This window comes from Castor canadensis, chromosome 12 (assembly GCF_047511655.1).
Source record: "Castor canadensis chromosome 12, mCasCan1.hap1v2, whole genome shotgun sequence".
NCBI lineage: Eukaryota > Metazoa > Chordata > Mammalia > Rodentia > Castoridae > Castor > Castor canadensis.
In genome coordinates, this window is record NC_133397.1 from 123,852,222 (window position 1) to 123,924,310 (window position 72,089).

Here is a 72,089-nt window from a genome sequence, read left to right on the forward strand (position 1 = left end):
CTCAAAATTAATATATGAATTTTCAAATCTCATTTTGTCTTTGAAATAAAATTGTTTGTCTCTCACTTTGTTATGGAGATGAAAGTTAAAAGGGGCAGTTTAAGATTACTGCCCCAATACTCAATTTAAGTATTACTTAAATACAGTTTAAGTATTACTGACACCAATACTCAATTTCTATCAACATTGCTAGGAATTAAGCATCTGTCCCTGAGTATAATTAATTTCTGAGCTGTTAGAATGTTGTTCTTTATTTAACACTTGTGATGGGTTGAATTGTGTCCCCTCCAAGTTCACAACTCCCAGTCCAAATGTGACTGTATTTGGAGACAGGGTCTTTAAGGCGATCAATAAGTTAAAATGAGGTTATTGGGTGAGTCCTAATCCAATATGACTGGTGACTGGAGTTTTCCTAAGAAGATATTGGAACACAAGTATTTGCAGAGGAAAAAAACCACTTGAAAACACAAAGAAGACAGTTATCTACGAGCTGGGACAGGTGCCTCAGAAGAAACCAACCACATGGACACCTTGATCTCAGACCTCTAGCCTCTAGGATTACAAGGAAATAATTTTCTGTTGCTTCCACAGAGTTTCAGTCTGTGGTAGTTTGACATTGTATCCTGAGAGACAATAAAATTAACACTACCACTGTAGAAATTCCAAGGTCAATCTTCTGTGTTTTAATGGGCTCTGTGAATCCAGGACCTGGCAGTTGTAAGCTTTATTGTGACCTTCTGTGTCACCTGGTTTGTTTCCTTGACTCCTTGTCAGGTAGATAGAGGGGAAAGTCTGGATGTTGAGAGCTTTGTGTGTCTCACATCATCTGAACTCTGAATTTATTCCCTCTATAGCTTTATGTGTTTGTATGAGAAATAAGTCATGGGTGAATTTGATCAAAGCACATCATACACATTTGTAAATATCATGATGAGACCCTTTTGTACAATTAATTTGTGCTAAAAAATTAAAAAAGAAAACCCCAAGTCTTATTGCCTGTGCATATTTGTGTGGGGACTGTGTGTTAGAGTGTTGTGCTGGTTAATAGAATCTGGAACCAAGTAGAGTCTAACAGCTCCAATCTTACCATGTGATCTTGGACAAGTTACACAAGTGGTCTGTAAAAGAGGGCCAGTCACAGTCCCTAGGCTCATAGGATTTTTGTGAGGATTAATTGACTAGAGCACTTAGAACTTTCAGTATTGTGCAGGGGATACCACTTCATAGGGTGATCATGAAAGTTAATTACATGAAACAATGGATTTGAAGTAACATACAAACTACCTGGAAAGTAGCAGGTACTAAAACTTGCTATCTCCTTTTCTGACCCCACTATCCTAAGAAGCTGACGATGGTATTAGGGTTCTCCTCTCAAACAAGGGACTCGGGGTGGGATGGGGGGTGGAGTGTGGAGCACTGCAAAGGGACTTAGATGTCAGCTAGCTAACTGCTCATGAACAGCTGCAGAACAGTGTGTCCAGACAGGTAGAGACTGGTAGGAGAAACCAGCTAATGGTAAGGACTTGGCAAAGGTCTTACCATTCTCATTCTTACAAACATGAACATGTTTTATTTTTTCACAGAATTATGGTCTTTTGGAAGTCTATGATTAAAGCCCTAAAATTCTTCTGGGTCCTTCCCTGCCCTTTGCATTTTCCGTATGGGTTTATGGGCTTCCACTTATTTTTCTGCCTTTCGTTACTAATCTGAGGCTTCTACCGCCAACCAAGGAGAAAGTGCATCAAATTCACTTTGTTCTTTGAATCCAGAATTAGCATACCCACTTTTGCCCAGTGATTGATTTGTTATGAATTTCTCTGCCAATAAAATTTCATTAGTCAATTTAATTTTCATTTTGATCTCTTTATAACCTTACATTGAAGATGAGTAAGGGGAGTATGCTAAGACTAGGGATTTTAAATACTTATGTAGTCCACACAAATTTCAGCCCTTTTTCAAGGGAAGGCAAAACTCTTGATAAGGCTGAGAGTAACTGCAAAAGAAAAGTGTGCAAGTTTTTCAGGAGACCAGATGGTGGCAGCATAGGATGTGTGACAAATACTATAGAAGCAGAAGTGGTTTAAAAACATGATACAAATATGTTGCAAAACTACCAATTATTGGTAGTTAATTATTTTATTGGTAACAATAAAAATAGGAAAACTGGCTAAAAGCATGCAATTCAGTACCAGAAATACCTGGATTTGACTCCATTTCACTGCTCATTGGTGAACTTGGGCAAACCAATGAACTCTAAGTCTCGTTCCCTCATTGTACAGTGGGAACGATAATAGTTATATAGGATCAAATGATGTCTGTGACAAACCACTCTTTCTCATAAGAACTCCCCTGCTCCTAACAAATTGAGAATTTTCTTATCAATTAAGTATTATAAGACCTTTACCCCCTGGCTTCTTTGTTATCTGCTTTTTACACTTTGTAGTGATTCCCTCTTTCCAGCCTACTGTTCTAATGGTTCAGCAGAGGTACCCTGCATATTCCTGCCTCTCCATTTCTGATTATCTCCCTTTTGATCACCTAATTCTCATCACCTGAAATGTTTTGCAATCTCCCTTTCATTTATCTAGATCTTACTTTTCCTTCCTGGGCCCAGGGTAAGGGCTACATTTTCTGGGAGACTTTTACCATCTGCAGGATCCCACAAGTTCTCCCTGGTGGATGTGGTTATTTTGGCCATTAGCATCTGCTGTCTACTTTGGAAACATATTGCTTCTTTTCCACAATGTCCAGGAGGAGCTCATTCACAGAGTTGGTATTTATTTGCATAATCTAGATCAGCTTTAGGCTTTGATAGCATCTGCACACTTTTGTGTAGCATCTTGCACAATTATGCAAGCTCAAGATACTCTGTCTCACAAATAAATGGAACTGGTGGATGGATATCCTCTACTTTGAACTGGGGGATATAACTATATCATGTATATGTTACTTTAAGTAGAGTATACAATGTAATACAGTAACATTAAGCATTTAAGAAAGAAGAAAAATAACTACCTAGCAGGTCTCTGCCTCTTAGAATCAAGATAAGCATGCATGCATATATGAACTCTAAATTATAAATTCCAGTGAAGTTTATTTTCAGAGAAGTATGGAATTTTTTCAACTTTTTTTTTTCCGGTGTAAAACTTAATACAAATTTTAGCACTACTGGTTACTCCCTTAGTGGGAGAACATCAGGTGCATGAAAAACACTGGATGTTTCAACTGGAACTTTAGCCTTACATCCTTATCCTAACCAGTTACTGGCAACAGTGTATTGTCAACATTTGCCTTTCATTAGAGAAAGTCACTGTCCAGAAGTACAGGGATCTCAAAGGTTCAGATGCTCCCAGGGGGGTGAAATGCACAGCCCTCCTTCCTCCCTTTTGCACTGGGGTTTGGAATCAGAGCTCTGCCCTTGAGAAGCAGTTATTGTACCTCTTGGGCCACGGTATGAACCCTTTCTACTCTGGCTATTTTTGAGATAGGGTCTCCTTTTTGCCCAGGCCCCCTAGTCTTTGGGATAACAGATGTGCACCATCACATCCAGCTTTTTTTTCTGTTGGAATTGGGGTCTCACAAACTTTTTTGCCTAGCCTGGCCTAGAACAACAATCCTGGTCTCAGCTATTCCAAATAGTCAGAATTACAGGTGTGGAGCAGTAGCACCCAGCTTGTGTTTTTTTTCCCCCCTAAACTTTTTTACTTCTTTTGGATTGAGGATTTTTTTTTAATGAATTGATAATTCACTTATAAGCTTTTTCATTAGCATATTACTTTTATAAAACAGTTTGCTCTAGGATTTACTATGTGTACTTAATTATACTCCATCATCAAATTATATAGCTTAACATAATGTAAGGATTCCCACAATTGTATATTCTCAATTCCTTTCTCTTATTCTTTGTGCTACATTAACTTGCATTTTGCTTTATACGTTCATAAACACACCATTCACTGCTATTCTTCTTTTTCATTGCAGAGGTGGCCAATCATGTAAAGAGTTATTTAAAATAGGAATAAGTGAATATTATACTTACCTTTATTTACCTCATTTCTGATTTTCTTCATTTATTTGTGTAGACTGAGCCTTTTGTCTGGCATTGTATTTATTTTTCTTGAAGACCTTTCTTTAACATTTCATTGCAGCAAGTCTACTTGTCAGTGAGCAATGATTTTTCTCTTTTTGTTTTTCTGAAAAAGTCTTTTCTTTTAGCTTTGATCTAGAATCCTTGGTTCCTAGTGTTTTTTTTTTATCCTTTCAGTGTGTTCAGGATGTTTTCAGTCCATTGCCTTCTGACTTGCATGGTTTCAACATAAAGTGTGATTCAGTTCTTATTTTTGTTCTTCTATGTGCAATTTTTTTCTCTGCACTTCTTCAAAATTTTCTGTTTGTTTTTGATTTTGAACAGTTTTTCTTTCTTTCTTTATTTTTTAAATTATATTATTGTTGTGCTGGTGGTACATTGTGACATTTACAAAAGTTCTTATAATATATCATAGTTGAATTCACCCCCTCCAGATTTTGAACAATTTCAACATAATGTATTCATGAACATGTATGTGTGTTATGTGTGTGTCTTTGGGTATTTCATTAGTTTTGCAAAATTCACAACCATTATTGTTTTAAATAGTTCTTTTCCTCTGTTCTGTATGTTAGACTGATGTTTCTCCACCCCATCCCTTGCCACCCTAATCTTGGATGTTTTGTTCTTTTTACTCAGTTGCCTTTTCTTTTTGTGTTCCAACTTGGGTAATTTCTACTGATCTCCTTTCCAGTTCACTGACTATTTCTTTAGCTGTGTTAAAGGCATTCTTCATCTGTTCTTGTACTTGTCATTAGTAGCATATCTTTTAAATTGTTTCTTATAGTTTCTATTTCTCAGCTGAAATTACCAAGTGAGCATGTGTGTTTTTACCTTTTCTATCAGAGTCTTTGGTGGTTTAAGCATAGTTATTTAAAATTCCTGGTTAGGTTACTGGATCATATCTGAATCTGGTTCTGTTGATTGCTTTGTACCTTTTAAAAAAAACTTTGGTGGGACTGGGGTTTGAACTCAGGGTCTCATGCTTGCTGGGCAGGTGCTCTACTGCTTGAGCCACTCTGCCAGCCCAATTGCTTTGTATCTGGGTAGTGCTTTATGTTACTGCTTCACTATGTATCTTGTAGGTTTTACATGCATGTCATTAATATTGTGTAGGAGTGTAGAAACTGAGGTAAATGGAACGTTGGAATAGAAGTATGGAATTATAAAACCTTTTACCTCAATAAACCTTTTCCATAGGATAGCATCAATGTAGTAAGAAATTGAGCTAGTTTTGGGTTTTGCTGTTGCTATGGTTACCATCTATGCATATTCAGGACATTTATGTATTTCTATTATTGAGTCTTCCCATCAAAGTCATCAACTATTAGCATAGCTACTCATTATCCTGTGTCCAATAGTATTAAATAATGGATCATGTTTCATAGTATGAAGTCTGTGCCAGCAATAGTCTAATACACTTAGTATATTCTTGTACATACCTTCTTCTACTGATAAAAGCAAAAATGAACTTTTCCAGAAAGGCAGGAGAAGAAATTTGGTTACATACCCTCACTTTCTGCTTTTTTTTTTTCAGGATTAATAAATTTATTATAAGAACCACATATGACAGAGTAGTGCACATATAAAAAGGGGAACTTCTCTTCACCAGAGGGCTGCTGGCTGTTGCCCTGTGTGGCAAGTGACCCACGGAGGCCATCCTGAAAGAAGCACACTCTCTGAGGGTGGCACAAAACAGGCTGTTCAGAGGATGCCTGGTCTCAACATCAGTGCCTGGCCAGTCACTCCTCACCCTCACAGCAGAGAAGCAGCACCCACTGTAGGTGCCAGGAACAGGTCCCCAGATGTTCCCACTCCCCCACAATGCTGAGTAGGAGGTCCTTCCTTCCAAACTGGAGCTGTGCCCTGGATCAAGGAGCATCCCTATGATGTATCCCACATGTCACAAGTGAACAGCCTGAACCCAACACTGGCCAGAGAGTTGCATGTTATAAGGGTTTCCTATGTCCTCCATGTTCTCCTAGGAAACTAGTACAATTTATTCTGACACACAGGATGCTCGGACAAGACCCTAAGTTCTCCCTCATGCTGCTGAGTGGACATGGGGCCTAGAGAGCTGCAAGGAGCACAGCCAGAGGAAAGTGGAGGAAGTTTCAGAGAGAACCTTCTCCCCTGTATAGGCAGGTCCACAGCCACCTGGCCCATACTGCACAAGTATGGGGAAATGTCTGGTAGGTCCCCAAGGCAGAAGATAAAAGCAGGAAAGCTAACTTAACCCCAGGTTCTCTAAGGAAGCCAACACCTAGAAACGTCCAATGCGAGGCGGGGTCCACAGCCCCACAAGGCTGCTGGTGGTCCTCACAGTTCCCAGCGAGGCGGCCGACAGGCAGGCCTGGTGGATGCTCTGTGCCCAGGTGTTCAGCAGGGCTGTGACCGAGTGCTTGTCAGGGAGCTGCAGCAGTCTGGAAGTCATGCCACGGTGCACCGACTGAAGGAAGGGGTTAGCATCATAGTGCCACTGCCGGTCGATCCACACTGGGCTCTGGGCAGGGTAGTCAGCAGGCACGCTGAGCTCCAGAGGCGGCACACTTGGAAGATCCTTGTCGTCCAGCTTGCAGATCAGGTGGACGGTGCCATTGTTACTGCAGTGAGAAGGGTCCAAGCTCACCAGGAACTTGGGGTCTAACCTGGCCACCTCCCCCTGGAGCACATTGGGGATGCTCTGCCGTTCATACCCTCACTTTCTGCTTTTTAAACACTCCCCAACAATACACAGTTACTTCTGTTATGAGCTCAAAGGAGATGTCTTTGATGCTTTCTTTTGATAAATCTAATTGCTCCTCCCTGTGAAGGTATTTTTAAAAAAGTCATTAAAATTTCCAAAGCTTACATGCCATTCCCCTTTTACCAGAGACCAGATAAATTCCAACTTTTCAAGAATCTATTTAATCTATTTCCTTGTGGTGAACTATTTTAAAGTCTCAGGTACAAGTCAGCAAGGCAGATGGAGATATGTGTCCTGTTCCAAGGTTGAGAACGAAGCATGTTGGGGACAGGGACTCTGAAACATACTTTTGCCATTTTCAGTGCCAAAGCCGAATAGAATGCAGTATGACCAACTGTGCTATGCCCTGTTGTGTTCTTGTATTCACAGGAGACACCAGAATGACACCATTCTACCTATAGTGCTCATTAGCCAAAGAAGAGTACTGTTACTTTTGAATTAGAAAAAAATCTGATCAAACAGTGGAAATGTTGGTGTTAGATGCTGTAGAGAAATCTTGATTTGGTGCTTTTTTTTTTTTTGGTTCATGTTCAAAATGTATGTTAAGTAGCTCTTCTTGTGAGAATTCACTATCAATTTCCTCATTTGATCACATTTCCTACCGTCTGTCTCATCAAAGACATCACTGCTGAGAGAGTTTTTATCTCTTTTCTCCTTAGAACTGTCTGAAAAATCATTCTAATTCCCCCAGAATTAATTTCTTCTGTGAAAGTTAGCAGTATGGACAACTATCCTTGTGCCCAACCCAAATGAGGTACTTGGGCTGAACTCTATTAGTGAGGAATGACGTCTTGTTTCATATCCACAAGGACATTCATGAAGCAGTTGTTTGTTTCGGGGTGGTGGATGGTCCAGGACAGTCCTCTTGATAGCATAGATGTCTTTCTACCTATTGTGTAAGAAATAAGCATAGCTAAAACCTGGGATGAAGAGATTCTATCAGATAATTACCCCACAAATGGATCTATCTATTCCTCATTTCCCTTCCTGTAAAAAATACTCAAACATTATTTTTAGTATATTACCCTGTATATTTAAATTTATCAGCTCATTCAAAGCTACTAATTTCTGGTACTCCATGCATTATCTCATGTAACAAGATCAAGAGAAAAAAAATAAGTCCGTTAATAGTGACTTAAGCAATAAGATTTCTTTCTTTCTTGAATTTGAGAAGCATGGAGGAAACACCATAAGGCTGACATGGCACTTCACAGTGTCATGGATGAATCCAAGCTTCTATCTTATCTCCTTACTACCTTGCTTCTACATAGTCTCCATGCACAAGTTCACCAAGCAATCCAATTGGTGATGATCCAGCTGGAAAACGGAAAAGGATAAAGCAAGTGGGGACAAACACCCCCACTCTGAGGAAATAGCCTCAAAGCTGTCATGTGTTACCTCTGCATTCTCACACGCGAGCTCTCAGTTAGACGGTCATACAGAAGTGCAAGAGAAGTTGGGAATTGTTGACATTCTGAGCTGCTGTGTGCCCAGATAAAATTTGGTGCTTCTAGCACTAAAGAAAAAAAAAATGGTTGTTTGATTGGCAAACAATTATTGGTCTGTGCCAAATACCACAATTCTAAGAAATAGATGACAATATCTATCAAATTCAAAGCTGAGCATCCCATTTTTTTCCATGATGATAATTAATAAATGTGGTTGCCTATCATTCACAATTCAAAGATAACTAAGAAAATTTAGTTGTACTATAAGTGTGCTAGAGCAGCCTATAGACCACAGGCATTTTAAAAAACATTTTTACTACACATATTGGTTACAGGGGGATTTCATTGTGACATTTCTTTCTTCTTTTTTTTTATTCATTTATTCACATGTGTGTACATTGTTTGGGTCATTTCTCCCCCATCCCCCAACCCCCTTCCCCCACCTCCCTCGCTTCCAGGCAGAACCTGTTCTGCCCCTATCTCTAATTTTGTTGAAGAGAAGACATAAGCATAATAAGAAAGACATAGCATTTTCGCTGGTTGAGTTAAGGATAGCTATACAGAGAGATTCCTAGCATTGCTTCCATGCACAAATGTGTTACAACCCAAGTTGATTCATCTCTACCTTATCTTTACACTGGTTCCTGATCCCCTTCTCATGTTAACCTCTGTTGCTTTAAGGTTTCATATTTTGGGTTTTCTGCCTATCCTCATACCTCCTGTATGTGTTCTCCCCTTGTCATGTGACCCAAATTCCTTCCCTTTCTATTTCATGGAACAGTTTAAGGAGGGTTGGTATTAGTTCTTCTTTAAATGTCTGATAGAATTCATCAGTGAATCCATCAGGTCCTGGACTTTTCTTTTTTGGGAGAATCTTAATTGCTGCTTCAATTTCATTTTGTGTTATAGTTTTACTTAGGTTCAATTTTGGATGGTCCTAAGTATCTAAAAATCTGTCCATTTCTTCAAGATTTTCAAATTTATTGGAATATAAGTTCTCAAAGCAGTGTCTGATGATTTCCTGGATTTCAGTGGTGTTTGTTGTTATCTCTCCTTTTGCATTTCTGATTTTACTGATTTGGGTTTTGTCTCTCCTCCTTTGAGTCAGGTTTGCTAGGGGTCTGTCAATCTTATTTATTTTTTCAAAGAACCAGCTTTTTGTTTCATTGATTGATTGTTTTTTTTTTTTGTTGTTGTTGTTTCTATTTCATTGATTTTGGCCCTTATTTTTATTATTTCTCTCCTTCTGCTTTTTTTGGGATTTGCTTGTTCTTGTTTTTCTAGGAGTTTGAGCTGTAGCATTAGATCATTGATTTGAGATCTTTCTGTCTTTTTAATATATGCACTTATGGCTATAAACTTTCTTCTTAGGACTGCCTTTGCTGTGTCCCACAGGTTCTGGTAGATCATGTTTTCGCTTTCATTAACTTCCAGGAACCTTTTATTTATTTATTTATTTTTTCATTTTTCTTTTATTATTCATATGTGCATACAAGGCTTGGTTCATTTCTCCCCCCTGCCCCCACCCCCTCCCTTACCACCCACTCCGCCCCCTCCCTCTCCCCTCCCCAATACCCAGCAGAAACTATTTTGCCCTTATTTCTAATTTTGTTGTAGAGAGAGTATAAGCAATAATAGGAAGGAACAAGGGTTTTTGCTGGTTGAGATAAGGATAGCTATACAGGGCATTGACTCACATTGATTCCAGGAACCTTTTAATTTCCTCTTTTATTTCATCAATGACCCATTGATCATTGAGCAGTGTATTGTTCAGCTTCCAATTGTTTGCATGCTTTTTATTGCTATTTTTGTTGTTGATTTCTAGTTTTAATGCATTGTGGTCAAATAGAATGCATGGGATTATTTCTATTCTTTTATATTTGCTGGGGCTTGCTTTATACCCTAAGATATGATCAATTTTGGAGACAGTTCCATGAGCTGCTGAGAAGAATGTGTAGTGTGCAGAAGTTGGATGAAATGTTCTGTAGACATCAGCTAGGTCCATTTGATCTATGGTGTGATTTAATTCTAGAATTTCCTTATTGATTTTTTGTTTGGATGACCTATCTATTGGTGATAGGGGGGTATTAAAGTCTCCTGCAACCACTGTATTGGAGTCTATATATGTTTTTAGGTCCTTCACAGTATGTTTGATGAAATTGGGTGCATTGATGTTGGGTGCATATAGGTTGATAATTGTTACTTCATTTTGGTATATTTCCCCTTTTATTAGTATGGAGTATCCTTATTTATCTCATTTGATCAATGTAAGTTTGAAGTTTACTTTGTCTGAGATAAGTATTTCTACACCTGCCTGTGGCTTGGTAAATATTCTTCTAGCCTTTCACTCTCAGCCAGTGCTTGTTTCTGTTGATGAGGCAGGTCTCCCATAGGCAGCAGATTATTGGATATTCCTTTTTATCCACTTTGCCAGTTGGTGTCTTTTGATGGGAGAATTAAGTCTGTTAATGTTCAGTGTTAGTATTGATCGGTATGTGGTGATCCCTGTCATGTAGTTGTTTTTGTTGCTTAAGGGTTTGATTGTGTGTAGCTGAATCAATGTTACTCTCTACTTTCTTGCCTTTTCTTCTTCTGTAGTTTGGTACTGCCTGCCCTTTCATGGTTTTGTTTGCTTTCATGTTCTGAGTGCAGAATTCTTTGGAGAATCTTTTGTAGTGGTGGCTTGGTGTCATATATTGTTTTGGTTTCTGCTTATCATGGAAGACTTTTATTGCTCCATCTATTTTGAATGATACTTTTGCTGGGTAGAGTATCCTAGGGTTCAAGTTATTTTCATTCAGTGCTTGGAAGATCTCACTCCATGCTCTTCTTGCTTTTAAGGTTTCCATTGAGAAATCTGCTCTGATTTTGATGAGTTTACCTTTGTATGTTATTTGTGTTTTCTTTCTTACAGCCTTCAATATTTTTTCTCTATTCTCTGTGCTTGCTGTTTTAATGATAACATGTCATAGGGTAGTTCTATTTTGGTCAATTCTGTTTGGTGTCTTGGAGGCTTCCTATACCTGAATGGGCATAGTTTTCTCTAGATTTGGGAAATTTTCTTTTATTATTTTGTTGAATATATTATAAATTCCTTTGCTTGCACCTCTTCTCCTTCTTCAATGCCCATGATTCTCAGGTTTGGTTTTTTGATGGAGTCAGTGAGTTCTTGCATAGTTCTTTCACAGGTCTTGAGTTGATTGACTAATAGCTCATCAGATTTTTCTTTAATTACCATTTCATTTTCAAGTTCTGAAATTCTGTCTTCTGTTTGTTCTATTCTGCTGGAATTGCCTTCCATTTTCTGTTTCATTCTTTTTTCTGAGGTTTTTCATATCATGGGTCACTTCCTGTTTAATATTGTCAATTTTCATCTTTAATTCATTTATCTATTTATGGTGTTCTCTGTTTCACGTTAGTATTTATTTAGGGCTCCTATGATTTCATTTATTTGTTTTTGTGTTTTCTCATATTCTTTATTTATGATGTCTTGGAATTTCTTGAGTGCCTCCTGTATGTTTTGGTTGACCATGTCAAGTAACATCTCTAGGAAATTCTCATTGAGTATTTGTAGGATTTCTTCTTTCAGGATGTTTTTATGGGCCTCATTAGGTTCCTTGGTATAGTTTATCTTTGTTTTGTTGGAGTCTTTATCTGGGTATCCATTTTCTTCATTTCCCTCTGAATCCTGTACTAATTTAATTTTGGGGGGAAGAATGGTTTCCATTCCTTTTTTGTCTTCCCATCATTCCACTTGGTACTGTTTCTGACCCTGGACTACATGTAATTTAGTATCAGTGAGTTACAATAGCAAAACTAACAAAACCAAGAAAGCAGGAGAAAAAAAAAAAAGAAAAAGAAAGAGAAAAAGAAAAGGAAAAAAAAGGAGAATCAAAGAATCAAAGGGAGAGATGGTGGACAATCAAACAGCGAACAAGATAGCCAAACTCTTAAAGAAAGGGGAAAAAAAAAAAGAAAGAAAAACATCTCCAGTTCAGGAACAGTAGAATTTCAGTCTTAGTTGTTCTGGTGTTACTCCTTTAGCATCCAGTCCTGTTTGTCTGTGTCTCCTAGGCAGGTTTGGAGCCAGTGTCTGGTGGTGTTGGAGCCCTCCTGTGGCAGGTGGTGGGCAGGCAGTGGCCTGGTGAGCCTGCTGGGTGGCTGCCTGGCTGGCCTAAGGGGCAGAGACCTGGTGGGCCAGTGGGCTGGTGGGTGGGCCAGCGGGCTGGTGGGTGGGCATGGTGGCCTGGCGGATGGTGGTCTGGTGGTGTGGTGGCCTGGTGGGTTGATGGGCAATGGCCTGGTGTGGCGGGGCCCAGCAGGCCTACAGGTCAGTGGCCTGGTGGAGTGGCAGCCCAGTGGGCCTCAGGGGCAAGGGCCTGGTGGGGTGGTGGGTGGTAGCCTGCTGGGCCTGCTAGATGGCAGCCTGGCGGGGCAGGGGCTTGGCAGGCCTGTGGGGCCGAGGCCTGGTGAGCTCGCAGGATGGAGGTCTGGTGTCGCAGCAGTCTGGTGGGATGCGGAATGGGGACCTGGCAGAGCGGCAGCTCAGCAGGTCTGTGGGGTGGAGGTCTGGTGGGCCTGCAGGGCAGAGGTCTGGTGGGCAGCAGCCCAGCTGTTCCTTTAGTAAATTGTGGGGTGGAGAAACCTTCCATGAGCTAGGGGTTCAGGGTGCCGAAGTTTGGCTTTCCCTCAGCTAATTGTGTCTCCAGAGTCTTAGCAAGGTCCCTGATTCAGGGAGCTCACGCAGTCTGTGTCTGTGTCCCAATTGCCATCTTGGATTTTGTCATTGTGACATTTCTATATATGCTTACAATGCATCTCGATTAGTTCACTCCCATCATCATTCTAGCTCATCCTGCCTCCCCTCTGCTTAAAACAATTTCAACATTTCTGTTTTCATGCAAGTATATAAAGTACATCAGTCATATTCATCCTCCTGTACCCTCTCCATTCACCCTCCCCCCGCCCTCCCAGTAGTACCCACTCTCTAATGGGATCTGTTTTAGATTCTGGCCCTTCATTCTAAGTGTGTATTCATTGTTTAAAGGGTCCTCACCATGGCATTTCACCTGTGAATATACTGTACATCCATCAGAATAACTCCTTTATGATCTCCCCCTTGCCCCCCCACTGCCTATCATTCAACAGTTTTCAGTGGTTTTGTTAAGTCATATTTTGACACAGATGTGATGTGCTTTGATATTTTTCACTATTATCACTTTCTTTTCTGCTCCCTCCTCTCCCTGGTCCTCTCAAACAGTTCCACTCTTACAAACATGATCATATGTGTTTGTATTTGGTTTTGAAATCAATTTCATCCTCACACCTCAATCTATAATTAAAATTAATTCATGGCCATTTTATACAAGCTCAGAATCTTTTCTTCATAAAAGCTAACATGAAGAATATGGAAGTTTCTGTGTATCGATACATCAATATGTTTCAGTAAATTCCATCATAGTTTCAGTGTATGTTTTCATACACATTAGATGGGTTTAGCTCTCATCTAACACTTACAGTCCCAGTATTACATGTGGTGTTCACATTCACTCCAATTCTAAGAGTTAAAAAAATCCAATAATCTGTAATAATTAAAAACATCAGCAAGAATTTCTCCACTCACATTAACATACTAAAGAAATATTTAATCAAGGACTGTGTTTATTAGAATTATGTTAATTCTACTCTGCATCTCCAGATTGAACCGTGTGACTCCAGAACTCTGTCTTCTTGATAGCAAAATATATGCCAATTTTACATGTAGTTACTCAAGAGAACTGGGTAACAATTAAATCTCATATTGTAGGGAAAATCATTTCTATATAAATACTAATTTTCATGTACTTAAGTATTCAGAGTAAAAAAAAATTCTCCTGACCTGCCTCACTCTTAAATTGCTACCCCATTTTTATGCTCTCCTGTAGAGGAAAACAAAAAGCTCTTGAAATGGTATTCTGTACTTTCTGTCTTCTCTCACTCTCTCTCATGCCCACTCCAAATAGATTTTGCCTCCATCTTTCCACTCAGTGATTTACTACAAGCCCAGGATCTTTTCCTCAGAAAAGTTAGCATGAAAAACACAGAAGTTACTGAGTACCAGTAAGTTACTATGTCTCAGTAAACTCTGTAACAGTTTCAGCACTCAGGTCTGTACATAGAACATGTATTAACCTTCATTTTATGCTTGTGCTCCCAGCTTTACATCCTCTACTCTTTACATTCACTCTAGTTCTAGGAGTTAAGAAATCCAATAATCTGTAAGAATTAAAAACACTAGTAAAAATTTCTCCACTCACATTAAATTGCTAAATGAAGCATTTAATTGAGGATTGCATTTGTATTGGTTGGGCTTCATGGTCAAGTTGGTTGGATTGGGAGATACCTAGGAGATCAGTGAAGCACACTCTGGGTACATCTGTGAGGGCGTTTCCAGAGATGACTGACACATGGGGCAGCAACTCAGGGGGAAAGACCCACCCAGACTGTGGGTGGCACCATTCAATAGAGTGGGGGTCTGGATGGACTAAAAGTGGAAAAAGGAGGAAGCTGGCCAGCATATGGAAACTCCATTCTTCCGGATCAAGTGTTACCTATTGTTGCTGCCTTCACCTGTGGGCATCATTCTCCAGCTTCTTCAGCCTTTCAATGTGGGTTATACCAGTGACTATAGAGATCTTCAAATGTGGCTTTGTTTCAGAGCCTCTGCACTTGTTGTCTGGAACACCCCCTGGTCTGTACTGCAACATCACCTTTTCATTGAGTCTTCCTTCACCCTTGGTTTAAAGTCACAATGTATGTGCTTTGGTTTTTCTTCCATTAATATAAATCATTCACCTTTAAAAAAAAAATTCAGAACACAGTTCCCCTCATCCCGTGAGCTGTCTTCTCACTGTCCTCTATTCTATTTTGTATTTTCTTCATAATAGCTATCACAACTTAACATAATACGTACTTATCTATTTTATTTCCTTCCTCTTCCATTTGAATTTTAGAGCAAGGATTTTTGCTTATTTTTTCTTCACGGCTGTTTCCCTAGTACCTAGACTAGTGTCTGACATATACTACACCTAACTATAAATATTTGTTAAATAGATGAATGAATGTGACTTCTGCATAACCTGTATCAGTTGATATAACTCAAATGTGGAAATGAAAATTTATTCCCACTTGAAGGAGGGAAAATTCATTTTGAAACAAATCTGTTCAAAAAGCATGTTAAAATGAGCCCTGAGTTTTCTTATCCAACCAAAATCTTGTATTTGAGCAGTCTTACTTCTGTGGCTTTCTTCTTGTCTTCAGCAGTTACCTTTAGAACCAACTGGGAAGGATCTTTTATACCTCTGAGTAAGAAAGGATAAAATCCTAAAAGTTTGTATAAGGAAAGTTACATTAGCTCTTCCAATTGAGTTAAAAATAAAACATCAACTCTCTAGAATTCATCAATGAGACCCGTGCTTTAAAATGTCTGCTTGATGACCCAGAGGCAAGAAAAAGCAACTGAAAATTATCTACTACAGAGAAATTGTTTCACTTAACCCAGTTTAGAGCAAATGGTCCTAATTGCCTCTTCAGATATGAGAAGGGCCCACTGGCCAGACAGTGGCTCCCAGGTGTAAATGGGCAAACTTGCAATCAGGTTTATGTTAGTTAAGTTCTCCATGGTGACGATATTTTGAGCAGTTCTCTATGGAGGATGTGTTCAAACAAAGAATGGGAAAGTAGTCTTTTTAGTCTTTATATTCTTTTTTGATTTTTTAAATTGTTTTCTGGTGGGGGTACATTGTGATACTTACAAAAATTCTCACAATGTATCAAATATACTTGATTTCACCCCTCCACCATTCTCCTTTGTCTCCCCTCCCCCATTATTATTTTTTTTTCTTTTATCATTTTTACATTTACCTTCATGTGTATACATTGTTTGGGCCACCTCCCCTCCTCCCCTGCCCCTCCCTGCTTCTGGGCAGAACCTGTTCTTCCCTCTTGTTCTCCAAGGTTGTTGAAGAGAAAACATAAAAGGTAATAAGAAAGATACAGCATTTCTGCAAGTTTGAGATAAACATGGCTACAAAGAGAGATTTCTAGCATTGCTTCCATGCACTTGTATATTACAACCCACATTGGTTCATCTCTACCAGACCTCTTCATGCTTCCTGGTCCCCTTCCCATAGTGGTCTCTGCCAGTTTAGGACTACTTTATTTGCTCCTCTACAGTGGGCACATCAAACACTTTCAAAGTTTAGGTTTCCTTCCCTTTCCCTATTCCTCCTGTGCACATTCTCCCCTCAATGTGTGACCCATGTCCAATAATATTGGTGCATTTGTTTTAGGTCTATAATCTGCATATGAGGGAGAACATGTGATTTTTGGCCTTTTGAGCCTGGCCAACTTCACTTAAGATGATGTTCTCTAGTTCCATCCATTTACTTGCGAATGACAAAATTTCATTCTTTTTTGTGGCTGAGTAAAATTTCATTGTGTATAAATACCACATCTTCTTAATCCATTCATCAGTAGTGGGGCATCTTGACTGTTTCCATAGCTTGGCTATTGTGAATAGTGCTGCAATAAACATGGGTGTGCAGGTGCCTTTGTAATAACCCAAGTCACATTCCTTTGGGTATATCCCCAGGAGTGGCATTGCTGGATCATATGGCAGATCTATGTTTAGTTTTTTAAGAAGCCTCCATATTGTTTTCCAAAGTGGTTGTACTAGCTTACATTCCCACCAGTAGTATGAGGGTGCTTTTTTCCCCGCATCCTTGCCAACGTTTGTTGTTGTTGTTGTTCTTGATGATAGCTATTCTAACAAGAGTATAGCCATTTTTACTATGTTGATTCTGCCAGTCAATGAGCATGGGAGATCGTTCCACCTTTTGTAGTCTTCCTCAATGTCTTTCTTCAAAAGTTTGTAGTTCTTGTAGAGGTCATTTACATCCTTTGTTAAGTTTATTCCTAGGTATTTAATTTTTTTGAGGTGCTTGTATTCTTTCTCAATTTGTTCGTTATTTGTGTATAGAAAAGCTACAGATTTTTGTAAAGTTGATTTTGTATCCTGCTACATTGCTGAAGCTGTTTATGGTGTCTAGGAGTTTTTAGGGTCTTTGATATATAAGATTATGTTGTCTGAAAATAGGGATACTTTGACTATTTTTTTACCTGTTTGTATTCCTTTTGTTGGTCTGGCTAGGAATTCCAGGTCTATGTTGAAGAGGACTTGGGAGAGTGGGCACCCTTGTCTCATTCCTGATTATAGGGGAAATGGTTTCAGTTTTTCCCCATTAAGTGTGATGTTGGCTATAGGTTTGTCATAGGTAGCCTTTATTATGTTGAGATACATTCCTTCTATTCCTAGTTTTCTTAGAGCTTTTATCATGCCCCATTCCTTTTCTTGATGGAAGCAAATGGCACATGTGAAAGTTGAGGGTGAGACCACAAAGGACATGCATAGGAAGTAGAAATTATTTTTCCATGACTACAACAGAAAGGATGAACAGAAAATATGTAATGCCAAAGGATGGTAATTGTTTAAAATTTAGGATCCTTAACTAGTCATTTTATTTTGATTCTATAAAATTTTGGGGGAAAGAAAAACATTAAGGATATCGCCAGAATGAGAAGGATTAAGTGAGTCTCCTGTCCCAACTCTCCTGCCAACTGTTTGAGTTCTTTGGTCATCCCATTTTCTGATCCATAAAACATGAGAATAACGGAAAAACTCCATTTAGGCTTGAAATAATCTATAAATCATTTATGAATAAAGTACAAGAATTTCTCCAAAATGTGGGATATAAGAAGTATCACATACCTTTTATTGTAGATAAAATTAAATCTGTTTATTTACTACACAAATAAATACAGACTAACTGCAATATGCCAGTCCTATACTCAACTCTGCAAATACTCTTGGAAAAGAAGGCAGACAAGTTCCTGCTCTGCTGAAACTTATCTTTACCACCAATTTTCCTAGATTGAAATCTAATAGCACTCATTTTTCATATAGCCACATCAGTCTTTTTACTTATTCCAGAATTCAGATTTACATGGTCCAAGAAAGTGAGAGCCATCTTTGTCTCTACCTGCGGCTACCATTGCTTTCTGTCTGGATGCATAAAATACTTTTGAAAGTATCTAGCTCACTAAAAACCTTCTGTACAACAAAGCAAACAATTAACAGAGTTAAGAGACAGCCTTGGAATTGCAGAAAATATTTAGAAGCTGTACATTCAATAAGGAGTTGATATCCAGAATCTACAAGGAACTTCAAAAACTCAATAGCAAAACAAATCTGATTAAAAACTGGGCCATAGACCTAAGTAGATATTTTTTAAAAGAAGACAGACAAATGGCTAACAAGTGAATGAAAAAAATGTTCAATGTTACTGACCATCAAGAAAATGCAAATGAAACTTCAGGAAGATGTCACTCACTCTAGTAACAATAGCTATTATCAGAAAGACTAAAGATAGCAAATGTTAGAGAGGATGTGGAAATAAGGAAGCACTTTCACACTGTTGGTAGAATATAGACTAGTGCAGTTGTTATGGAAGACGTGGGGTTCCTCAAAAAATTAAAAATAGAGCTATCATTTGATTGAGTAGACCTACTTCTTGGTTTATGTGTGCATGAAAGCATGCTAGGAGACATCTGGACTCTTATGCTTGTCGAAACACAGCAGCCACGAGATGAAAGCATCGTGAACATCCATCAACTAATGAATGGCTAAATAAAATGTGGTACATATACACAATGGAATACTACTTAGCCATAAAGAGAATTAAATCCTGCCATTTGTGACAGTGTGGATGAAACTAGAGAGCATGACGTTAAGTGAAATAAAGAGGCACAAAAAGACTAGTACTGCAAGATCTCATTCATATCTGGAATCCCATAGAAGTTGAGAGTAGAATGATGGTTACCAGAGGCTGGGGAGAGTAGGGTGGAGAGAAGGGTGAGGGGAAGTTGATCAGTGGGTGTTAAGTTGCAGCTAAAGAGGAGTAAGGAGCTCCCATGTGCCATTGCCCAGTACGATGACTACAGATAACAAAATTGTATTAAAAATTTAAAAAAGCTAGAAGAAAGGATTTTGAAATGATAAAGAAATGGTAAATGTCTGAGGAGCTAGACATGTTTAATCTGATTTAAACATCACACAATCTATATATGTATTAGGACATTGTGTGTTGCCCTTATAGTGTTTTCATGTACCAGTTAAAAATAAATTTAATTAAAAAAATTAAAAAGAAAAGAAAGCTTGTAGGTCTGCAGGTAGCACCTTTCCTGACATGCTCAATTTTAGTATAGATACATTTTCTAAGACTGTTGGCTTCCATTTCCCCAGGAACCCATGGAACTGTCTCTTCCATTTATAGTGCTATGAACAAGAGGATAGTGCTGATACTCCACCAAAGCCCACTTCCCTCCATCTCCCCAGGCCTGGGGATCAAGCTTCTACTGGCTTTGAATTAGTACATCACAGTACCCATCACGTCCCACTTTGGGCAATGTAGTTGTCATCCTCTTTAGGCCTGCGGCTACAAACCAGTGATCCAAGGATTGGATCTGGCTGGCAGACGGGTTACAATTAGCTATAGTCTGCAGCATTTATGTTTGATTCTCAGGAATAAATCTCAACATCTGTGCCATCTTTCTTTCACTGTTGGCTTTCTTACATTTGGATTAAGCATACGATCTCTAGAGTTAGATGGTCTAACTGTGATTCTGAGCTCCACCCTTACTATGTGGCTTGATTAACTTATGTCACCTTTTTGTGTTTCACTTTCCCCATCTGTATATTGCAAAAAATTCAAGACATCTATCTCCAAAGTTGTCAAGAGCAACCAAGTTAGTAAATATGTGACACTTGGAGGTATGCCTGAAACATGCTAATCTTTGTATATACATATCTGGTTCCCAGAGGCTTTTCACTGAGATCAATGAACGAGGTATGTCAACATTAAAAGTCTTACTTGGAATTTCTTCAAAGTAATTGTACCTCCACACACACTTTAAGAATATTTTTAGCCCTCACCAACAAAAAATGTTTATCTCCTTAGCACTGAGCAGAAAGATCTCTGTCTCTTTTTTTGGGTGTGTGTGTGTGTGGATAATTATCTTTCATTCCTTTGAATGAAATTGGCAATTTTTTTGGTTACCCTATTGAATTTTGACAGGTCAAAGGAATTTTTCCTAATTTCTAATTCTGAAGTCTGCACACATTTCTTCACTGTATTCCTCACTTAATGAATTTTACCAAGATTGTGTATCTCCAACCTTGAGAAATTGTCTAAGTTTTTCCTCATTTGCTTCCCAAGAGTAAATTGTATCTTTTCATTTCTTATCACTTTGAAACTGAAGGTAATCTGAGTTGCTTCTCCAAGTCTTGGGCTAACAAGTTAGCTGGCTTGTCAACCTTATATTTTCCATGGTGAGTCAAAAATTATTTTCACTTGGCGCGTGAAATAAGGCGGTTTCCACTTTACAGAGTCATTTCAAGTGTCTAGCCTTTGAACTGCTGCTGTTTTGAGATTCTTTCACCTGCTATATTTTGACACATGACCTTTACATTGCTTGAAAGTCTCACTTCTAATGGGAAAGATTTTATTTTAATGTACACATTGGCATGCTTCATAGGTTCATAAGTGCTTTTTCTTATGAGCAAAGAATGAAAATGAGTGATCCTTTGACAGCCTGTCAGCTAGAATTTTATTACATATGTCTGATCATGTCCCTTGGGTGGGAATGGCAGTAGGAGCAGCTGGGCTTTTATTTATTTTTAGGACATTTTGTACACATTTAAAAGGAACTGTGGTTAAGAATTTGGAAAGGGTGTGAGTAGAGACCAGGAGACCTAATTCAAAAGCTGCTCAAATGATCTGGTGGTAAAATGTGCACATCCATTCTTGCTTCTTATATTATCTCTTCTGTAAAGAAATCCCTGCCATTACCCAGGGAGGTAGGAAAAGCCCTTTACTAAAACTTTACTTTTAAGGCTTGCACTCTTCCTTGTATGCTGGGAAAAGGTGTGGAGACTTGAGAGGGAAAACTGAAAAGGTTAGGAAAAAATAAACTTATTTTTCATATTTAGAATTAATAGATTTAGTGAGGTGTACCAGAAAACATATTTGTCATGGTGGTGGTTGTAGTTGTTGAGCCAGGTCTAGAAACTAAGAAGAAAAGAAAAAAAAATTACAAATGCTCTAAGAATTGTTTTCAGTGTGCTATAGGACACAGCTTAATGTCATACTGCTGTAATACCTATAAGGTGTAGAAATGACAAATATGGCTTTATGCTAAAAGTCATTACAACTTAGACTGATAAGAAATGGTGCAGTTTCAGCTTCTCGTTGAAAATAGACATTGGGTATATTCAAAGACTTAGTGATTTTTCCACTTAGATTATTTGTAAGGATACCCACTCCTTTGTAAAAGCCAAGAGAACTTTAACTCTGGCTTTAGGTATTTCATTGAACTATGGGTCTTGACCTACAATGTCTTTCCTACAACATTCAGTACTTTTAGTAATGATAGCTCACATTTTATATTATTATTTACTTAATCTCATGTAAATTTGAAATGAAGAGACTCATATTTCCTATGGTATTTTGTTTGTATCATTTTTCAAGCAATGTCTTGAACAGAAAAAAATGTTAATCGAGTTAATGAGTTTAATTTAATAATTTACAGTAATTGGAGGATGATTGTCTTTTCTTTTTCTTTCTTTGCTCCTCCTCTTCCTCCTCCTCCTTTTTCTTCTTCTTCTTTTGGTGTACTGGGTTTGAACTCAGGGCTTGGCACCAGCCACTCCTCCAATTCATTTTTCTCTTATTATTTTGGAGATGGGGGTCTTACAAACCATTTGCCAGAGCTGGCCTCAAACCATGATCCTCCTAATTTTAGCACCCCAAGTAGATAGGATTGTAGGTATGAATCACCAGTGCCTGGCTGTTTTTCTTTAATTCTCAACTTTTAAGATCTCTAGTCAAGAGAAACTTCTGAGAACTCTGTTTCAATTAGATTTAGTTAGGCATGAGGGAGAAGAGAATTATTTAAAACCATCTGCTTTTTCTGCCCTTACTTATAAAAGTTATTCCGAGATTGAAACGGTGGCCATGAACAGATACCTTGTCAGTGGACACCAGTACTTGTGCACAGGGGACCTGCCTTCAGTGACAATGACATCAGCATTTGTCCTTTGAAAGCAAGCGGGTTGTTGTGTGGGCACATACTAGCTTTCTCCTCCAATGAGAAAAACATGCACCTCTACTGCTTTCACCTATATCTATATCTATCTATATTTCCATTTTTATATTTAAGAGAAAAGCCCTCCGATGCTTCTACACATTGTACACAGGAGCAGGGAGACTGGGGAGGTGCACGATGCTCTGGAGTGAGCTCTGCTTCTCAGCTGTGTTCATTACCTGTGCTGAAGTAAGTTAAGGACCTGGATGGTCTTTGGCATGGGGGTTGGGCTTGTAGTAGTCAAACAGGAACAACCTGCAGGTGGCTATTAGCTGAAAATGAATGCACAGTGCACCGCAGACATGCAAAACTCAATCCCATAATAGGATCATGGAATTTTTTTTTCATTCTCCACATGGTTTTATTCAGAGAAGAATTCTCTTTTCTTTGTTCCAAATAGGGGTGGTTGGGCTCTTGTGCAGTCCCGTGGAGGAGGAGGTGGAGACGTGGAAAGCTAGTGGTAGGGGAAAGGGGAGAGGCCCCAGGAGCTGGCATGTGGTGTTACTGAACACAGTAGAAGGTATTTTAAACATAGATCTTTAATGCTATTTTAGAACATTGCTTCCCTCTGTTCTAGCTGCTGAGAATAGGCGAAATGCTCTTAGAAAGATGCATACGGTATATTTATGGATGCTTCAGTCCTGGTTGCAAGTGGTATAAACAAGCAAGGCCCCCCCAAACATGTGCCCACAAAAGTGCCTCTTTGATTAGAGAGCTCCTTCTCTGGGAAGTGGGATGGGAGGTCCCTCTTCGTGTGCATTTAGCATCAGAAGCTTATGGTGGTAGCAACCTGCAGAGGTTCAGCTCAGTAATTTGCCATTTCTTTTATTCTCCTGAAATATGGATTTCTATTCGTGCTATCCTGGTTCCATTCCACCCTGTAATTTGCGCAGAGGAAAAGTATCAGAAATGCTTCTTGCATAACCGTCTCTATTGACATTTTGCAGAACAGAACAGATTGGACCTATTTTCTTTCTGCAATCAGTTTCGAGTGTTTGAACCTTCCTAGCAGCGGGGAGACAATATTTATTCTTAATCAGCAACGGATTTCATGAGTCTGACACCACGTAATGTATGTGACTGTTTATTAAAACACACCGCCTGAGTGATGAGGCAGAATTTCGGCAGAAAGGTGAGGTGCTCTGTGAGAAGGATGCTTTGGGATCCAGATTCTCCTCCGGAATATAATGAGATTGGTATCAGTACAGTTCAGGAGCCAGGGATTTCTGTTTTCAAGAAAATGAGTCAAGCCAGCAGGAGGAATGTTGGTGGAGTTTTAGGTAGTGGTGGTGATGGTGGAGGGAGGTGGAATTTGTGCAGCAGCAGAAGGGTTGGAGGGGACTTTAGGGTGTGGTTATTTGCGTGTGAATTTCACAGACTATCAAGTAAATATCAACCATTTTTACTTCGTTTTTTTTTTATTACTAAAGAGTCACAATGAAACTATGTACTATTAGAGTGCATAACAACTACCTTGGGAACTTATTAAAAATGCAGGTTCCTCTTTTCACACTACTGAATTTCTGGTTTAGAAGGTTTTTTTTTTTGTTTGTTTGTTTCTGCAAGACTAGGGTTTCAACTCAGGATCTCACACTTGCTAGGCAGTCTCTACCACTTGAGCCACAAGTCCATTTTGGTCTGGTTATTTTAGAGATAGGGTCTCATGAACTATTTGCTTGGGTGGCTTTGAACTAAGATCTTCCCTATCTCAGCCTCCCTGGTAGCTGGGATTATAGGCATGAGCGATTTGCACCTGGCTTGGTTTAGAAGGTTTAAGGTGGAGTGAAGGAACTTGCATTCTAATTTATCACCTTAGGAAATTCTGATACATGCAATTTAAGAAACCTTGTTTAATATTTCAAGTAGAGAATAGAAATAGAAATAGAAACTGGTGGCAAAAACGACTCTAAAATATTGTGTAATTTAACTGTAAGAGGTGGGAAGATAATTAACATGTGGCCTTGCTCACATCTCGTGGTGGGCAGGTGTCAGTGGAGACATGGATGGCTTTTGGTTAGGGTACCCAGGCTCTTTCCAGGTGGCCTCTTCCTTCAGCAGGCTAGCTTGGGCTCATCCACAGGATGTCAAGTGTGGTAAGAATAGGCCCCAGTGAACAAACACTTTAAAAAATTTTTATTTTTATTATCATATTATTGTTGCACTGGGGGTACATTGTGATGTTTACAAAAATGCTTACAATAAAAATTTTAGTTAAATTCACCCTCACCATCATTCTCCTTTATCTTCCCTCTCTGCATTAGGATAGTTTTGACAAGTCTCATTTTTCCATTTTCATACATGAGTACTTCATATTTCCACCATATTCACCCTCTTACTCTCTTTCCTCACTCCCAGACAGGAACTCTTTTACCTACCTGTCCTCCATTAGCAAAACCTTCTCAAGTCTTTGCATTGTTTGTTAATATCAGTCAGAGCCACTGAGTCAGTGTGGCAAGGTGCCACAGTGGAGCATGGGTCAATAAGCTCTCACTGGTCCCCTTTTCTCTCTCTCTCTCTCTCTCTCTCTCTTTTCTAGAACATCCTCCTTCTCTTTCTTCACCTAACTTATTTATCCATCAATATTGGCTGGGTGAAATACTCTGTGGATGTCTGTTAAGTCATTTGGTTTGGTGTGTCTATTAATTCTGATGTTTCTTTGGATGACCTATCTCTTGGTGTCAGTGGGCTATTGAAGTCCCCCACTATTGCTGTGTTGGGGGTCTATCTGTGATTTTAAGTCCAGTAATGTTTTTTTTTTTAAATGTAGTTGCATATACCTATGTTTGGCACATATATGTTAAGAAACATTATCTCCTCTTGATGGATTGGAATTGTTGAATTGTTCCCTTTATTAATGTGAAATGACTTTCATTGTCTCTTCTGATAAATTTTAGACTGAAATCTGCCTTGTCAGATATGACTGTAGCTACTCCTGCCTATTTTCAGGATCTGTCTGCTTGGAAGATCTTTTTTTCACTTTCACTCTAAACCAATTTTTTTTTTTCAGTGAGATGTGCTTTAATATCTGTGTTTCTTTTCTGATCCTACTGATTTGGCATTCTGAATGTCTCCTATACTTGGACATCCTTCCCTTTTCCAGATTGGAGAGGTTTCCAGCTACTAGATTATTGAATAACTTGTCTGTGCCTTTAGTTTGCATCTCTTCTCCTGTACCCATGACTTGCAGCTTTGGTCTTTTGATGGTGTCCCAAGGTCTTACATGGTCCATTCACATTTTCTTAGTAATTTTTCATGAACTTTGACTGATCTATCTAATTCCTCTACTCTGTCTTCCATTCCTAATACTCTATTTTCAACTCGCTCCACTCTGTTAGTCAAACTTTCAATTGTCTTATTTGGGATATTGAGCTATTTATTTCAAATTGATTATTTTCAGGATTTCTATATCTTGTATTGCCTTCTTTATGTCATTTATCTGTTTATTTGAATTCTCTTTAAGGTCAATTAGTTATTTATTTCTATCCTGTTTGAGTTCATTCACTAGCTTGTATATCTCCTCTTTGAGCTCCTTGATCATTGTTACTCTTATATTTTTAAAGTTAATAATTGATATTTCCTCTTCTTAACTATTGTTGAAGTCCTTAGTTATGAAGTTGGCTTTTGAGGGAGGGCTGTTGCCTTGTTGCTTCATGTTTCCACATTGACACTTATGTACCTGGGATGGTTTTTGGTTGGAGGTTCCAATCCCCTGTGCCTCCTTGGTTGGCTGTTCCACACAGGCAAGGAAGTTTAGCAGCTAAAGTTCTTACCGTTGATAAGCTGTAGCCTTGAAATTACAGCAATTTCTAAAGAAGATCAATTATTGTTACTGTTTCAGTAGTTTTAGATGTCTGTTGGAGCAGAAGTGAATATTCATGATCCTGGAAGCCTGAAGGTAGTAAGGGTAGTAATGGGAGGTAGCCCTCCTAACTCTAGTAACAGGCAGTATATAGGTTGATGTGGCAGAAAGGGGTGGTAGCTAATGGAGGGGATCAATGGAAAAAGCAGACTGAAGTAAGTAGAAGAGCTCTAGTTGATATTAATATGAGGGAGAGAGGGGAAGAAAAATGGCAAAAATTGAATAGGCAGACAAACAAAAAAATACAATCAATGTACAAAATAATCTGGTAATCTAATCACTGAAAGTGTTGGTAATGAAGGAAGATTCTGGGTGAGTAACAGAGAAAGGAGACAATGTGAGCTGGGGCAGTCTGGCTGTAGACAGGAGTAAGTGTAAATGAGGGAGGGTGATAGGAAATGGAAGGAAAAGAAGTAGTTTATGAATGAATACTGTAAGGTATATATTGTGACTCTCCTATGATAACTGCAGAGAAAGGAAAGCTAGGAAAGGCAGAATTAAAGAGAAAATGGGGGTGCAAGAATACAAAATCACTCAGTTCAAATGTATAGAAAAAGAAAACACAAACATATAAAAAATCTAGACATCCAAAAGTTAACCATGACAAAATAACTTAACGTAAAAATTCAGAATTATCTCATGCTCTTCTGAGCACTGTGCCAGTCTTTCAGTCCATTAGATGACAATCCAGTTGAATACCCACCTCTGGAATGGTGTCTGTCCAACTTGTGTTCCTTCTCCTGTGAGGGTGGGAAGGGAGGAGTATTTGGAGATCTAAATACAATTTCTGTTGAAGGCTTCTAGAGTTTGGGTCCTCAACTTGCCAGTCTCACACCATCCCCTCTTGTAGTTTTCCCATTTCTCAAGCTCCTCACTACTTACAGTCTGATGTTTAGGATGCAGACTTTTGTCAGGTGTCTTCTCTGCGCAGTCTTGGTAGTGGGATTGGAAGTGCAGCGTGGCAGCTCCTGGATGTTTCTCTACCACATCAGGGACCTTACATTGGGCCTGTTATTGGAGCCTGTACTGTTGTATACTGTTGTACCCATAGTCTCAGCAGCTGTTGCCACCATGTACTCTAGACAACTTTGATGTGGGACACGCTGTGTGCTGCCATTCAAGAGTCCTTTACAGGATGTCACTTATACTCACCTGGTCCCAGTGGCTTTTCTGTTGCAGGCATCATACTGGGGACCATCCCTGTTTGGGTTGGGTGCTGAACTTGGAGGCTTCTCCTGGAGATGCCAGCTGTGCTCTTTTTTCCCTCCTGGCTTTGCTTTGGCATTAATGAGTATGCTAGAGAGATGATTATTTCAAAAATGATTTACTGTCAGCATCAATCTTCTCCACAGTTCTTGGGGTGGAGGCTTGGGCTTCTTCTCCCCAACTCCAGGGGGAGATGGAGCAGTTTCCCGGTATTTTTCAGCTGTCTTGCCTCTCTTTTGTGGTTCTTAGCACTTTTCCTCTCCTTTGGTCTTTGTTATTTAGACTGTTATTCATGGGGTCTGATGGCAAAGCTTTTACTCCTCTGCCATCTTGCCTCCAATATCAGAAGGGATTTTATTAAGGATTTTGCATCTGTGTTCAAACATCTGGGAAATTGGTCTGCAGTTTTGTTTTTTGTTATCCTGTTCTTATCTGGTCTTGGTACCAGAGTAATAGAAGAATGAGTTTGACAGCATTCTTTCTCTTTCTATTTTATGGAATAGTTTGAGAACATTGGTGTTAGTTCTTTTGCAAAGGCCTGGTAGATTTCAGCAGTGAATCTGTCCATCCTGTGATTTTCTGTATTGGCAAACTCTTTATTAGTGCTCCAATCTCATTGCTCATTATGGATCTGTTAACATTCTTTTAAAAAGAATATCCTCTTGGTTCAATTTTGATGGGTCATGAGTGTCTAGAAATTTATCCATTACTTGTAGATTTGCCAACTTATTGAAATAAGTTTTCAAAATATTCTGTGATAATCCTCTGGATTTCAGTGGCAGCTATTCTAATATCCCCTGTCACACTTCTAAGTTTGCTAGTTTAGGTCTTCTTTCTCTTTGTTTTGGTTAATTTGGCCAAGGGCTTGTCAATCTTGTTTATTCTTTCAAAGAACTAACTCAGATTCATTGATCCTTTGCATTATTCTTTTATGATCCATTTTATTAATTTCTGCCTCTACATTTATCGTTTCTCCCCATTTACCAATTTTGGATTTAGCCATTCTTTTTCTAAGGCCTTGAGGTACATCATTAGGTTATTTAGTTGAGAGTTCTTTTCTTTTCTTTTTTTTAATGTAAGCACTCACCACTATCAACTTCCCTCTTGGAACTGCCTTTGTTGTATTACAAATATCTGGTAAGTTGAGTTCTTATTTTCATTTGATTCTGGGATTTAAAATCAGAATGATCCACTCACTGTTCAAATGAATATTGCTCAATCTCTGTGTTTCAATAGTTTCTCTTGTTACTGATTCCTAATCTCATCTCATTATGATCTGATAAGATACAAGTCCTTGTTTCTTTCTTTTTTTTTTGGTATTTGTTAAGACTTGTTTTATGGTTTAAAATGTGATCTATTTTGGAGAAAGTTCCATTGACTGCTGAGAAGAATGTGTATACCATAAGTATTGGGTATAATATTTTGTAAATATCTATTAAGTTCATTTGCCCTATGGTGCAGGCTAACTCAAGTTTCTTTGTTGATTTTTTTTTTTGGTCTGTATGATATATCTATCGATGAGAGTAGGATATTGAACTCACACACTATTATTGTATCTGGACCCATCTGTCTCTTTATTTCCAGTCATTTTTAAAATAAAATCAGGTACACCAGAGTTCAGTGCACGTGTATTTAGAACTATTATATCTTCTGATGGATGGTTCTCTTTATCAATATGTAGAAAGATATCCTTTCTGACTAGTTTTAGCTTCTTTATCCCTTTTGACTTGAAGTTTGCTTTGTCAACTGTGAGTATAGCTACCCCCTGCTTTGTTTCAGTTTCCATCTGCTTTGAATATAATTTTCTATCTTTCACTTTTGGACTGTGTGTGTCTTTGCTAGTGAGATGAGAGTCTTGTACACAGCAGTTAGATCTCATTTTTTAATGCAGTCAGCTAGTTTGCTAAATTGGAGAATTAGGCCATTTGTATTTGGGTTACTATTGTGAGATACGTACTAACTTTTCCCTTCTACTTCTTAGGGATTTGCTGGCTCACTGAGTTAGTAATGCCTGATTTCTTTCCATTTCTCATTTGTCTATCTATTCTATGAGATTTATTCTTTCCTCAGTTCTTGTGCTTGCATGTATCTTTTTTCTCCCTCTTCTCTGTGTAGTATTCCTTCAAGTATCTTCTGTAATGCTGGCGCAGTGATCATGAATTGTTTTAGTTTATGCTTATCTTGGAAGCTGTCTATTTTTCTCTTTACTTTCAAAGAATAACTTTGCTGGATATAGTATATTAGTCTTTTTTTTTTTGGGGGGGGTTGAACTCGGAGTCTACACTTTGAGCCACTCTGCCAGTCCTATATTTTTGTGATGAGGTTTTTTTTGTGATAGGATCTTGCAAACTATTTGTCTGGGCTGGCTTTGAACCATGATCCTCCTGATCTCTGCCTCCTGAGTAGCTGGGATCACAGGCATGAGCTACTGGGTTCTGGGTAGTATGGTGGTCTCGGTTGGCAGCTATTTAATTTTAGACCTGGAAATACATCAGTACATGTTCTCTTGACTGTTAGAGTTTCTGTTGAGAGGCTGGCTGTTATTCTGATAGGTTTGCCCTTGTAGTAACTTGTCTCAGCATTTTGAGATTCTACCCAGGAGTGAGCCACCTTGAGGGAGGGAGGCAGTTCTGGAGGCTGAGTAACCTGCTGGCTGCAGGCTTGGAGACCTTGGTCTCTACAGTACCTTACAGTCTCCTTACCACAAAGGGCGGGGCCACCGATCACTGTGTCCTCCAAAGCACAAGTTCCTGATGTTTAAATGTCACAGTGGGCCTATGACCAACCTTTTTCCACTCAGCTCCTACCTAGACACCATGACAAGATGTTCCAGGCTCCCTAACTTATGATTGTTCCTTCTTTTCAGGTATTTGGAGTAGCTTGGTCGCAAACAGTACACCTCCTCTCAAGATGATGCATGGATGTAGCACTACAAGATGTGTCACATGGGGAGTGATGAAATGGATTTCTTCTCCAATGCTGTCCTGTCATGCAGGAGTCACTGTCACAACAAATCTACCCACTGGATTTAAGGTTTGTGAGAACTGTGGCTTTCTCCTGTGTTTAGGGCTGCCAGTTTGTTGTCACCAGGGCTGCCTGGCTTATCTTTTGGTTGTGGTTTCAGCTTTCCCTCCCTCTTAGGGAGCTGGAGTTGGAGCTGCGGAATGTTTCCTATTTTCCTCTGCTTAGCCTTTCTGTTCCTCCATGCTTTTATCTGTCATGTCACCTCTTTCTTCATTGCTGATCCTCTTCCTCTCTTTTTCTATTTGGAATATGGTCTACCCCTTATTACCCCGACTCTTCTTCACAGAGTTGCATAGAGGAAGCTTCTAATCCTGCCCCAGAAACCAATAACCGTAAACGTTTTAATAGCACAGGGAGAAGAATATGTGTGTCAATTTACATTGATCCTTGTTCAAAGGTTCAGTGTTAATGACACTTTATGTCAGTGTATTTTGCTATATCCCAACCTCTTTAGAAGGAAAAATAAGCAGGTTATTCAGGGTAAAAAGGTTTAGGCCATGTTGAAGGATAGCAAGTCTATTTTTGAGTGGTCTCAGAGCAGTCCTACCCACACTGCTGCAGTTGTGGACTATTGCCACATGGAAATTTTTTGGTTGCCCACGATGGTAATGGTTGGCCAAGATCTGCTTTGTGGAGGCAAGTCATTCTAGAAGTAATGGGCAGCCTACTCAGGAAATAAAGTTTCAGGGCTTGTTTTCCTTGACTTGTACAATATCTGTGTCTGTCTGCATCCTGCACATGTTGTATCAAGGGAAGTTTCTACGGTGAGGTTCATAGTCACTCTGATAACTTTGGTACTGTAAGAAAAAAAAGATAAAAGAAAAAAGACAAAATAACAATGTACAGAAGCATTTCTTCTTACAACTTTTAGAAAAAGTTTCCAAGTCAAACAGTTCTTAAATAAAAATTAACTTTATTGTCCTTAAAGACTAAGTATTGTGTAATTTGAATAAACCTACTTGGAAATCTGTAGAGTGGTTTATATCCCTCTTCCTATATCCTTTACCTTATTAGATTTCTCAGTTTTCCTTTCTATGAAGTGGAGGTGTTCCTAATGTATGCTTCATAAGTAAAAACATGATTTTATACTCCACAAGTCTGCTGCAGAGCTAAGATGAGCTAATATATTTGGAAAAACTTTGTGTACTGCAGAGTACTCCTATCAAATATTTATACCAGACCTTGTGATAGACCCAAGAGACTAACATAAAAAGAGTCCTTGTTCTCTGATTGAGCTCACAACCTAGGGAGATGACAAATGAAGGTACAAACATCATACAGGATAAGCAAAACTGCAGTTCCACAGATGGTGTGGTAATTAATTCTGTCTAGAGGGTTCATGGATGAGACCTGGAAGGATAGGTAAGATTTCACCAGAGGGAGAAGATGTGAAGGGCACCACAGTCAGATATCTACTTACATTCACTAACAAGAGAGCCATTTCATTTTTAAACAATGACAAGTGATAGGAGGATACCCAGGGGCATGCAACAGAGCTATAACTCTTTCCTTTTTGGATTGAGAGAAGACAAGCTAAATTTAGAAAACAAAGAAGCACCAAGGTCAACTGAACCATGACAAGAAGTGAAAGTTTAACAAGGGAAACAACAATCTGTTGCTATGTACAAACCCTAAAAATTGAATGGAGTTGTTGAGGTCACCCCGTGAATCTCTTTTAATATCAGGCAAGTGAACATTGTCAGTTTAGAGGTTACAAGGCAAGTGGAAAGTGATGAACAGTGTGTTTGGGCAAAGACACCTTTTGCAAAACAACCTCAACAACAACTCATGAACTAGGCAGAAAAATGGGACACAAAAGCTCCCTTCTAAGTAGAGTTACATCATAGCTGTAAGAGCCATTACTACTTCATCCCTCCTCAGCCCTGTCACCAAGGGACTAGTGAGGGAGATGAATGCTCGGATTTAATTTTAATCATGGAAATCTGCACAAGATGAACACACACACACACAAACCCAAAGTATTTTAAAGGTTAAAACTCAGAATCTCAGAGAAAACACACATGGACAAGAGAACTCAAACACATAACACAAATTCATTTCCCACATTCAGAAATAGTAAGTTAAAGATCAGCTATATAGGCTGGATATAATTGTCATTCCTGTAATCCCACTACTCAGGAGGCTGAGGCAGGAGGATCATGAGTTCAAGACCAGCCTGGGCAACATAGCAAGACGAGACACTGCTTCAAAAAATAAAAAATAAAAAGGCCGGGGGTAGGGGCGATTTGGGATGTGGTATCTACCTAGCAAGCGTGAGGCTCTGAGTTCAACCCTAGTACTGCCAAAACCCCCCAAAAGATCAGACCTATAAGTTACTTGTAGAAGGATACCTTAGAAGTAAAAGAGATGCAATTTATGATTTTCACCAGGGCAATAGGTACAGATCTGGACTGTCCCAGGCAAAAATCAGATGTATGGTGACTCTACTCAGAGGAATCGTGCAGCTGGATTGTTGAATAGGATAAAGGCAGTACTTGTCCTCCTCTAAAGAGCTCCTGGCACTTCTTATCTTCAAACACCAGACATTTTGGTTTAAGCAGTATTGCTTATCTAGCTGGGATGGGTAGGAAGCACGGTAGAATTGTGTTAAGTGCATTGACTAGTTTCAAGTGCTGGTTGATTAAGTGTGTTACCTTGGGCAAAGAACATAAAGTTTCATCATCTGCAAACAGGGGATAAGAAGTGGTTATTGTGAAAATTGAACAAATTAATATGTGGAGAGTGCTCACCCCAGGTTCTGCTCACAGCATTATGTAAATATTTGTTATTTTTATAATTTCCCCATTTTATAGACTGCAAAACCAAACCACCACCACAACCTCTACCACCACCACCACCACCACCACCACCACCACCACCACCACCACCAAAGCAACAACAACAACTACAACAGAAAACCGAATTCTTTCCAAGGCCTGACCTGATGTGCAAGTTTACTAAGGACAAACATGCAGTGATCCAGGCACTGTACTACATTGAAAGCTTTGTTGTGTTTTTCAGGTCTTCTCTGGAAATAGGTAGAGGGGAGAAGGAGATCTGATTGGTTTGGTTTAAAGTCTTTGAGATGACCAATGCTGGGTCAGACCTGTACTGTACTTATTACTCATATCGATGTGTTTTGAAGGCAAATAAAGCCTGGAAAACTAGAACCAGCTAGAATAACCATAGCAAGGTCCATGTTTGTATGCTTGCCTGACAGACGGAAACCTCTCCATTGTTGTAAAAATAATTACAGCTAACATTTTTGAGCACTTGATAGATGGCAGTCCTACCATAATTATTTCACATGTATTAACTCATTTGCTTCTTACAGCAAATATTTGAGGTAAGCACTATCGTTACTTTTGGGGTTAACAGCGATGTTAGGACCAGCCATGTTAAGACCAGACCCCTTCTGCTCTTGCAGGTGGCTTACTGGAAACCAAGAAAGATAAGCTGTGGTTAGGTCACTCAACTGTCATTGGCACCCATCCAGAGATAAAGGGACACTCGTTTCCCAGCAACGGTATCCCTTAGAAACCTTCCTGGTACTTTTCCACTAGCCCCCTTTATCTAGCCCAAGCCTGTGTGTGGCAGTGGACTCTGACACTCTTGCTGGGCTCCCCATCCACAGGGCTCCTGCCTGAACAATAAAGCCTGTGCAGGGTCCTTGGCTGATTCCACTCCACATGCTCAACATCGACCCCAGTTTCTACAGGGACAGGGAAGACCTGGCCTCTCCATGGGCACTCATGGCACCTCAGTGTGTCAGTTTCCAGCCATTCTCGCCTTCGTGTTCCTATTTCTTCCTTCCCTCTCACCCTCCAGCCATTTGGCCCCTGGCTATGTAGGTTAGAGATGTCTACTTACTGCCCCAGGTTCATTTTTCCAGTTTTGCAAGTTTTCTCCAGGGGATGCCCTAGGAAAAACTCCTTAATCCAGGGCATGGGAAATACCTACTCTAAAATTCCCTCTGACTCACCCATGGGGTGTCTCCTACATAATCTCACAAAATTAGGCTTAAAGGGCAACTTAAAACAAAAAAAAATTCTTTCATTTTTGCACACAAATTTGGCCACAATATAGATTAGATAACGCCTCAAAATGGCTTGAATTTGGCACTTTTGATCCCAATATTCTCCAAGATCTTGACAATTTTATTGTGAGAAATGGAAAATGACAAGAGGCTCCTTACCCCCAGGCTTTCTTCTACCTCAGATCAAACTGCTGGGGTGTAGGTTTGACTCCAGCTCTCTGCTGTCACAACCTGAAAAGCCATAACAACAGCTCTTCCCAGGTTCACTCTCAGGCCCTAAATGGAGGCTGGAGTCTTTCTCCCCTGTTTCCTACTGTCTCTCCCTCCTTTTTCACTGCTATATCTCTCCTACCGTTCCTTTGATGGCTCCATCAGGGACCACTCCCCATCTCTGGACCCTCCACCCAATACTGATCTTCAATTTTGGTGAGTTTTCCCCTTCATCCGGGTTTCTCTCTAGGCCTACTGGGGATCACGGAAGCACTGGCCAGGCAAGAGACTCCCTCTGTCCACCAACGAGGTGGACTCACCTACTGTTTTCTGGAGATGCCTAGAAGATATAATGGTACACTGCCTCAAAGGCATATCATAGATTATCAGTAGGTAGTCCCTCTGATATGTCTGTCCTACTGGGGATTACTCACCACATTTTTCCACAAAATGGGCCAGAAGCCCCGAGGGACAGTTTGGTGGGATGGCTCCTCCAAAACCACCAGACCCTGGGTCTCACAGAAATCTTAAGCCTAAACTGAGTTTCTACTGTAACACAGTCTGACACTAATATAAATTGGACAATAATAACTATTGACAAAAACAGGACACTTTCAGTTTCCAAATTCACGGTCTCTCTGACTCTTCCATTTCTAACAATTACCATTTTATAGATGAGGATGCTCGTGTGGAGAGATTAGGGGTTTATTCACTTCTGCTTTTTACAATTGCCATACACACTGGGCATGTAGTATGTATTTATTGAATCAGATTTGTTTGTACGTTTGTCAGTATTTTCTAGCAGAACTCATGTGGTTGAATTTTGTAGCAAGAAGAAATTTCAGTCTATTTAGAGGAAAAACATTTATAGCTGTCTTGCCTCTATTCGTTCTTGGTAGTTTGATTTTTTTCAAGATTACAAGAGTTAGTAATTATGAACAACATTTCAAATAACCTTTTAAGTACCATCTTAGGTAAGGATAGAAATGTTAAATGACATTAAAATTCTAGAAATGAGTCCAAAAAATGAATACAGACTGTTGTAAATAAATCATTTCTATTGGGATTGGAAAGCATTACTGTGGTTATTTTTTTCCTCTAAAGCTTTGATTCTTAATTATGTTTATCTCAGGACAATATTGTGACTCCTTGACTTTTCCGAGCATGTACCAGCTGATGAGAGGAGGGAGGGATGTTGCTGGGCAGTTTTGTAAATGTCAGTGAATCCTCCCCAGAGTGGAAAATCCACACAGGAAAATCCTCTAGTGGACAGTATGTCTAGTGGTAAAATGCATGAAATACCAAGAGGAATGAAAGCAGTGGAAGACGGAGAGCAAAGGCATAAACAGCAGAGAAGTTGGCAGAAATAACAGAGTAGCCATTAGCTGCAATTGACCAGGGAGAAAAAAATGGCACTAAATTTTTATTCTCCTCAGAGGGCATTTTGCTATGGTACTTTGTACCGTAAATGATCAGTGGAAAAAGCAGGCACCACATTTTGATGTTCCAGGTCAGTTACAGACGACACTAATGGGAGAAATAGCAGTCCCAAGGATCTGCTGATAACAACATGTGTTTATTTGCTGTGTTTAAAATGTAAAGGGCCAGACTCAGAAATGAGTCATGGCCAGATTAAATGCTTCTCCAATACGAAAGTGTTGAAATGACTGATTCCCAGGTCTTCCTCACAGTGCCTCAGTTTTGTACCTGAAATTAGAGGTTGGCCATAACCTCGTCAAACTGATTTAAAGAAACAAGTCTTGAAAAAGACTTTTATTCTTCTCTTTAATTAAAGAATAAAAGATATTGCCCACAAGTTTCCCTCCATTCAGCAAACACCACTGAGTAGGGACCATGGGCAGGTAAACAGAGAGAGAAAAACATTAAAACACTTAAAAAAAAAACCATCCACAGATCACCCTATGAAACCCATTATTATAAATGGGTTTTACAACCCATTCCCTGGAACACATTTAGGAACACAGAGCGAAGGACCTGATCCAGACAGTGTGTGTTTAGAAAGGAAGGAGGGAGAAAGAAAGTCTCCCTGAAGAAGTTGCACATAAGGACACAGGAAGGATTCAGAAGAATTGGCCAGGTGGGGACAGTGATGGGAAGAGGCAAGTACACAGCCTCATCTTATGCTATTCTTTGTATCAACTCCTTTGGTGCTCTATGAAGTTAGGTGCAAAGAGACACCCGATTGATTATTTCTAGTGTGGATGAGTAGAAAGAATATAATAGAAATATAGAAATGCCCCCAAATAACAGTAGGGCTCTGGAAGGACACAATGTCTTTCTACTGAATCACTTCCTTGTCCATCTTGGCAAGAGGGGCTGAGGGACAGAATTATTCAGTGTAGGTGGGTGTGTTGTCTTCTTTTTGTCTTCGAAGGGGCCAGGCCAGGGAAGGAAGAGTCCATGAATTCAGAAGAGGTAGAAAGTGGCAATGAAGAATTATAGATTCTGGCCAGAGGAGTGTAGTTATGGGATAAGATCAGCCTTTCACTGGACATACAGGGTAACACATAAAATGCCTTCTAAGGATGGTATCCATAAAAATCTCAGATGGCAGACATAAAGTGACCCATCTCCCAGACATTCTAGGGGATTCTGCTCATAGAACAAGGTTTTAAATCTGTACAATTTAAGACTATGTGTTTGCCCATAATTTCAGATGCTTTTTTTTTTCTGATATGAGGGTTAAGAGACTCTAACAACTTTTTCTGTGCTTAATGTTGGATTCTGTAAATAGCTTCACAATGAGTCTGACATTAAAAGTAGAAATGAGTTAAAACCCATGCTTGAGAAAACCACACATACACCAAAACTGTGTGGGAGGTAGCACTCCCAAGGCTGGGAGAGCTGAGAGGAAGCTTTCAGGGCTCACGGCCCTGAGATCAACACACTGTGGATTCGCCTGGCATACATAATCACATTTTCCTCAGAGTGGAAGACATTAGATTCAAGTTTTTAAATCACATTAAGATTTAAAGAGTTGCTTCTTAATTATGGAAACTGCTGAATACTTTCCTGTAGTTTCAGAAAATAGGTTCCTTAAAAGACAAAGCAAAATGACAACCCCACCTCCAAATAAAACCAGGTTCCTAGTAGGATGATTTAATTCAGTGGTTAGCATAATGGTGGGATTCGTTAGGTATGGATTTGTTAAGCATTCATTTAGGAATTCAGATATGTGTGTGTGTTTGGGTGTTCAGGTGTGAGCCTAGATAGGAATATGGATTAAGTTACTTTATGTTCATGCAATTAGGTGGATTTACTAAGAAAATCCCACCAGAATAGTTCTCCTGTAAGAGTCATGTTCATATTGACAGTTCACTCTTTTTTTTTTTCTTTTATTATTCATATGTGCATACAAGGCTTGGTTCATTTCTCCCCCCTGCCCCCACCCCCTCCCTTACCACCCACTCCACCCCCTCCCTCTCCCTCCTCCCTCAATACCCAGCAGAAACTATTTTGCCCTTATTTCTAATTTTGTTGTAGAGAGAGTATAAGCAATAATAGGAAGGAACAAGGGTTTTTGCTGGTTGAGATAAGGATAGCTATACAGGGTATTGACTCACATTGATTTCCTGTGCGTGGGTGTTACCTTCTAGGTTAATTCTTTTTGATCTAACCTTTTCTCTAGTACCTGTTCCCCTTTTCCTATTGGCCTCAGTTGCTTTTAAGGTATCTGCTTTAGTTTCTCTGCGTTAAGGGCAACAAATGCTAGCTAATTTTTTAGGTGTCTTACCTATCCTCACCCTTCCCTTGTGTGCTCTCGCTTTTATCATGTGCTCATAGTCCAATCCCCTTGTTGTGTTTGCCCTTGATCTAATGTCCACATATGAGGGAGAACATACGATTTTTGGTCTTTTGGGCCAGGCTAACCTCACTCAGAATGATGTTCTCCAATTCCATCCATTTACCAGCGAATGATAACATTTCGTTCTTCTTTATGGCTGCATAAAATTCCATTGTGTATAGATACCACATTTTCTTAAACCATTTGTCAATGGTGGGGCATCTTGGCTGTTTCCATAACTTGGCTATTGTGAATAGTGCTGCAATAAACACGGGTGTGCAGGTGCCTCTGGAGTAACCTGTGTCACAGTCTTCTGGGTATATCCCCAAGAGTGGTATTGCTGGATCAAATGGTAGATCGATGTCTAGCTTTTTAAGTAGCCTCCAAACTTTTTTCCAGAGAGTTCACTCTTTTTTAAAAAAAATTATTTATTTATTCATATGTGCATACATTGCTTGGGCCATTTGTCCCCACTTCCTCCCACCCCGACAGTTTACTGTTAAGTGCAAAATTTAAGTAACCTAACACAATAATTCTTTCCACCAAATCTTGACTATTAATATGTAAACTATTATCTGGTGCTATCTTGACTTCCCAGGGTCAAAAACATCACTTCCTCAGGGAGCCTACACTATTTGAGTTCTACCAAATGTCAGCTGGGTGTTGAAGGGGGCCAGCAAAGATTAACAACTTTTTTGTTGTTAAATTTTATTAGGTCATAAAATAGCTAACCTTGATCGAGCGTTCTCTCTGTGCCAGGCAATGTCCTGGGTGTTGTCTGTTTTATCTCATTGACTCTTGAATACAACTCTTTGAACAGATGCTTTGTTTCTCTCTTTATTTTACAGATTAGAGAAAAAGGAAATTAAAAAGTTGACCAAAGCCATAAAAGCTTGTAACTATATCCAGGCTGGCAACTGATTTTTCTACAAATTTGTTACATGGGAAAGAGAAATCACTATTTTTTAGTCCTTTTATTTTTAAGACATACTTAAAAATATTAAAATTGTATCCAATCTTTTCTCTTAAAGTGTTGCTTTTTGTTTCTTTTTTTGTAAAACAGATTTTAGTGACACTAGAACACTACACTGCATTGATCAACCATTGTTGATCCTAGGATGCTACTTTTGCCTCCTTGCTGTGGTATTGCCAGTTTTATAAGCAAATGTTATCCCTTCTGTTTTGTTATCTTCCAGGGTGTGAAAACCACAATAGATTTTAAGAAATTCCTGTGAAGGTGTACAATATGCAGTCTATCTCAAATGTATTGACCATTAACTCTTTTCTCTTTTGGGAGAGCACTTTGTGCACTTTTTCCCAAAACACATTTTGAAATATGCTGCTTTGTATTTTCTATAAGCATACTACTCTTCCTTTTCATCTCTCCAATCACTGTCATCCGGATTTTGTCGTTAAGGCTTGAATCCAAACCTTAAATAATAAAACCAAATAATTTTGACTCCAGTGGCTTCCTCTCAGTACACATCTCACCACTTGCCTAGTAACTTTTCAGACAATTTCTGCCTCCTGTGGGCAGGTTCCATTTTTTGGGTTCTAGAGCACTGTTTCCCTCTGTCATCTTTATTAATCTGTCTTTATCTAATTTTTCTTTTTTTTTGGTAATGGGGTTTGAACTCGGGGCCTTGCACTTGGTAAGCAAGTGCTCTACCACTTGAGCCATGTGTCCAGTTTTACCTAATTCTTGAAGGTCAGTATCCTGACTCTCTTCTCTTCTGCCTCAGTGTGAAATTCCAGTTGCTTCATTTAAACTGTCACACTCATTCTTGCTTTGTTACAACTTCCCTGACTGCATCAGAAATAATTACTCTTTTCTCTGCCCACAGCCCTTTCTGTTTATGCTGCATTAAAGTGAATACCATGTTAGCTATGTCTGCTGTCTAACTAGCCTGACTTGTCAAGATGTAACAGGCTCTGCTGTGGTTTATCTTAGGAGATTATCAGAACAGAGTTTGTAGCTCACTCATGTGAGAGTCTGCTGCAGAGCTGGGCAGTTCGAAGGGCAACGGTCTGCCATTCCATCCAGATTTAGGAATCTAGCCAGCCTCACACTCGAGTCTGCACCTTCTCAATACAACGACTCTTCTGAGTTCTGTGGTAGAAGAGCGACTGGATGTTCAGTAGAGGCTTCTGTGCCTTAGGCTGGACTGACACAGGTGTGTGCTAGTCAGTCACATTTTAGTGACCTGAATTGATCACAGCTCCTTCCTTGCACAGCAGGAGTGGGAAGGTCAGGAAAGAACGGTGAGCTTCCGGTGACATCCCAAAAAGGTTTAGTGAATTGAATTCAATCTAGTTCAAGCTTGACTCATTTTATAGATGGAAAAGCCGAGGCTTCTCAAAAGGAAGTACCCTTTTTCAAATCACTCAAATACATACTGAGAAAATTAGAGCAGAGGTCTAAGACTATTTCTGTCTTTACTATACTTGGTATGCATGGAAAATTTGTTCTGAAAGAACTATATGATTTTGGTAGGGTAAGGCTTGTTCTAGTTAAGAATGTGAGTTCGTTTGCTTGCTTTAAGTTTTTATTCATGGTTAACAGAGCTATGCCTTGAAAATGTATCAGGAAAGGGATTAAAATAAAATGAGAAAGTAAGCACTGATTGTCAACGGGTTACTGGTAGCATCAGCAACTGTTTTCTAGTTACTAAACACCCCAAGGAAGTTTGACCAGTATTGTCTTCTTTGCTGGGTGGTCTTTATTGTATGCCTCTTGCATAGCTGAGATTCTAGAGGGGTACCACTAAGCCCAGTTTGCTCTTTGAGATAGGGTTTGGTAACATTTGGCCTGGACTGGTCTTGAACTGTGATCTTCTTATCTCTGCCTCCTAAGTAGATGGAATTACAAGTGTGAGACACTGAGCTCAGCTTTACTAACTTTTATGTAGTAGGTAGAGATTTTCTTAATGCTATATTGAGGTCTTTGGCAACTGTAATATCTTTTTTTTTAAAAATTCTATTTAGTTCAAAGCTTAGAAGTCTTACTTACTTTATATCTCAGAGTTCTCCATTGAGTGTCTCTCTTAAACCCTCTGTCTACATATAAAATTCCAGAGGAACATATAAACTTTAATGTAGTGTTTCTAAAATAAACTGATAATTTTCTTCCCTATATTCAAGGCTCCCCAGATGAATAAACAAACTGGTAGAGACTTTTGGGAGTGGCTTGTGGCTAATTTCTAGTCTATAGAATGTGAAATTATGAGTATCCCTTCCAAGTTTGGCCCATATCATCTTCTTGGTCTATGGAGAAACAAAGAAATTAGCCAATAACAACAGCAATAAAGAGAAAAGATCTCTTCTTCCTAGTTTCCATTTGACTGGGGAAGACTGTGCCAAGCTTGTTGAAAATGGCAGTGTATTTCCTTAATTACTATGGGGAACAAAAACCTATTCCCCTTCTAAGGTGTTCTGAGCATAGAAGTGGAGCTAGTTCCACACTGAGTCATTGTTTAGACTTTCACTACCACAGCATCCTATAATACAGAAACTTCATTCCTGACTGTAGGGGAAATGGTTTCAGTTTTTCCCCATTAAGTATGATGTTGATTTGTCATACTTAGGTTTGTCATTTATAGCCTTTACAATGTTGAGGTACTTTCCTTCTATTCCTAGTTTTCTTAGAGCTTTTATCATGAAGTGGTGTTGGATCTTATCAAAGGCTTTTTCTGCATTTATTGAGATGACCAAGTGGTTTATGTCTTTGCCTCTACTAATGTGCTGTATTACATTTATAGATCTGCATGTGTTGAACCATCCCTGCATCTCTGGGATGAAGCTGACTTGGTCATGGTGAATGGTCTTTCTGATGTGTTGCTGGATAGTTTTCCTGGGTATAGTAAAAGTTGGCTAGGGTTGAAGTTATTTTCATTCACTGCCCGAAATGGCTCACTCCAAGCCCTTCTCGCTTTTAAGGTTTCCATGGAGAAATCTGCTGTGATTTTGATGGGTTTACCTTTGTATGTTATTTGTTTTTTTCTCTCTTACAGCCTTCAGTATTCTTTCTCTGTTCTCTGTGCTAGCTGTTTTAATGATAATATGCTGTAGGGAGTTTCTATTTTGTTCAATTCTGTTTGGTGTTCTGGAGGCTTCTGGTACCTGAATGGGCAAAACTTTCTTGAGATTTGAGCAATTTTCTGTTATCATTTTATTGAATATATTATATATCCCTTTGGCTTGCACCTCTTCTTGAATGCCCATGTTCTCAGGTTTGGTCCTTTGATGGGGTCCCTGAGTTCTAGCATATTCCTTTCACAGCTCTTGAGTTATTTGACTAAGAGTTCTTCTGTTTTTTCTTTAATTTCTATTTTATCTTTAAGCTCTGAGATTTTTGTCTTCCACTTGTTCTAGTCTGCTGGAGTGGCTGTCCACTGTGGTTTTTGTTAGACTAAAGGAACTTTTTATTTCTAGGATTTCTGTTTGATTCTTTTTTCCATATCTTTGTTCAGCTCCTTTTTTATATTTGTGTTGCCATCTTTAATTCACATCTCTCTTTTTATAGTGTCCTTTGTTTCACTGTGGTGTTTGTTGAAGTCCTCTCTGAGTCCATTTAGTTATTTCTGTGTCTTCTCAAGTTTTTTATTGGTGGTGTCTTGGAATCTCTTGGGTGCATCTTGTACTTTCTGATTAACCATGTCTAGTACCTTCTCCATGAATTTCTCAGAGATTTCTTCTAAGATTTCCTCTTTGAGGGTTTTTTTGTGGGCATCACTGGGTTCTTTAATAACATTTATCATTGTTTTGTTGGGGTCAGGAACTAGGTATCCATTTTCTTCATTTTCCACTGAATCATCTATTGAATTATTTTTTTGAGGAGGTATTTTCCATCCCTTCTTCTTCCTGTTGCTCCACTTGGTGCTGTGCAGCTTTGTTCATAATAGGCTGGCTGGTGGTTTTAATTGCCTATTTTTTTCCCTTGATTTAATTTTTGTGTTGTGACTGACTTGGTTGTTAGCTAGGTTGATGTGCTCTGTCTGTCCCGGGCCTGTAACAAATTCACAGGTTCAACTCCAAACTAGTTGTTCACATATTATATAGAAAACCCCTTGGTGATAATATCTATCAACAGTGGGAGTTGGGAAGGCAATGGTTATTAGGGTAGATATAGAAATTTGGGTAATTAGTAAAGGTGGCACTAAAAAGGGGGGCAGGAAAAGGGGTGGGTAGGTGGGGGAAGAGGTGTGGATGTCACTGGGTTTTATGGTCCTTGTGTGTGTTTGGGTGAGATTCTGTTGTTGTAGTGGAGGGTGCTTGAGTTGGGGGGCTGGGGTTGTGTACAGTTGATATAGTAGGCCAATCAGCAGGTGGTGAGTGTGTGGGAGGGAGGGATAGTGTGGTGACAGGTTGGTGGCAGGTTAGAAGGGGGAGGTGCAGATGAGAGAGAGTGGATGAGAAGGAGTGAAAAGAGTAGTTGGGAGGGAGAACAATGGATTGTAGCACAGGAAAAGGAGGGAAAGTGAAGGAGGTAAAATAGGGATAAGAAAATAGTGATGGTGAAGTTAATAATACAGAAAAAAAAAAAAAAACCACAACAAAAAACACCAGGTATGGGAAGAACAAAAACTTTAGTCTTTTGGTAAAGGTTCTGGAGTTATTCCTTAGGTGTCCAATCCTGGTATTGGCACACAAGTAAGAGCTCTGATGTTGTCTCACCTGGTGACTGGCTTGTGACTAGTATTTGGTTCCTCGGTCCATAGGGTTAGTTGCAATTGGGAGGTGAGATAATATTGCTAGCTCATGCAAGGTGGTCAGAGCTGTTGTTTTCACCAGGTGGCAGCTACATTGCCCTCTGTTTGGTCAGCTCCTCCCCCAGCAAGGTGGGGCAATTCAGTTTTGAATACTTCTGTCTGTCCCATGAGATCAGCTCCAGGATCCACCACCTGCCCTGTTTTGGGAGGTTGGCCTGTTGCCCTACCCCAGGCTCAGCCTTTGTGCCTCTCCTGACTTCTGCTGAGTGCTAGCAGCAACTCTGGGAGGTTGGTTTATTACCCCACCCTTGCTTTCAACCTTTGTTGCTTTGCCTGTGTTCCTTTACTGAGAGTTTGGGTTTTTGCCCCACCCCTGTTCTCCCGGGCAGGTTCAGTGTTTCACACCTACCTCCACTGTCAGTGTTAGATTACAGTTCACTGTTGATGATTTTCAGTTTTGTTGGGGAGGGGAGCAGCATTCAGTCTGCCTAGTGGCTGCACTGATTGTTTCCAGGGGGTGGATAGGGGAGTAGCATGTGGTGCATGATGCTCACCTGTTTGTTCTGCAGATTCATGCAGGCAGCTTTGCAAATGGCCCTCAGGGAGAGATGGCTCAGTGTAGGGAGGCTTAGGGATCCATGGATTAGGGGTCCAGGATGTCGCAGAGTTTGATTCTGATTGATGTTCCATCTTCTGCTTGTTGGGAGAAAAAGAAGAAAAAAAAAAAGGCCAGGGGGCTTTTCCCAGGGCTGGACATGCTTTGCTGACTGCGTTGCATGGGATTTTCATGGCTGTTAGGTGCAATTAAAGGCTGACTTAAGGGTCAATCTTTGAATTTTATGTGATGGCAGCTATTTTGGCTAGAAGCAATCAGAATTACCCAAATATGGCTCCAATGAATCAAAGTGGTTTCTGGAGTCATGGAGTTTAGGATTTCTGAATCCCTGCCTTAACCACCATCTTTTTCTTTTGACTATCCCTTAAATGCTGGTGATTTTCTTGGTTCTATCCCCCAAATTCCTTTTTGTTTTTTTTAAACTCTCGATATACTGCTGATATTATCATTTACTCATGCAGTTTCAATTGTGACATATATATACATATGTCACTTATTCCTCAGTCTCTATTTGGTCTACACCATGCTCTTGAATTCCATTTAATTATTTCTACTTGACATTCTCAACATTGGACGCCACTCAAGCAACTAAACCTTAACATTTCTCCAAGTGAACTCATAATTCTCTCTCTCCTCCTCTGCCTCCTCCTTCTTCTTCAAACATTCCCCTCCCCACCCTGGAACTTCCCCATCTTAATAATTTGCCTATTTGTTCAAGTTGGAAATTGTGCACATTTTTGGATCTGTTCTTTCATTTGATCAAGTTTTAAGTCTTGTAAATAAGAAGTTCAGTTTCCAAAATATAATTTGACATGATAGGCTTTAGAAAATAATTTCCTATCATTTGCCATTATTGATGCCTTCTAAGTATTGGATGCTGATTGTACATTATTTTCCATTCTCAGAAAACAGAATACTTTATCATACTTAAAATGTCTTTTTTCTCCATTTTCTAGTTGAAAAAAATCTTTCACCACTCAGCTGCATTATCATTATCATTGCAAACCTTGCAAGGTTTTCCTTGAGGTCAGGTTGACTGTGTACTCACTCTTCTTCCTATGTTAGCATAGAACTTTTCATCATCTTTTAAATAAATATTTACCAGAAAATTTGTAAGTATTTGAATAATATTCATTTTCCTAGATTGTAGAGATCATTGAGAAAAGACAACATGTTTATTAATGAGAACTGGATATTTTCTAATTTGGGAATATGTTTGCTATATGGCCAGTACATTGGATGGCCATTAGCCAAATGATCAGATCCATCTAATTTACCACATTAGTAGGGAGGCATACAGCTGGACAGTGCAGCCTGCTCTCTGGCCATTAGCCCCTCACCCTTGGTTAAGGAAATGACCCCCCCAGGACAGTATTCTCTCCAAAAAAGAGCAAGGAAAATGGCTTCTTCAGAACCTTCAATTTCCATTTGTGCCCCTCCCCCAACAATTTCAATAAAAACTACACCATACCTTGGGAGACAGTAAAGCACACAGGTAGAAGTGGAAATTACCTCAGAAATTTCTGGATGCCCATGATGACATCATTTGGTCTTTTGCCTGGGGAAAAACAAGAAAGAAAACTCTGAAATGGTGGTCACAGGGCACCTGGATGACCTGGTAAGGGCCTGGAGATGATGTGTTGAGTGGCTGGACCTGCAGTGGAGTGTAGGTGGACATCAGCCATGTCCTGCCATTGCTCCACCCAGACCTGCTGACATTTATCTTTGTGTCTGGGACTTGGAAAATGGCAAACAGATGAAATCTATAGGTGCAGGACCTATGGGTGCCTGGATGTTGGCCTTTCTTCCTGATTCCTAGTGTCTGGCCACAGGAACTCATGTAAGAAAAGTGAACATTTGCAGTATGAAATGGAAAAATATTCTCTGGACACAACAAGAAAATTCATTCTTAGTATTGCAGGTGGTCTTGATGGGAATACCTGGCCCACCGAGCCATAAATAAAATCATCTCTATATTTGATATTGCAACTGGAAAACTTCTGCATACGCTGGCAGACCATGCTATGCCCACTGCTCTTTGACTTTCTCCCTGACCTCTCAGCACTTTGTTGCTGCTACAGGTGGTGATGACATCAAGATCTGTGATGCACAGCACGCCACCTTGCCTGGCTCACTGAGTGCTGGCTACACCTCCCAGTACTGAACGCTGCATTTTGATCTGATGATACTCATTTTGTCTCCAGTTCATCTGACAAAGTATAGCTGTTTGCGATGTCACACCTTCTTTGATCAACAGGATCAGGTTTGGGGAGTAAAATAGGAAGGAAATGACTCTAAAATTGTGTCTGTTGCTGATGACCAGGAAATTCACCTATATGTCCAATTTAAATGTCAGCAATTTTGGAGTTAATGCTGCAAAAAGAACATAGATTTATCATGACTTTCCTTATCTTTTTAGGTGTGTTTCAAAGAACTATAGCATGTATTGTACCAGAGACTTAAATTGTGTAGATGTAGTATACATTTTTCCTATTTTATTAGAAATGCTGTTCATACTTTTAAGATACAGTGTTCTTTTTTTTTTTTCCCATTTTATTTTATTTTATTTTTTTTTCATTTTTCTTTTATTATTCATATGTGCATACAAGGCTTGGTTTATTTCTCCCCCCTGCCCCACCCCCTCCCTTACCACCCACTCCACCCCCTCCCGCTCCCCCCTCAATACCCAGCAGAAACTATTTTGCCCTTATCTCTAATTTTGTTGTAGAGAGAGTATAAGCAATAATAGGAAGGAACAAGGGGTTTTGCTGGTTGAGATAAGGATAGCTATACAGGGTATTGACTCACATTGATTTCCTGTGCGTGGGTGTTACCTTCTAGGTTAATTCTTTTTGATCTAACCTTTTCTCTAGTTCCTGGTCCCCTTTTCCTATTGGCCTCAGTTGCTTTAAGGTATCTGCTTTAGTTTCTCTGCATTAAGGGTAACAAATGCTAGCTAGTTTTTTAGGTGTCTTACCTATCCTCACCCCTCCCTTGTGTGCTCTCGCTTTTATCATGTGCTCATAGTCCAATCCACTTGTTCTGTTTGCCCTTGATCTAATGTCCACATATGAGGGAGAACATACGATTTTTGGTCTTTTGAGCCAGGCTAACCTCACTCAGAATGATGTTCTCCAATTCCATCCATTTACCAGCGAATGATAACATTTCGTTCTTCTTCATGGCTGCATAAAATTCCATTGTGTATAGATACCACATTTTCTTAATCCATTCGTCAGTGCTGGGGCATCTTGGCTGTTTCCATAACTTGGCTATTGTGAATAGTGCCACAATAAACATGGATGTGCAGGTGCCTCTGGAGTAACAGTCTTTTGGGTATATCCCCAAGAGTGGTATTGCTGGATCAAATGGTAGATCGATGTCCAGCTTTTTAAGTAGCCTCCAAATTTTTTTCCAGAGTGGTTGTACTAGTCTACATTCCCACCAACAGTGTAAGAGGGTTCCTTTTTCCCCGCATCCTCGCCAACACCTGTTGTTGGTGGTGTTGCTGATGATGGCTATTCTAACAGGGGTGAGGTGGAATCTTAGTGTGGTTTTAATTTGCATTTCCTTTATTGCTAGAGATGGTGAGCATTTTTTCATGTGTTTTCTGGCCATTTGAATTTCTTCTTTTGAGAAAGTTCTGTTTAGTTCACCTGCCCATTTCTTTATTGGTTCATTAGTTTTGGGAGAATTTAGTTTTTTAAGTTCCCTGTATATTCTGGTTATCAGTCCTTTGTCTGATGTATAGTTGGCAAATATTTTCTCCCACTCTGTGGGTGTTCTCTTCAGTTTAGAGACCATTTCTTTTGATGAACAGAAGCTTTTTAGTTTTATGAGGTCCCATTTATCTATGCTATCTCTTAGTTGCTGTGCTGTGGGGTTTCATTGAGAAAGTTCTTACCTATACCTACTAACTCCAGAGTATTTCCTACTCTTTCTTGTATCAACTTAAGAGTTTGGGGTCTGATATTAAGATCCTTGATCCATTTTGAGTTAATCTTGGTATAGGGTGATATACATGGATCTAGTTTCAGTTTTTTGCAGACTGCTAACCAGTTTTCCCAGCAGTTTTTGTTGAAGAGGCTGCTATTTCTCCATCGTATATTTTTAGCTCCTTTGTCAAAGATAAGTTGCTTATAGTTGTGTGGCTTTATATCTGGATCCTCTATTCTGTTCCACTGGTCTTCATGTCTGTTTTTTTGCCAGTACCATGCTGTTTTTATTATTATTGCTTTGTAATATAGTTTGAAGTCAGGTATTGTGGTACCTCCTGCATTGTTCTTTTGACTGAGTATTGCCTTGGCTATTCGTGGCCTCTTGTGTTTCCATATAAATTTAACAGTAGATTTTTCAATCTCTTTAATGAATGTCATTGGAATTTTGATGGGAATTGCATTAAACATGTAGATTACTTTTGGGAGTATAGTCATTTTTACTATGTTGATTCTACCAATCCATGAGCATGGGAGATCTCTCCACTTTCTATAGTCTTCCTCAATCTCTTTCTTCAGAAGTGTATAGTTTTCCTTGTAGAGGTCTTTCACATCTTTTGTTAGGTTTACACCTAGGTATTTGATTTTTTTTGAGGCTATTGTAAATGGAATTGTTTTCATACATTCTTTTTCAGTTTGCTCATTGTTAGTGTATAGAAATGCTAATGATTTTTCTATGTTGATTTTATATCCTGCTACCTTGCTATAGCTATTGATGATGTCTAGAAGCTTCTGAGTAGAGTTTTTTGGGTCTTTAAGGTATAGGATCATGTCATCTGCAAATAGGGATATTTTGACAGTTTCTTTACCTATTTGCATTCCTTTTATTCCTTCTTCTTGCCTAATTGCTCTGGCTAGGAATTCCAGTACTATGTTGAATAGGAGTGGAGATAGTGGGCATCCTTGTCTGGTTCCTGATTTTAGAGGGAATGGTTTTAATTTTTCTCCATTAAGTATAATGCTGGCTGTAGGTTTGTCATATATAGCTTTTATAATGTTGAGGAACTTTCCTTCTATTCCTAGTTTTCTTAGAGCTTTTATCATGAAATGATGTTGGATCTTATCAAAGGCTTTTTCTGCATCTATTGAGATGATCAAGTGGTTTTTGTCTTTGCTTCTGTTAATGTGGTTTATTACGTTTATTGATTTTCGTATGTTGAACCACCCCTGCATCCCTGGGATGAAGCCTACCTGGTCGTGGTGAATAATCTTTTTGATGTGTTGCTGAATTCGATTTGCCATTATTTTGTTGAGGATTTTTGCATCAATGTTCATTAAGGAGATTGGCCTATAGTTCTCCTTTTTGGAGGTGTCTTTGCCTGGTTTTGGGATAAGTGTAATACTGGCTTCATAAAATGTGTTTGGCAGTTTTCCTTCCCTTTCTATTTCATGGAACAGTTTAAGGAGGGTTGGTATCAGTTCTTCTTTAAAGGTCTGATAGAATTCAGCAGAGAATCCATCAGGTCCTGGACTTTTCTTTTTGGGGAGACTCTTGATTGCTGCTTCAATTTCATTTTGTGTTATAGGTCTATTCAGGTGATTAATTTCCTCTTGGTTCAGTTTTGGATGATCATATGTATCTAGAAATCTGTCCATTTCTTTTAGATTTTCAAATTTATTTGAATATAGGTTCTCAAAGTAGTCTCTGATGATTTCCTGGACTTCCATGGTGTTTGTTGTTATCTCCCCTTTTGCATTCCTGATTCTACTAATTTGGGTTTTTTCTCTCCTCATTTTAGTCAGGTTTGCCAGGGGTCTATCGATCTTGTTTATTTTTTCAAAGAACCAACTTTTTGTTTCATTAATTCTTTGTATGGTTTTTTTGGTTTCTATTTCGTTGATTTCAGCTCTTATTTTTATTATTTCTCTCCTTCTATTTGTTTTGGGATTTGCTTGTTCTTGTTTTTCTAGGAGTTTGAGATGTATCATTAGGTCATTGATTTGGGATCTTTCAATCTTTTTAATATATGCACTCATGGCTATAAACTTTCCTCTCAAGACTGCCTTAGCTGTGTCCCATAGGTTCTGGTAGGTTGTGTTTTTATTTTCATTGACTTCTAGGAACTTTTTAATTTCCTCTTTTATTGCATCGATGATCCATTCTTCATTAAGTAATGAGTTATTTAGTTTCCAGCTGTTTGCATGTTTTTTGTCTTTACTTTTGTTGTTGAGTTCTACTTTTACTGCATTGTGGTCAGATAGTATGCATGGTATTATTTCTATTTTCTTATATTTGCTGAGGCTTGCTTTGTGCCCTAGGATATGATCTATTTTGGAGAAGGTTCCATGGGCTGCTGAGAAGAATGTATATTGTGTAGAGGTTGGATGAAATGTTCTGTAGACATCTACTAGGTCCACTTGATCTATTGCATATTTTAGATCTTGGATTTCTTTATTGAGTTTTTGTTTGGATGACCTATCTATTGATGATAATGGAGTGTTAAAGTCTCCCACAACCACTGTGTTGGCGTTTATATATGCTTTTAGGTCTTTCAGGGTATGTTTGATGAAATTGGGTGCGTTGACATTGGGTGCGTACAGATTGATGATTATTATTTCCTTTTGGTCTATTTCCCCTTTTATTAGTATGGAATGTCCTTCTTTATCTCGTTTGATCAATGTAGGTTTGAAGTCTACTTTGTCAGAGATAAGTATTGCTACTCCTGCTTGTTTTCGGGGGCCATTGGCTTGGTAAATCTTCTTCCAGCCTTTCATCCTAAGCATATGCTTATTTCTGTCGGTGAGATGAGTCTCTTGTAAGCAACAAATTGTTGGATCTTCTTTTTTAATCCATTTTGTCAAACGGTGTCTTTTGATGGGTGAATTAAGTCCATTAACATTAAGTGTTAGTACTGATAGGTATGTGGTGATTCCTGCCATTTAGTTATCTTAGTTGTTTGAAGGTTTGATTGTGTGTACCTAACTTGATGTTACTCTCTACTGTCTTGCTTTTTCTTATCCTGTTGTTTGGTGCTGCCTGCCTTTTCATGGTTAAGTTGGGTGTCACTTTCTGTGTGCAGGATCCCTTGCAGAATCTTTTGTAATGGTGGCTTTGTGGTCACATATTGTTTTAGTTTCTGCTTATCATGGAAGACTTTTATTGCTCCATCTATTTTGAATGATAGCTTTGCTGGGTAGAGTATCCTGGGGTTGAAGTTATTTTCATTCAGTGCCCGGAAGATCTCACCCCACGCTCTTCTTGCTTTTAATGTTTCTGTTGAGAAGTCTGCTGTGATTTTGATGGGTTTACCTTTGTATGTTACTTGTTTTTTCTCTCTCGCAGCCTTCAATATTCTTTCCTTAGTTTCTGAACTTGTTGTTTTAATGATGATATGTCGTGGAGTAGTTCTATTTTGATCTGGTCTGTTTGGTGTCCTGGAGGCCTCTTGCATTTGTATGGGAATATCTTTCTCTAGATTTGGGAAATTTTCCGTTATTATTTTGTTGAATATATTACGCATTCCCTTCGCTTGCACCTCTTCTCCTTCTTCGATGCCCATGATTCTCAAGTTTGGTCTTTTGATGGAGTCGGTGAGTTCTTGCATTTTCTTTTCACAGGTCTTGAGTTGTTTAATTAGTAGTTCTTCAGTTTTTCCTTTAATTACCATTTCATCTTCAAGTTCTGAGATTCTGTCTTCTGTTTGTTCTATTCTGCTGGATTGGCCTTCCGTTTTGTTTTGCAGTTCTGTTTCGTTCTTTTTTCTGAGGTTTTCCATATCCTGGCTGTTTTCTTCTTTATTGTTGTCTATTTTTGTCCTGAGTTCATTTATCCATTTATTCATTGTGTTCTCTCTTTCATTTTGGTGTTTATACAGTGCTTCTATGGTTTCCTTTATTTCTTCTTTTGCTTTTTCAAATTCTCTATTTTTATTGTCTTGGAATTTCTTGAGTGTCTCCTGTACATTTTGGTTGACCCTATCCAGTATCATCTCTATAAAATTCTCATTGAGTACTTGTAGTATGTCTTCTTTTAAATTATTCTTGTAGGCTTCATTGGGTCCTTTGGCATAGTTTATCTTCATTTTGTTGGAGTCTGGCTCTGAGTTTCTGTTCTCTTCATTCCCCTCTGGTTCCTGTACTAATTTTTTGCTGTGGGGAAACTGGTTTCCTTGTTTTTTCTGTCTTCCTGTCATTGTCCTTGGTGTTGTTACTGTCCCTGTACTGTGTGTAATTAAGGATTTTCTAGCTTGTAATAATAACAATGGTAATATTGAGAATGGAAGAGTGAGCTGAGATGGAAAGCAAGAAGTTAAAGAAAAGGGGAAAACAAATATACAGACAAGAGGGAGAAAGCAGAACAAGGTATCAGACAAGAGAGTTTCAAAGGTATAAACAGGGAGTGTTAGTGTACTAATCGACAGTAAGCTGAACAGACAATAGAGAGACAGAGAGAGGATTGAAAATCAAAGATAAAAAAAATAAAAAATAAGTATATGAAAGTAATGTCTATTTATAAAAATGAATTAAAATAAAATGGAAAATAGAAAATTAAAAAAAACAAAAAAAACAAAAAAACCAAAAAACTTCCAAGTTTATATGCAATGCAATTTCAGTCTTAATAATTTGGATGTCCGTCTCAATCTCCAGTCCTGGAGTTGGTGCCTCAGATGTTGTTCTGTAGTTGTCTCATCAAAGGGGATGCATAAAGTAGAACAAAACTACACTCACACACACACAGAAGAAAAAAAAAAAGCCCCACCAAGTGTCCCCAGTTCAAATGCAATACAGTTTCAGGAAGTTTTTCGGCTTGCAGGTGTAATTCGGTTGTTCTCTCATCAAAGGTAGGGAGAAAAAGAAAAAAAAAGCGTCTGGAGGCAGTTCTGAGAGTGGTATCTGCAACTTTGGCTCGCCTGCCTGCTGCTCTCAGCCTGTAGCTGGCGGCGTTATTTATGCAGATCTCTGGGGTGAGCTTAGCACTCACCTGGCCCTGCAGGCTTTGTTTGTTCAGAGTTCTCCTGTGCGGGGGAGGGGGGCCTCTGCTACAGGCTTTTCCCTTTCCAAGCACTGGGAAAGGCGACACTGCCCCGCGTTGTCAGGCCTGCGTGTTCATTTACAGTTCACGTGGGAAGTGGGTCTTCCCTCCTCTCACAAGCGTCCCCGCTCCTGGTTGCTGGCGCACCCCGCTCCCGCCAGAGCCTCTCCGGCCCGCCCGGCTCGTTTATTTACAGTCCCGGGAAGGATTCCCTTCCCCCAATCTTCAGCGCTCAGGGCGCCCCACCCTCTTTCCAGCGTGTCTTAACTGTTCTTATTGCTTAGTACTCAGTTTCTCTTTTTTTCCCGGGTGGAGGTCAGTCTGTCCAGGGGGCTATGCTGCTCTGGCCCAGGCTTGTCTGTGGGGGAACCGCGGTACCGCGAAGCTCAACTGGTCCGCGTCTTCCCAAGCCGTATGGGCGCCGGCCACTGGCGGCCCGGGGGCCTCCTCGGTTCTCCGTTTAACGTGAAGTGGAGATTCTCTGCGCCGGCTGGAGATGTGGAGGAGTCAAAGTTATGCCTTTTCTCGGTGATTATGCCTGCAAAGTGTGTCTCCAGCGTCTCTCCAAGATTTCACTATAGGAGGGTCGCTTTCTGCTTCCTACCTCTAGCCGCCATCTTGGAATTCAAGATACAGTGTTCTTAATGCAAACAAACACACACACACACAAAAAAAAAAAGAAAAGAAAAGAAAAGAAAAAGAAAACCCATTAGGATGTGTGAATTTGGTACCCGGTGATGAAATATGATTTTATAAATATTAATTTTTAAGGTTGATAAATCACCTGAGAACCTGGTGAAAAAACCCATAGATACTAATGGTTAGGAAAATAGATCATTGTTAATTTAAAAAACCCTCAAAGGACAAGCTGCTTCCCAGGCCTTTCTTTTCTTTCTTTATCATTTTATGTGTAACAGGACTGCTTGTCTACCTCTGAAATATTTTCAGTTGTCTTTGAATGTCATTTTCTATTTCAGTAAACTTTAACTGTTTTCCTCATTCTTTTGCCATTTCCCAAATGGCATACCAGTTCCCTTTTTATATCTCTAACATTTAAAATTGAAGATTAAATTAAACTTTAATTAAGGTTAAACTTCAAATTTAAATTCATTAAAATAAATCAGAATTTAAAATTAAATTAAGATTCAATTAAATAAGATGCTTAAATGAAATAAAATTAGAATGAAAATTTACATCCATCCAAAAGAATCAGAATTTGTGAAAACTACCACATCTCACATGAAATTAGAAATATGATTTCTACCAAGGAAAACTCAGGGTGTCTTGACTTTATTTATAGTAATTTGCAAAATGATGCTCCATAAATGCACAAAATAATGAAGAAATGACCACAAGGGACCAAATGAAAAAGATATGAAAGAAGGGAAAAGTAAATTGGTTGAAATTGAGAACAGATGAATGTAAAAGGTTGGCTCAATACAAAATGACATCTTAAAAAGAAACACTAGTCTGTATAAAAAGATAATTCTCATAAGAAAAGTCAAATTTTATTTATTACATATGAGATATGTCATTCAAATTATCACATTGAAACATTCCTCTTAAAATCTGTAAGATTATTCTTGCCAATTCTGTGTATTTGATGGGTTGGTTTTCAGGGAACTAACCATTTGGTAAACTTGTTTGTATTGTTTTGTACTTGCTTGCCACCTGAAACATCCCTAATACTCTATTCCTCCTCTTTCTGTTAAGTTGGTGCTCTGGAAGTCCCCTTAAGTAACACCTGTTCTTTTTTTTATAACCAAGGTATCTTAAGCTTCTCTGGTTGGACTTTTTCTTTTCCTAGACCTGGGGCATATCCACATCTGGATGTCTCAGGAACTTCAAAGTCAGTGTTTCCAAGATCAAGTGTAGAGACATACTCCCTACATCTCCCTCACTCCATTCCTCTAACCTGATCTTGTATTTAGGATGTGCCCCATCCTTCATCCAACGTCATCAGCTGGAAACCAAGGACTCATCCTTTTTCTCTTTCCCTTCATCTATGAACTCAAACCATCACTGGTGTTTCTACACTTTTCCCACTTTACCTTCCTCACTGGTCTCCAAGGCCAGCGTCTAGTCCAAGCCGTCATTACTATTTGTTGAAACTGTTGCAATGACCTATTCCACTACCTGCTACACAAGCATTTAGTAAGCACTCAGTGAATGTATGACAATTTAATAAAATTAGTTTATCACTCTCCTTAGTCCCTTTTTCTTCAGATTTATTATTTATTTATTTATTTGTGGGGTTTCAAGTCAGGGACTCAGGCTTGCTAGGCAAGTGCTTTACCACTTGAGTCACGCCCCCAACCCTCTCGCTTTCAGTTTATTTTTCAAATAGGGCCTCACATTTTGCCTGGTGCTGTCTTCATACTGTGATTCATAGAGCTATGCTTCCCAGGTAGCTGGGATTACAGGCATGTACCACCAAGCCTGGCCCCCTTCAGATTTGTTTTAAAAATACTTAATATATTTGTAAAATGTATAGATTTAAAAAAATCAAACTTCTTTAAGATCTTTCAGTAACTTTCTGTTCTCTTGAAGACTTAAATTCATTATACGACCCAAGGCTCTGGCCCTGCACACCTTTCCTTGGGACACTGTCTCCTCTCTGGCTTTTTCAAGTCCTAGAATATGCAGTGCCACATTCTTCCCAGCACTCTTTGAGTAGGAAATGCATTTTCTTTCTTTCTTTCTTTTTAATAGATTTTGTTTTTAAAAGCAGTTTTTCATTCATTGCAAAATTAAGAGGAAAGCTAAGTCTTCCCATTTTTTCTCTCTCTTTTGTATCCTTCTTGCTTGGTCCATTTCTTTTATTATTGACTCAGAGCCAATATACCTTCAAAGACCACTTTGAGTTTATAGTGTCTTTCTGTGATTATTTGAAGCTTATCTCTTCTTCCTCACAAGGTATAAACTCCACGAGGGCAAGGCTTGTGTATATTATTGCTTGTCATTTTCTTCCCAAGATCTAACCCAGTGCCTGGTGTACAGATCTTTAGTAAATATTCCACATTGTGGTGAATGACATATCATAAATCACCACTACAAGATTTCAAAGACCAAAATCAAAAAGTAATCATATTTTGCTATTAGTTTCTATCTCAGATTAAGTTAGCATTTTACATTTACAACCATTCTTGTTCAGAAGCTCTTAAAAAATTGACCATAGCTATCAACAATGCAAGGCTATTCAAAATTGTTACAATGACTCTCCCCTATACAATGACTATATCCCAATAAAAATGAAAAAACTATCAATAGATGTTATGCACATGCTGACAGGAATAAAATTATTTTTAATGTTAAATATAACAATTATCTTCTGTTTTTACTTTTTAAAGAAAGTCTGTTCTTAAATCTGTTGTCCTAAAAATTCACTTACGTTTTCTGAGAAGCACATGCTACCACGAGGGGGCAGAGGTACACAAATATTCAATTCTTTTGACTCCAGTTTCTCTGAGAGCATTTTCTAATGGAATAAATTTAAGCCATTATTTTTTTCCTCGAGTTTCTCTCTTCATTTGCTATTCAGTTTAAAATACATAAATACTATTACCCTTTTAAAAATGATATCCTTTAAAAAGATGAACAGTCTGTACTAATTGTAAGCATAAAATAATATCTTTTTTAGTCCATTAAGTTCTAAGTGATATGAGACGGTGCAGAGATTTGTTCACCGAAAATCTTTTAGCTGGGTTTCATTTTAGCTCAATCACATACACACATACATTATATTATGTGTTGGTGGAAGGAAAAAGAGAATTTTTTTTTGGAATAAACATTTGAGGTGCTATTAAGCTATTTACATCATAGAAATGAGAAATTGAACTTTTTTGGGAGGGCGTCAGGGTTTTTTAAAAGTATACTTTATTGTTCCACCTTTTTGTGCACTAAATACATATTCAGCTTCACTTTGAATAAAAACACATCCTAAAATGTATGTGGCTTTCTTGATATAGTCCTTACAAATAATTTGGGTAGGAACTTATGTTACTGATCTAATTACATTGACTGATCTTGTTTTATTGATTTTTTTTGAAGTTTAGTTATCTATAAATAAGAACCTATCAATGTCAAGAGTTGTGTTTCAGGGCTCAAGTGGCAGAGCACTTGCCTACAGTTGAATTTTATTAAGTTCAATGATAATGATAATAAGACATTTGTGTGAGAACAGATGCATTGGTTAGGGAAGATATGAAAAACCAACAGCAGAAAAAAAGAAATGCTGATTCAGATTGGGAACCACCAAAGATTAGAAACCGCTGGGGGAGGTTCAGATGCAAATTATCTAAATCTCAATGTTGGAAATTCAAGATGATTCATAGTTGTGGTCCAAACTTCCATGCTGGCTCTTCTCACATCTCCACCCATCCTTCATTCATTCATCCAGACCATTTGCTTTTCTTGGAGAAAGTTAAGCTTTTCCATGCTGTTACGTCTTTGTCTTTGCTTGCTTTCTTATTTTGGAAAAATACCTTTCTATATCACCACCATTTGTCCCTAGGTAATGTAAATAAGTGGTACATACCTGACATTACCTAATCTTTAAGATTCCTGGAAGATGTCCCTAACATATCACACGATTACCCCAACCCACTAAAACTAGTCTAAATATTGTTCTCAGAAGAGCTCAGATACCAATACCCAATAAATTATAGTTAGTTTATGAGATGTTTACCATCTTGGTGACTTGGACAATATAGTAGCTTGTTTAGTAAAATCAGGGTTAGGTAGCTTCAGAGAATGTAATTTTGTCTTGAATATGAAGATGCTAGAGGGACAGAATGTTCCCTTTTCCAAATATGTCCATTAAAGAATAAACAATTTAGTTTGAAGGTGAAAAATAAAGCAAATTAAAACATTTTGAGGGCTGGTGGAGTGGCTCAAGTGGTAGAGCGTCTGCCTAACAAGTGTGAGGCCCTGAGTTCAAACCCCAGTACTGCTAAAAGGAAAATTAAAAAAAAAAGTTAACTAAAACATTTTGCATTACATTCATATTAGCCAAGCTGAATTAAAATATCCACCCATAAACAACATAGAAGAGAAAAGGTTATTTTTTTGAACCAGGAACTCAATAGTATTTTCTGACTGAATTAATGAGCAGAAAACAGTAGCAAATGTTGTATTTTATGCCACATCATTTTCTCCATTTGTACTCTGAGCTAGTGTCTGCTCTGGGAGAAGTGTTCCCAGAGAAGTAAAAGGGGAAGTTATCTTTGAAGGGCAATCTGTGACCTTTTGAAAAGTAGCAACTGCAGGATAGCAGAAGTAAAAGCAGGGAAAACTGTGAGTGCCTTTTCTAGTCTGTTTCATCTTTGAATCAATGAAGAATCTTGTACTTTACAGAGTTTGGAACAGATGGAGATTTATCATCTGTCAATATGGATACCATTAAATTGGACCTTAAATATTAGGCATTAGTGCTTCTGTGAGATCCAATCTTTGGGAAGATTTAGTTCAAATCTTAAATTTTCAAGGAGAGATAATTCAAAATCTTCCAAGGATATTTAATGTGATTACAATTTTGAAAGGTCAGTTAAGTCCCAGTTTAATTAGTCTTTTATGCTGGGATCCTAAACTAAGACTAGAAAACTCAAAACTGAAAATCTTGTTATTCATGTGACTACAAAAATATAAATGAATTTAAGTCTAAAAAGCAAATGGCCTCTGGGACCTCATTTTTTTTAAAGTACATTAAGAGAAAAGTAATTAAAAGCTTCAAAGCTAACTAATGGGATACATTAGTAAATTCCTTAGCTATCTCTGTAATAGAATTTTTGCCACGGCAGTGTCTTCTATTTGTGTTGTCTAGTATAGTAGCCACTTGCCACCAGCAACTGTGACCAGTCCAAGTCAGGAACCGAAATTCTAATTCTATTTAAAGTAAGTAATTCAATTTTGTATTTGGCTACATGTGCTTAGTGGCTTGGAGATTAGAGTACAGGTCTAGAAGAATAAATGTTTCATTAAAGTGCTAAAGTTTTTGAGACGAGGTATTGATGGTTTTCAGACTGAAACCAGAAGAACAACTGAAGGATTGTAGCATGGGGGTTTTAAGAGTCAGTAAGTGGAGCACAAGCTATGGGTGAGACCCCACGTAAGCCACTTTCACACTTGCCACCTCAGTCAGTGCTCATCTCAACTCTGCAAGTGAATGCTTTATCAAATTTTATAGGCAAGGAGTCAAATGTTAAACTGTCCTCAGTGGAAGTAAGGAGTAAAATTTATACCCATATGGTTTCAAAAGCTACAGTGTAATTTTGAGTAAGCAGAAGAAAATACCAGGATGTGATGATGATTGTGTGTTCTGTGAGGTGAGATCAAGGCTGGAATGAATGTAATAGTCACATATTGGTCTGAAAATGTCTACATTCCTCATCGCTAATGCTAGAGTTGTCTTTGGATGATGTCACAGGTGTGGAGGCAAAGATAGGGGTCAGGCGGTCTGAGTTGGGTAGGAGAAGGACGATGAGGCTGAGGACCAGGCAAGCATGGACAGAGAGCACTGAAGGTCTGGGATGAAGATCTGCTGTTTCCATTAGAGGTGCTGACTTCCAACAGCGTTCTCAGCTCTGATTTTTTTTTTCTTTTTTCATTTTTCTTTTATTATTCATATGTGCATACAAGGCTTGGTTCATTTCTCCCCCCTGCCCCCACCCCTCAGCTCTGATTTTATGGTTGAATACTTTGATGTTATTTGTCTTTCCAATAATGCTGTATGACCTGATTTTATTCTCATTAGCTTATGTGACGTGGATTTCACATGGTGTGAGTCGGGGGCAATTGCAGGCTGCAATTCTATGTATGAACAGCTTCAGTAACACTAGAAAGTAGTGTCTCACTCTCCCTGTAGTGAGGAGAGTACAGACATGTGTCTAGGGATTGACTATGTCATTAGATCTGCTGTCTCTGGGCACATACATTTTCCTAAACACCTAAATAACCCTATTTCCTGGATCTTTAGAATAAAAAAAAAATTGCAGCACTTTTTCCTGGTTAACCTTGAGTTGGCACTGCAAAAGAATGATTCTGTCTCCAGCAATTTTATACAACTGCCAAAGTACTACATTTGATAAATGATGTCATATGGCGCTAGTATCCAGATTCTTTTTTCTGATGTTACCCCCTGGTGTTTCAGTTACATGATGAAAGTACTTTCCTTCTTGTATTTAGCTTAAAAAAGAATGATTCTGCATTAGCTTGATTATCAAATGAAGGAGTCACTTAAAGAAGGCTGATGAGCTTGGTTTAGAACTAGATTTTCCCAACAATTAAAATGAATTGGCTTTTTTTCTTTCTTTCTCTTCCTTCCTTCCTTCCTTCCTTCCTTCCTTCCTTCCTTCCTTCCTTCCTTCCTTCCTTCCTTCCTTCCTTTCTTTCTTCTTCATCAGCCTCTCGAGTGCTGGGATTATTGGCATGAACCACCATGCCTGGCTTTGGATTTTTTAAAACTAGAAATTCAGTTAACCTAGAAGGTAACACACACGCACAGGAAATTAATGTGAGTCAATGCCCTGTATAGCTATCCTTATTTCAACCAGCAAAAACCCTTGTTCCTTCCTATTATTGCTTATACTCTCTCTACAACAAAATTAGAAATAAGGGCAAAATAGTTTCTGCTGGGTATTGAGGGGGTGGGGGGAGAGGGAGGGGGCGGAGTGGGTGGTAAGGGAGGGGGTGGGGGCAGGGGGGAAAATGACCGAAGCCTTGTATGCACATATGAATAATAAAATAAAAAAAAAGATTAAAAAAAACCCTAGAAATTCAGGATCAGAATTTTTTGATAAAGACTCCAATTCTGTGATGAGGTAATCTGATCAACCCTGTGTAGGGTTGAGGCTGAGGCTCAGGTAGTGGGGCTATGGATGGTCGGGGGTATCCATGAGAGCCAAATATGAATGTAAGGAGGGGCTCCTTTTTCAGATTACCAGTCCATTGAAATTGTGGGCTGGTTGACAGCATGCTGGCAAGAAATGGAATATGGGAAAAAATGGGATTTCTGAACATGCAGGTGAATCTTAGGGGGGAAGCAGGAGAGGAGCTGGATGAGGAACACAGAGTCAGAAACAAGAAAGTCACAAGGTGGTTAGGGAGAAAATTGCTTGAACTGAAGCCCTCTTACATTTGAGCAAATGTGCTTCCTGGAGTTGGGGCTTGTTTTGAACAGAACCAGTCCCATAGGAAAGGTATTTTGCCAAAGTCCACATTGACATAGGTGCTGGGAGATAAAAATACATTTTATAAAATATAAATTTTCATAGCTGGGAGATGATTTTTGCAGTCCCATTTGCAGGAAATGATTTTTCTTTACTTCATATTGTTAAGTGTCAACCATGTATTTGACAATATGTGGCCTTAGAGGGTTGAATAAAATTTTTGCAAGCATGCATAACTACTGAACGTCTCCTGGAAAAATAGAAGAAATTCAGATGAAGATCCTTCTAATTAGAGAGATCCCCTCCTTCTCCTCCTCTACCTCCTCCTCTTCCTCTTCCTCCTCCTTCTTCCTCTTCCTCCTCTTAACTCTTATTTTATAAAGGAAGGCAATAAATCTATCTATTTTCTAAAACTCATCTCAGTTTGGAAAGGCGAAGTAGAAATGTTTTTCTACTTGAGAGGAAAGTTATCTAAGCACCATAGTATGTGGTTCCATTAGCTGATTTGAACTCTTATTCTGCTTCACGTGTAGTAAAAGGTCTCATACAGTTCTGTTCTGTCTCCAGATCATTCTCACTCTCTGCTCACTTTATAGAGGAAGACAAGACTGTTATTAGTCTAGGGAAAGGACATACTAGGTTTTGTGTGTTCCAGGGAGAATATTCACTTTTTCTCTTATCTTATGAAGATGATAGTGGTAGTGTACAGCTGACCATGGAGGTGGAACAGGCTGCTCTTCTGTTGGCTATAACATGCAGCTCCCATTTCTCTTTCTATCTCCTCTCTGTGTACACATCACAGAGCAAACAATCAACACTGCAAACACATACAAAACACATGATAGGGCTGTGAGTTATTCCAATCTATTCTTTCATAAGTGTGTATGTTGGTCACATCCAATGGGTAAGTGCTACCCACATGAATTATCTCTCAATAGTCACTTATATTTTCTTTCCTGCTGGATTTTTCTGTGTTTTCTTAGTTCCAGAAACTTTTGTGTCTTGCTTAAAGGTATTTTCAGAATAAGGTAAGACCTCTTTGAAAGCGACTCTTCTGCTTTTACGCACAACAGCAAGTGGAGAAATGGGGAGAGAGGAATATCTTTGGGTCACTGAGAAAGGATGGAGACTCCTCACCCTGGGTTGGGGCAAAGGAATCTGCATCTGTAAGTGGAGCAACCCTGCCCCTCCCCTTCTTCGGCAAGACCTCTGTACAGTGGCAAGACTTGATGTGCTTCCAGGGAGGTTGGTCCCAAGCCATTGATTTCCCACTCCGGAAAAGATTCTCAGACCTCAGGCATGGCACAGAGCCTTTGGTGGCCATGTGAGACAATGTGAGGTTGGAAAGTGGACTTCTCTGACATGATGGGAGGGAACTGAGGACAGCATAGGTCTTGTAGTGCAGTGCTTTGGGACAGAATAAGATACTTCACTCAATTTTTTTTGACACTAAGGAAGGGGAAGGCAAACCTCATGACAACTGGGATTAGAACTCTCTCCAGATGAGTAGGCTTTGGATTTAAATGCATTAAGTAGGGATTGGATTTAAATTAAGGTAAAGAAACAAAACAATGCTTTATTCTTGCACATCTAGGTGTGTGGTTTAAGGTGTTCTACCTGCTAACATTTTTGCAAGGAGCACAAATATTAAACACATAATTACTGTCGTAACTTGATCCATGAAGTCAGAATTCAAGGTACTTTGGAAACATAGAACTGTGAGGCCTAATTGGGAGGGTGTTTATTGGTAGGCTAGATTAAGGAGGAAATTGTGTACACACATTGAGTAATGACATTTTAGCTGTCATCTACAGGGTGAATGAGTTCACTTGGCTAAGGGGGCATAGGAGGAATGGAGAGCAGTCCTCTCAGTAAATGATATATGGAAGTGTTCTGAGATGGAAAGGGGCTTGGACCAACCAGTGTGGCCAAGACATTCAGGTTGAGGGAAGAACAGCTGGAACAGAGGGCAATGAGGAAGCAGGGTTCAGGTTGAGCCAAGCCCAGCAGACTGTGTTGAGCAGTAATCATAAAGGAATGTGGAAAACCAGTCAAAGATTTGGAATTTTCTAAGGTTAACTATGGTTGCAGATTGGAGAATAAATTAAGCAATAACAAAAAGAAATTGTAGCACCAATTGGCAAGTTTTATAAATATAATTGGTTGGACTAGCTTACAGTTGGAAAGATGACAAGAGATTTGTAAAGAAGATATTTTTAGCCACAGAATCAACAGAACCTGATGACTAGTGCTGTGACAGGGGGCAAGAGACAGAGGACTAATGAGTGAGCACTAATGCTTGGTAAGGTTCTGGATTGAGCAAAAAGATAGAGAAAGGCTGGCAGAGTGGCTCAAGTAGTAGAGTACCTGCCTAGCAAGCAGTGAGGTCCTGAGTTTGACCCAGTACAGCAAAAAAAAAAAAAAAAAAAAAAGATGAAATTATTAAATTAAGGAACATTGGATGAAGAACACATTTTGGGTTTGGTTTTGAGCACAATGAGTTTGATATATTTTGGAGATATTTTAAAGTTTTTAAATGTATAACAGCTAGCTTATTGAACATGATGACACTTCATTCTTAGATTAAAGTGATTATGAGTAGTGTATTACTAACAAATTAAAGGTAGGTGATTTTACTTCATTAGATACATTAAAAATAATTTAAAAAGAAACAAGTATACATGAGCAATTACTGGCATTTTTAACAAAGTTAACAACCTTGTCTAAGAAACTAGCCAAGATGGATTTTTGACAGTAATAAAATTTATTCTGATTTCTAAGTAATAAGAAGAAGTTGATGAAAGAAATGTTCTGAACTGACTAACACAACACTCTGTAACTGACTGACATCAACTGATAAGACACCAAGGTCTCCCTCACTTTTAGATGTATTTGGATCATAAATTATTAACAAAAATGATGAACAACTCATCAAACTACTACAAAGACAGCTCAGTCTGCACACCTCCACAAGTGATGACTGTGCCAAGTGCATCCTCCTGCAGGACTATGAACCCAATGGGTAGTGTGTGGTCAGAAAGGTCTTCAGGTCTTTGAACTGTAATGATAGTGATTGGCATCTTTGCCCTCTACCTTTCAGGAGCTATCACTGTGTGACATTTGGTTTCTGGCATAAGCTTTTTCATAAAGTTTGTCACTCATTGAAGAATTATAGTTTCTCTCCAGCCTTCTTTCTTTCATGCAGAGGATCAATGGTAGAGGCTGACAATTCATAAAATCATAGCTCTCCCTTAATGGAAAAGGAAATTAAAATAGATTAGTTGAGCTACTTTGCAAAACAAGTGGGCAACCAATAAGAGACTACTGGCAATTTATCAGTATAAACGTGTTCAAATTTGTTCAGTGGTTACTGAACATCATTGTCAACAGCTAAGCACAGAGGCTTTGAGAGTCTGTGAGATGTGTTTTCTTGAACTTTTCCTTATAACACTTGTCTTACTCTATCTTGTAATATAGTTTCTTCTTCTTTAATGATAAATTTAAATTTCAAATAGAAGAGAGGAAAGAGTTAAAGAAAGGGTTTCTATGCGCCTATCCCAGCTGGCAACATTTTGGCAGAATCTGATAGCAAGGCTGGTTGCAATAGTTGAGAGGCATTTGGCTGGGGAGATATTACTAGAGAGAAGAAGCCTATTGTTCCTAGCAATATGGTCTTCCTTGAGGTCTTGGGTTTGGGAACTCTTTTTGTCCATATAGCACCAGTGGAGAAAGATGCCTGCAGTTGGTAGTAATGGGTACTGAGTACAGGCAGTGAAGGTGGTGCAAATCTGTCTGACTACAAAGGATGTAATAGACTTTATGAGCCAGGAGGTGGTGGAGAGGGTAGACTTCTCAGTAAACAGTAGTAGGAATATGTAGGAAAACAGTGTGCTGGTCTCAACAGGAGAGTTAAGGTTAGAGAAGTGGTTGGGCTGTATCTACTCAATGAGTTTGTGAGGATGAAATGAGACAATACACAAAGGGTGTTTGGCCTGCAGTATACACAGATTGAGTGTTATCACTCAATAGGCCAGGGTGTTATCATCATAGGCCAGGCATGTTAGCAAAGCTAGAAATGATATACGGCCAATAAGGTAATTTAGATTATGATGGCATGGAGAAAGTCATCACATTCATTATGTCAGGTATTTTGCTAGGTACTTTATATATTTTCTCCCTGTAATATAAGTTATTACATCAAATATATGCAGAATTAGCAGTATCACTTGCTACAGAATGTTGTGTTTGGGTCTTGAGTGTCTCCAAAGGCCGTGTGCTAAAATCTTGGTTCCAAGTCTTTGATATTGTTGGGAGGTGGTGCAAACTTTAGAGGTGGGGCCCAGAGGAAAGAATTTAGGTCGCTCCATGGGATTACTGGAACCAGGCCCCTCCTCTCTCACGCTTTAGTTTCCAGGTGTCTTGAGATGAGCAGTTATGCTCTACCATGTTCCTCCTACCATGATGCTGTGGGTCACCAGAGGCCCCCAAAATGGGGATAGGTAGGTGACTTTGAACTGAAACCTCTGGAACTGTGAGCCAAAATAGATTGCTCTTCCTTTTAAGTTGTTTAGTATTTTGACATAGCTATAGAAAAGTAATGCACAGAGGGAGAAATTCAGACATAGAGATGTTAAAAAATTTTTTTCTAAGGACACATCGCTTGTCAATGTCAGAGGCAGATTTAGAAGTCTGTCTGATTACATGCTTCTTCACAGGGTTAGTGTTTTGGACTACCAGGAGAACCGTGTCGGAGGAAGGTGGGTTAGCAAGGAGGTTTGAACTTTGGAACCCAAAGAGAGAGGAATATAAAATTGTAAGCACAAGAGGTGTCTATTCAGTATCCTCCCCAACACAGGGCATGATCTCCACGGTCCATTCTGTACTGTACCAGTGGCTTTATTTGGATGGCCTTAACTACTGGACTGTGCACATCTGAGGAACGTAGAGATGAGTTTCCCTCTACTCCTAGTGCCTGGCACATAGCATATCTTGTCAAATGAATTAATTAATTGAACCAAAACTAGAATGCAAGTAATGGCACATAAAGGTATGGAAGCTGGTAGTAAAATGCAAGTAGATTTGGTTACAGCACAGCAGAGATCTTGCTTTTTTTTTAAGCAAAGTAGCTTGTATTATAATGATTTGTTTGGGTTAAGCAGTTAAACAGTATATTTTATCCATTAACTCAAAGGTGGATTCATTCTTGTTTATCTTTGTAATTCTCAGAGCAATGCCTTCACAAAGTAGAAATTCATAATTTAAAAACTGATTTCTAAAAGTAAGTTAATGGTTTAAAACAATACACGATCATTCTCTCTTTTGGTAGGAATTAATGCTTTCAAGGTTATTGAAATTTGGTGCACTAGCATCTTTGAATCTTAACATATGAAATGTGTTTGTAGTTTCAAAATTTAGGTTCATATCTAAACAAGATCCAGGGTCTGCATGAAATGTGAAAAATGGGAAAATTTCTACACTTATTCTAGGAGGAACCTTTTGCATGATGTAGAAACAGTCTAAAGTGTAATATTTTAATTTTTAAGTCTCAAGTTTAAAAATTACAACGGTATACCCCTCCTTGTAAATGAGCAAAACTAGCTGCCCGGTATTTTTTTGATGACCTCAATTAGTTCAGATGTGAGCATGCAAATTGACACAAGAAAGGAATGCTTTCTCTTGTCAGACATTTGGTGGGCACTTTGCATAACAGTGCTGGGAGATGGTATGACAATGGTGAGACTCTGGGGTTTTATTTGCTGGAAAAAAATACTAATAGGGTCAAACAATTTGAAAGTCCAATGAGATGAAGTCGAGCAGGAGCAGACAGGGAAGATGGGTGGAGGAAACTGGGAAGTTCATATCAACCTCCATCTAATTTAGGATTTGGATAAAAAAAAAAAAAGCAAAGAAGCTCAAACTTGCTTAAATCAGGCTGCCATCTGTGGTTCCGATGTGGCATTTGGAACAGTCAAAACACATGCTGGCAAATTACCAAGACAAAGAGAAACTCTGGAATCTCGGCACAGGATTTTCCTTCTGTGGCTAAAAGGCTGAGTTGCTTTGGAAACATTTGGATTCCAATTCTGCCTCATTTGTGCTGTGAAGCATCACTTTTCAAACATAGAAACTGCATTCTGTATTAGACAGGACCTTTGTGGATTAATCAGACATCATTTCCTAGGCTTGTCCAGGAGTTCCATCATTAAGAAATAGAAATACTGGTAGATATTGATTATCTAACAAAAGGAAGAACAAGGGAAATTAAAAATCTTGTGGCTTATTATTTAATGAGCTCTCAGGTGTTCTTGTTAGCCCCAGTTTCCATGGAAATTATTTAATGCTGAGAGGGAATTCAAAGTACTAAGAGAGACTGTTTTCAGAGCACTTAAATAGGGAAGCAAAGCAAAAAAGGGTCTGTATGTTTGAGTAAGACAGTGTTCTGTGTTATACACACACCTGTACCTATGTAAGCATCTAGGAAGCTGGCTTGATGACAAAAGATAACATGACTACTCCTCCCCCCCCCCTTTTTTTTGTGGTGCTGGGGATCGAACCCAAAACCTTGAACATGGTAGGCAAGTGCTCTGACATGAAGCTATATCCTTAGTCCTGATTATTCTTTCAATCTTAAATTATCACTTTCCTTTACATGCACTATTCTAGTATGACTCGATGTGACCAGAAATTCTGGAAAATGTCTTTTTCTAGACATCAAAGGGAAATTGTGTGATGCAGAAATATCCTAGCATAATGTTATTTTCTGTGAACTCCTTAGACATAAAAGGAGTTTCCATTCAATTCAATGTAAGGGAATTTTAAAAACACCCTTTTGGACCAGCCTCCTGGCAGAAGCATGGCTTTGAGTGTAACAGATCCCAAGAAAAGTATGCCTATTGTATGGTTGTCTGCAACTCTCAAACTGCTTAAAGCTTCCCTGTTTTTCTGCATCCAAGGTCACTGGCATTTAATGTCCATCTCTTAGTGGTAACAGTGCTGAGCCTCATAGTGAGGAAGAAGAACTTGGACCTCACAGTTCCATGCTGGCTTTGTCTCTCATTAGTTATGAGGTTGCTGGCAAGTCATCGAACAGCTCCATACCTGTGTCTTGTCATCCATAGAACAAGAATATCACCAGCTACCACACAAAGTTGTACAGACTAAATAATCCATTCAGCAATGCTAGTTTCCTTCATCCTTTCCCATCAGAGAGCTAACTATCCCTTTACCAGAAACACTGTCACAATCTGAAGGCCTTTTTAGACATTGGGCCTAAAGGGAATCATCTCCTTTCTCTTTTGTCTCTGGTAGTAACAGCATCCTGAATTTCCTCAGGGGAAAATCACCTATTGATAACACTTGAGATGGACCCAGGCCAAAGAATATCACACCCATACTCTAGACACAGTGCTTAGTTCAAGTGACAAGTGACCAACTGGGATGCAGGCACATGGAAAAGTGCAAGCATCAGAGAACCATCCCCACCTGGGAACCCTGACCATGAAGACCACAGAGGAAAGTGGAGCTGAAACATGCATATTGCTGACTTTTAAAAAGCAAATTTGAACTTATTTAAAAGCTATTCTGATTGAGAGAATTTTGACTAACAAGGAAGTATATCAACTTTGGGTTGAGGGTAAGGCTTAAACTTGGATCAGATAATTTTTTACTTGCAAACCTATTTTTTTTAGATGTTCTATGTATTGAATTATTTCTTTAATGCATTTAAAGCAAAACAGTCGAGACAATTAGTTTTTGTATTGGAGCTACAACCCAAGAGCCTTGCATTCTGAAAAAAGAAGCCTCACAGAGAATTATCAGAAGCATGTACAAGATATTGTTTGTCAGAAGTCAACACCATAGCTGTCTAGGTATAAGGAAGAGCGTATTGACTGAATAATTCCAGCTTGGATTTGTTGAGTGATTCTGCAGTGCGTAGTAGAGACAGCCCTCACCGATTGGAAGGTGTGGGGTGGGCGAGGCAAAGGGGGCACACCACCATTGAATGTGGATGACAAATGAATAGAAGTTATCATCTCAGTGGTCTTATAAAGCAGATTCATGATTGGAAAAACAGATAAATTTATTCTTCTGAGATAGACAGTGATTCTGTGAGGCCTAGAGAAAGCTTGGGAAACACCCTTGAGCTTTGATGCACAGAAGGCACAGGTTTGAGAAAAGAACCTTGTGACTCATGGGGTCGTGAATGTGGCTTAAGTTCTTTAAACACTTTCTCCAATCTATCACCAGGATGTTCCTGAGCTTTCTAGATGTCTGCATTCCTTCCGTGGATATTCCTCATTTACTTTGTCAGTTCCTTTTTTCCTCTTTAATCCCTAATTGCTGAAGGTGCCCTGGAGCTGGGTTCTTTTTAATCTGCTTTCTGTCCTGGGGAATTTCATTCAGCTTAGATGCCTGTAAACTGAAAACACCCCAGTTTATATCTCCAGGAGGGATTTTCCACTGGAACTTGGGCCTCCTGTATCATCTCCTCTCAGATGTCTCATAGGTGTCGTGAACTTGCTGTGTCTACAGGTGCTGGTATTTCCTCCAAACTTGTTTTTCCTGAAACATGCTCACTGGCTAACATTATCTTAATTCTTTTAGCTTCTCAGTTCAAAAGGTTTGTTTCTCGCCTGGATCATATCAGTTCTTCAAAATGTATCTGGAATTTGACCACTTGTCACGACATTCTGGTCTAATCCATGATAATAAATTATATTCATAAATTTATGAATTATAAAATAAATAATAAATAAATAAACTATAAATTTCATGCTGGTCTAAACCTTCACCCTTACTGACCTGTAATACTAAGATGGCTTCCTGTCACTGGGGTTCTGCCCCTGTGCTTCAACATTCACACAGACAGAATGTTCTGGTATATGGTAGCTCTTGTTCCTTTTCTGCTCAAAACTCTCTGGAGGTTCCCAACTCGGAATGAAGTCTGGTGTCCTTGACCTTACATCATCTGACCCAGTGACCCCTTGAACATCATGTCCTTCAAAGGTGCTAGGTTGTTCCCTCTACTTCAGCCATGCTAGCCTTCTCTCTGGCCCTCTAATATGACCGCCATGTTTCTTCCACAGGACCTTTGGATGGTCTGTTCTTGCTGTCTGGAAGATTCCACCTTCAGAAGAAACTCCTTTCCTAATATCACCGTTTAACTAAAAGCTAGCTCCAGGGAGACCTTCCCTTGCCTCTCTAAAATTTAATCACTGAATATAATACTTCATGTCCTGTTTCATTGATTTATGTTCTTTTTAGAGAAACTATTTTGAAAAATTTAAGTAAGTTTTATTTGAGATATAATTCCCATGCCATAAAATTCACTGTTTTAAAAATATATAATTCAGTGGGTTTTTTCGTGTGTATTCACAAGGCTATTCATCCATCATTACTGTTTCATTTCAGAACTTTTGAATTGTTTTTTATTAGCATACATTCATAGTAGAAGGGGGTTTCATTGTGATAACTCCATAGATACACAGATCTTCCCTTAACCCTGTTCCCTCTTCCCTCCTCCACCTCTTTAAAAGATAACAAATATAACTCTGCATCAGGTTACAAATTCCTCTTTTTCTATTTTTTGTGGTACTGGTGTTTGAACTCAAGGCCTAAGGCTTGTTAGGCAAATAGTCTACCACCTAAGCAATGCCTTTAACCTGACTATTTTTTTTTTCTTTTTTTTTTTGGTGGGACTGGGGTTTAAACTCAGGGTTTCATGCTTGCAAGGCAGGCACTTTACTGCTTGAACCATACTTCCAATCCATACTAATTTTTTTTCTTTTATTATTCATATGTGCATACAAGGCTTGGGTCATTTCTCCCCCCTGCCACCACCCCCTCCCTTACCACCCACTCCACCCCCTCTCTCTCCCCCCCACCCCCTCAATACCCAGCAGAAACTATTTTGCCCTTATTTCTAATTTTGTTGTAGAGAGAGTATAAGCTATAATAGGAAGGAACAAGGGTTT

General features: G+C 39.0%; 1 pseudogene; it reads left to right on the forward strand.

Moving 5' to 3' along the window:
- Nucleotides 1-46,739: 46,739 nt before the first annotated feature.
- On the forward strand, nucleotides 46,740-47,354 carry LOC141414988 (WD repeat-containing protein SL1-17-like; annotated as a pseudogene).
- Nucleotides 47,355-72,089: the final 24,735 nt, after the last annotated feature.